This window comes from Primulina huaijiensis, chromosome 1, assembly GCF_012295235.1.
Source record: "Primulina huaijiensis isolate GDHJ02 chromosome 1, ASM1229523v2, whole genome shotgun sequence".
Classification (NCBI taxonomy): domain Eukaryota; kingdom Viridiplantae; phylum Streptophyta; class Magnoliopsida; order Lamiales; family Gesneriaceae; genus Primulina; species Primulina huaijiensis.
In genome coordinates this window covers 21,805,468-21,870,316 of record NC_133306.1, presented here as the reverse complement: position 1 = coordinate 21,870,316, position 64,849 = coordinate 21,805,468, and the positions used below count along the sequence as shown (strand labels likewise).

At 31.7% G+C, this 64,849-nt stretch overlaps 7 protein-coding genes and 1 pseudogene across 10 annotated transcripts; 3 read left to right on the top strand and 5 right to left on the bottom strand.

Moving 5' to 3' along the window:
• The first annotated feature begins 2,720 nt into the window (after nt 1-2,720).
• On the top strand, nt 2,721-4,001 carry LOC140984600 (FCS-Like Zinc finger 13-like). The gene is made up of 2 exons (XM_073452144.1): nt 2,721-3,426; nt 3,563-4,001. The coding sequence occupies exons 1-2, from the start codon at nt 2,840-2,842 to the stop codon at nt 3,720-3,722; spliced, it is 747 nt and encodes a 248-aa protein (XP_073308245.1). The 5' UTR covers nt 2,721-2,839; the 3' UTR covers nt 3,723-4,001.
• Nucleotides 4,002-6,838: 2,837 nt separating this feature from the next.
• On the bottom strand, nt 6,839-12,481 carry LOC140984617 (oligouridylate-binding protein 1-like). Of its 2 annotated transcripts, none has more exons than XM_073452172.1 (12): nt 12,193-12,481; nt 11,020-11,081; nt 10,677-10,779; nt 10,047-10,123; nt 9,917-9,978; nt 9,701-9,788; nt 9,538-9,613; nt 9,428-9,458; nt 8,674-8,793; nt 8,258-8,340; nt 7,516-7,689; nt 6,839-7,345 (listed from the first exon to the last, which is right to left on the bottom strand). In XM_073452172.1, exons 1-12 carry the CDS (start codon nt 12,271-12,273, stop codon nt 7,088-7,090), a joined length of 1,215 nt encoding a protein of 404 aa, XP_073308273.1. In that variant the 5' UTR covers nt 12,274-12,481; the 3' UTR covers nt 6,839-7,087. The 2 variants fall into 2 exon arrangements, with proteins under 2 accessions (XP_073308273.1, XP_073308268.1); XM_073452167.1 differs by having other exon boundaries at nt 8,258-8,343; nt 12,193-12,479.
• An 8,916-nt stretch (nt 12,482-21,397) lies between these two features.
• LOC140984591 (protein TIFY 10A-like) lies at nt 21,398-22,711 on the bottom strand. The gene is made up of 4 exons (XM_073452133.1): nt 22,485-22,711; nt 22,022-22,345; nt 21,842-21,899; nt 21,398-21,740 (listed from the first exon to the last, which is right to left on the bottom strand). Exons 1-4 carry the CDS (start codon nt 22,636-22,638, stop codon nt 21,644-21,646), a joined length of 633 nt encoding a protein of 210 aa, XP_073308234.1. The 5' UTR covers nt 22,639-22,711; the 3' UTR covers nt 21,398-21,643.
• A 7,268-nt stretch (nt 22,712-29,979) lies between these two features.
• LOC140984585 (uncharacterized) lies at nt 29,980-37,160 on the bottom strand. The gene is made up of 13 exons (XM_073452120.1): nt 36,687-37,160; nt 36,319-36,471; nt 36,008-36,217; nt 35,837-35,926; nt 35,527-35,643; nt 34,865-35,134; nt 34,228-34,384; nt 33,137-33,214; nt 32,686-32,786; nt 32,256-32,426; nt 31,836-31,910; nt 31,282-31,389; nt 29,980-30,575 (listed from the first exon to the last, which is right to left on the bottom strand). Exons 1-13 carry the CDS (start codon nt 37,077-37,079, stop codon nt 30,225-30,227), a joined length of 2,274 nt encoding a protein of 757 aa, XP_073308221.1. The 5' UTR covers nt 37,080-37,160; the 3' UTR covers nt 29,980-30,224.
• Nucleotides 37,161-43,720: 6,560 nt separating this feature from the next.
• Nucleotides 43,721-46,033, top strand: LOC140984576 (cation/calcium exchanger 4-like; annotated as a pseudogene).
• A 1,000-nt stretch (nt 46,034-47,033) lies between these two features.
• LOC140961419 (protein LURP-one-related 6-like) lies at nt 47,034-48,300 on the bottom strand. Its single transcript, XM_073419961.1, has 3 exons — nt 47,914-48,300; nt 47,555-47,797; nt 47,034-47,408 (listed from the first exon to the last, which is right to left on the bottom strand). The coding sequence occupies exons 1-3, from the start codon at nt 48,160-48,162 to the stop codon at nt 47,265-47,267; spliced, it is 636 nt and encodes a 211-aa protein (XP_073276062.1). The 5' UTR covers nt 48,163-48,300; the 3' UTR covers nt 47,034-47,264.
• Nucleotides 48,301-52,060: 3,760 nt separating this feature from the next.
• On the top strand, nt 52,061-54,498 carry LOC140984566 (uncharacterized). Of its 2 annotated transcripts, none has more exons than XM_073452097.1 (5): nt 52,061-52,176; nt 52,262-52,563; nt 53,732-53,776; nt 53,866-53,910; nt 54,039-54,498. In XM_073452097.1, exons 2-5 carry the CDS (start codon nt 52,445-52,447, stop codon nt 54,463-54,465), a joined length of 636 nt encoding a protein of 211 aa, XP_073308198.1. In that variant the 5' UTR covers nt 52,061-52,176; nt 52,262-52,444; the 3' UTR covers nt 54,466-54,498. The 2 variants fall into 2 exon arrangements, with proteins under 2 accessions (XP_073308198.1, XP_073308189.1); XM_073452088.1 differs by adding an exon at nt 53,537-53,589 and having other exon boundaries at nt 52,079-52,563.
• A 3,097-nt stretch (nt 54,499-57,595) lies between these two features.
• On the bottom strand, nt 57,596-60,674 carry LOC140984555 (serine/threonine-protein kinase RIPK-like). Of its 2 annotated transcripts, XM_073452078.1 has the most exons (6): nt 60,063-60,674; nt 59,778-59,913; nt 58,738-58,874; nt 58,499-58,622; nt 57,971-58,411; nt 57,596-57,913 (listed from the first exon to the last, which is right to left on the bottom strand). In XM_073452078.1, exons 1-6 carry the CDS (start codon nt 60,444-60,446, stop codon nt 57,816-57,818), a joined length of 1,320 nt encoding a protein of 439 aa, XP_073308179.1. In that variant the 5' UTR covers nt 60,447-60,674; the 3' UTR covers nt 57,596-57,815. The 2 variants fall into 2 exon arrangements, with proteins under 2 accessions (XP_073308179.1, XP_073308170.1); XM_073452069.1 differs by having other exon boundaries at nt 57,597-58,411.
• Between the last annotated feature and the right edge of the window lie 4,175 nt (nt 60,675-64,849).

Here is a 64,849-nt window from a genome sequence, read left to right as displayed (position 1 = left end):
TATATAATATTGGGATGCGCAATCTACGAAATTTGTGAAGAATTGTTCGTGTCAACATGAGGGGGAGTTTACGTGACTGCACTCTTTTTCCCTTACTATGGTTTTTATCCCAATGGGTTTTTCCTAGTAAGGTTTTTAACGAGGCAGTATAAAAACACGTAATGTATACAATCATTATGATCATCATCACAAGGGGGAGTGTTGAAATATTATTTAAAAATGTGTTAAATATTTGTGTTGAAAATGTGAATGTTGAATGTTGAAAATTAGGTGTTGAATGTTGAAAATTAGTGTGTGATGATGTAGGTAATGATGTATTTTATTTTTGGATTATTTGTAAAAAATTTTTATAAATAGATCTCTCATTTGTGAAGAAAAACACAATTGAGTTGAGAGAAAAATATTATAAAGTGTGTAGTGTGATAATTTTGAGAGTTTGAGATTTTTACTTTTTTACCGTAAATTTTTACTTTTTCACAACAGTTAGCTTATTAAAATTATTATATTTCTTTAAACGAAATCATTATTTTATATATACGCTTCCATCCTTTTCTATTGGGAAAAGAATAACAATTTTTATGGAGAAGTCGTGGATATGGGTGGTATATCATACCGAAATTATATATCATATATCGTATCGATAATTATGGTATAAACAAATTTTATCATGATACCATACCGAAATTACTGAAAATTTCGGTACATATAACTAACATACCGAAATTGTAGGGTATACTGAGATTTCGATACGGTGTCAATATATATCTTTTTATAACGAAAAAACTTACATTTTTTAAATTTATTTTTTAAAAATATTATATATTTTCTGTATTTTGGTATATATTAAAATTTTCAAATTTTATACTATTATTGTATCAAAAAATTCGATATTGCTATAGTACCTTACCAAAATTTTGGATAGGCCGAAAATTGTGTATTTTTTCCCTCCCTCGATTTGGAAAAAGAGGAATAAAGTCGGAAAGGGCACATCAGTAATTTAACACAGTACAGCACAAACCTGTGCATGAATGGGCCAACGGATCACTTTCATTTCCAAATCATATGGGCCCCATGGAAAATGGATTATTCTAAAAGTCCAAGAAATGAAAAAAAAGATAAAATAAATGCATGGGCCCACGTTCCTACAGAGTGGGCTTGATTTATAAATGAATATGACACGTACCAAATCCCCGGCCGGCGAACGGCTCACCGGAATCTTGGGCTGACAGAGTTAATGGCAAATGGGCCCAACGGTTGGAAATAGACGTTACTTAAAATATTGCCCACTGATAAGTGATTTGGATCCAAATTAAATAATGGTGGAATAAAGTGGTTCAATTATTGTTTTGAGAAATGAAATCAACTTTTATGATTGTATAATCTTGTATTATAATTTTTAAATATTTTATAGTAATATTTAAGAACAAATTTTTTTTTTGAGTTTGAAAAAACTAAAAAAATCGTCTCAAACTTAATCCTTGTTGTTATCGACAGAATAATTTTTAAAAAGTATGTCTGCGGTCTCACGAATCTCTATCTGTGAGACGGGTCAACCCTACCGATATTCATAATAAAAAGTAATACTCTTAGCATAAAAAATAATATTTTTTCATGGATGACCCAAATAAGAGATCCGTCTCACAAATACGACCCGTGAGATCGTCTCACACAAGTTTTTGCCATTTTTATATTACTTTTGTTTAAAATCGATAATTTTTAAATTACTTTTAAAATCAAAAAATCGTATCAAACTTAAACCTTGTTGTTATCGACATAATAATTTTTAAATTCTAAAAGCAATATTCTTAGCAGGGTTATTTTTATTTTGTTTGGAAAAGTGATTAATCAAATCATTATTTGAAAAAGAAAATTGGACGAGAAGTGTCAAAACTCAAAAGCTCTCGCAATAACTTTTTTCAAAATTCACAATATCCTACTTTTTATGTTGTAAAACTTAAGATAATTGGCTTTAAATTAATATTTAAATTTAACTTTGCATTTAATCATTGTCAAAAAAATAATTGTGTTTGCATTATTCGATCAAAAAAATTATGAACTTTTTGGGTCCACTTATCTTTTTTCAAATGAAAATGAATACAAACATTAAAAATATTATATTAATATACTATATTTGAATACTCGTTGTTTTGGTTATGATATTAATATATGATATTTGAGTATTCAAAAATATGTAGCAAATATTGATATTAATGTCAAATTTGTTTTTTAGATGAAATTGTGTACAAAACATCAAAAATATGGTATTAATATGTGATATTTGAATATCAATTATTTCATATTTGCTATTAGTATATGATTTTTGAGTATCTAAACATATGTAGCAATGTTGTTATGAATAAAATTGTTTAAATTTTATACTCAAAATATTATATCAAAATATTATATTTTGTATCAGATCTAAAACAGTCGGTACTAAAATATAATATATTTTCAATGTTTTTGGGAATATTTAATATGTAAAAAGACATATGAGCTCAAAAGTGCAAAAATATTATTTTATTGATCACAAAATACAAATTGATATTTTTATGATAAAAAATAATGCAAATTTAAATTTGATTTTGGAGATTTTAAGCAAATTCAACCGAAAAGTTATATGACTCGATCAAATATAAAAAATAAATTAAAAAAGTAAATACAATTTTTAAAATGAAATTAATTTAAAAAGAGGAAAAAAAGCAACCTCACTTCAAGTGTAACGACTCTCAATCAAGCATATATTGGGAATCCTCCCAAAGAAACATTTTTCAAGACTCCATTGAGATACTAAATCTCTCTATTCTCTCTGCGACAGATTGGAGAGAGGATTATTCCAGCCATGATCGGTAAAAATCCGAAGCCGGTGATCGGAATACTCGCCGGATCATTTGTTTCCGGCAATAGATCCGGCATAGTCGACGTAGTCGCCAGCTCGAGGGGTCACTTAGAGCCCAAAGCTCAGTCCCCAAGAGGGCTAAAACATTTTGATTTTGGTGGGGTTGGCTTAGGAATAGTGGCGGCACTCGAGAAATCCGGTGATCGCGTGGGTGAAACTCCGGCCAATATAGCGTTATTTAACCGAAATATGAGCCGATCCAACCCAATTCCGGTGAAGAATCCATTGAGAGTTGGGGGATATCTGGAGGACTTTGAGATGGAAAGTTCAGAGGAATACACAATTGTCACGTCCCATGGACCAGATAAACCCTACACTAAAGTGTACTATGGTGTGATTGGGCATGGTAGAAAGGGTGACGAAAGAGCCCCTTTCAGAATACAAAGCAGCGAAGCGAACAACCGGGCTAGCGTATTCTACATATCTCCACCGAGATTGGGGGATGTTTCCGGAGCTCCGGCGACCGATTTCCTGAGCTCCTGCAATTTGTGCAAGAAGCAACTCCATGGCAAAGACATATACATGTACAGGTATAATATATTATCCTACGTTCCCTTGCAAGATTTGCTTCCTTGTACCATAAACATGGAATCAAGAAAATAACTTGATTCTTGATCTATTTCATTGATATCCATCTCATGTTTCTTGCATTGAATTTTGCTGCAGGGGGGACAAAGCATTTTGCAGCTCAGAGTGTCGTTACAGCCAAATAGTAATCGACGAGCGCAAAGAGAACTGCAGATCAGAAAGCTCGAGACCCGTCGAGGTTTCCAGCTCGCCTCTTTCAAATGGACATGTTTTCACTACCGGGATCCTAGCAATTTAGTTTCTTTACGTACCAAAAAAAACAAATAAACAACTTGGGCGGTGGCAATGGAGTCCTGCATAGATATAGTCCTACACTTGTATTATTAAAGTAAATAGAGATAGATACTCGATGCAAGCGGTATTTGAACATCGATCTTTATTGTTGTTAGTAATGATAATGACTAAGTTTTGCTAATTTTATTTTAGCAGATTGTGTATTTGAGATGGTGACAAGTGATTGGAGTGGGTGGGTTGCTTAATTAAGATAAATTATGAATGTTGATAATCTATTGTTCTATATTGTGTTAAATATATTTTACAAGATATAAGTATTATTAATGATATCTGATGAAGATCGGTGATTGTTCAGCTATGGAAGTTTTAGAAATAAGCAGAAACCACATGCGGCGGCGTTGGATTATTCCTCGCGAAATTTCTTCTAACACTCATACGAGGAATAAAGGATGAAAATTTTGAAGGCGGGGATACTGCTTTTTTTTTTTCTTGATTTCCTTAGCCTGCGTTGCGTGCCTCTCCAACTAGTTATGTATTGTCTTGATGCCTATAAAATAGAACCAAGCCAAGTAAAAGTATAGAAAATGTTTGTCCCTGAATGTTGGAGTGATTTTTAGTTTTTAGTAGAAGTCCAATAGAGGAAATTACCCCAAGAGACCACCGTGTATTTGGTTTTCCTGATGACTATTTTTTTTAAAAAAAGCACACAATGGCCTTCTCATTAAGTTGTTCTCATTATATATATATATATATATATAACTCAAGTCAGGTATATGGACTTTTATCCGACGAATCACGAGGAACTGAGAAAAGATGATCTTCAGGCAAACGGGGACTTTTATCCGACGAATCACGAGGAACTGAGAAAAGATGATCTTCAGGCTGCGTTTGGTAGATAGGATTAGGTAGGATTGATTAATTTATCACATTTTATCCTGCGTTTGGTACGATTTTTATTTATCCACCTCAATCCCTCCTACAAGTGATTAGATGGTATTATGTGATTAAATAATACCTCATTCCTCCGAAGGATTATTAATCCCTCCTCTATCCCTACTCTTTTTCCAATTTTACCCTTCTTCCTTCACCGCTATTGAACCACCTCGGCTGCCGGATCGCCGGACTGCTGCCGTCGACATCGCCGAACCTTGCCGGACCGCCGCCGGACCTCACCTCCGTCGCCGGAAATTCGCTGCCGCCGCCCTCGTCGGAAATTCGCCGGACGCCACCGCACAGCCGTCGCCTTCGTCGTCGGACCGCCGCCATCGGAGTGGAAGAAGAAAAATAAAAGAGGAAGGACAATTTTGTACTTTCATCAAAAATTTCAAAATTATCCTATACTTAAAAATCTTACCAAACATACTATCATACATTATATTTCTACAACAATCATTTTTTTTTATCATTTACATACTAATCATTAGTTTATTTTATCCTGTAACCAAACGCAACCTCACTCTGGTTCGTTCTCAGGTATATTCGGGTCATCACCGATACACAGTGTTGTATTGACTACTTGTGAACTTCCAGATATTGGATGACTTATGTTGGACTTTGGACTATTGGATTTTTTATATTTTTTGAATATAAATTAGATAAGTATTTTATGGACTTGTTATGTGGATGGTCAATTGTGGAATGAAAAATATCTCATATTAAAAATAATTTTAATATATGTGAGCTTATATTAAGTTACGTTTTGTGAAGGTGTAAGAATGATTGGTCAAGAGGCTTTCTCTCACATGCTTGCACATGAAGTGCAAATCAAGAGCCATATTTGCACTAAAAAAGCTTGACTTGTGTGCAAGCGCACGAGCTTGACTTGAATGCAGCGAATATCGGATCAATCAAGGCAAAACTGCCCGCCCGACTTTTGCTATTTTCTTGAGTTTTTATTTTCGAGATTTTGGTGCTTCATATGGCTGACTGTTGGTGGTCCAGCTGAGTAACCTTCGGCCTTTTGGATGGTCATTCTGTGACTGTCCATATGGAACTCAAGTGTCTATGTATAGAGGTAGTCTCGAGTCCTTCAAACATATATCACACTCGCATATTACTTTCCTTTCTTATCTATGCCTCCTTCTGCTCTGCTCTAACTCGTGATAAAGTTCAGGTACTTCTTCAGTCTGCAGACGTAAAACTTTCGTGTTAGGTTACTACTGGTTGTCCCGTTGTATCATGAGAAACGGTCGTCCAACTTGATCCTCTAAACACATACAAGTTAGAACGAATCTGTTTTAAAGACATCGTATTTCGTATACTTTATTCATCTATCTTTAAAAACTACGATAGTGGCTTACAAGTTCAGCAATTATACTATTGCTAACAAAACTAGGCGGTTTTATATTGAAGTATGTCTATTGAGGTAGAATTTTGCATTGACATAAATATTTGAAGTGTCACACTTATTTTCTAGGTATATCAACCAACTCGTATAGACCTAACCACAGCCACATGTTGAGAGGCGTTTCCATGGGTTGGGATATAACTAGGGTTGGCAATAATATGATTTCATATCATCTGTTCACGTCCTCATTATATAAATTTCTATCAATATTATCATCTTCGGTAGATATTCAACTTTTATCATCTTCTTCATATTCATTGGAAGATCGCTCATATCTTACTCAAATATCTTATTATCACGTCTAATTATATTTTTTCAATTTTGAATTATTTAGATTAAATTATATATTTATTAAATTCTTAAAAGAATAAAAATTTAAACTTAACAAATTAAGCAATCATAGGAAAAAAAATAGAATAGTTTGCCTCAACATTTTTATTCCACAAAAACAAAATCACCTCTATAATAATTTTCTTTATTCTATCCAACTACCATTATTCAACTTAAGATATTAGAGTAGACATTATATCCAAAAAAATCATAGTTCAACAAAAACAGATTAAATATCTATATAAACATTTCTTTAATATATAAATAAATATATATGTATGAATAAATGTACCATACAGTATAATTTAATCGGGTATAATTCCGGTTCAAAAACAATGGATCGATTCAAGAACCGGCCCATACAGTTCTGATCGATGGAACCGTAGACCCAGTTACCAGGATCACTGACCGCTGTCCGGTTCGAGTTAATTTGTGGCCCTCGGTCAACTTTAGCACCCTTCATATTATCCAACAGTGACGATATACAGACACTAATGGTGTAATCAAACAATAAAATCCAATATCTCTCGAGCAATATTCATACAAGAAAGCTACAATCATTTATAAGACGCACTTAAAATGATGACAATATGCAGTATGAACAGTAGTTTCAAACGGATAGAAAACAGCATCAACTTGTTAACTTAAATTCCTGCATGCCATTCGAAGAGCAACACTTTAGATTACAATCGCTACTGATAGAAGATGGGTTGTTGGGATGTGCCAATGCTTGAATACATGGTGTCATATATTGGCTGAGTGGCAGCGGCAAGTCGCTGACCATGTGGATGCATCAGAGCTTGTGCACCACCCATCATTTTACTCAAAGCAAGTTGCCGCTCATAGGCAGCAAGATCGGCAACCGTAAATCCTGGCATATGGGTTGCAGCTGGAGGAGGTAGAGGGGTAGAAGTGGTTCCTGGAGGAGTAGGCTTACTGCCCCATGAGCACTGCAATATTATAATTGTATTTATTATCTTTAATTTGAGCCTTTCCCCAGAAAATATTAACCAAAAATGGAAAGTTTTGTGTCGATTAATAGCTATTGGAGCTTTGAAAGTTGAATGACAGGTATATGAACATAGATATACCAATGGACCTAAATAATGAATGTGTGTACCTTTATCGGTTTACCAAATAGGATTCGAGCATTTCCCATTTGGATAGCGCGAGCTGCTTCAGCATGACTACTATATCTAATGAAGCCAAAACCTTTGTCACGTTGAACACGGATATCCTCGATTGCTCCAACTCCGAGTGCATGGAAATGACAGTGTAGATCAACAGAGGTCACCTGCAATAAGTGTTGTCAGCAATATGAACAGAACATATTTTTTCCTACAACTCCTAAAACAAGAGAAATGAATAAATCACCATAGCATCAGCAGGGAAACAAAACCAATGAACGAAAATTAAATTAATTGTTATATACGTAAAACAATTACGTGTAACTTTCATGATTGATCAAAGTTCAGAAAGTAAGTAGGTACAATACATTGAATTTCTACATGGAACAGTTGACAAAAACATGGAAAAAATGAAAACTTTTCTAAACAAAACAGAGGATTGCACAATATCACAACCTCGAGGTTGTCCTAGTCTCCTAGAGATGATTATGATTCGGTGTGATTACATATGACCAAAACTGAACCAGTTGCAGTTCTTATTTTTTACAGATAAAAAAAAGTATCTAGTTACCATACGTGTGATAGCTGATGCAGTTCTTAGTTCACCCTCTAGAGTTAACATTTAACGAACCATCACTTCATTTAATAACAGAGGCCAGATTGCAATGGTGGCATTCCATGAGAAGAGAAGAACTTTTTTCAAATAATATTAGATTAGCTTAAATATATACTTACTTCAGGAGCAAGATTGCCAACATATACAGTGGTATACTGTGGATTATTTTCTGGAGTATCTTCATACCTCTTTTCTTGACCATCTTCTGCAGAATGAATAATGAGGAAAAAAGAATACAACATAAAACAAATATGGATAAACCAAAGGCAAAACTCTTATCCTCCTCCTCAAAATCAAATCAAAACTATAAAACATCTAGCAACTGAGGCTCCTGCATTGTTAAAGCTAAGTGCCTGTTCATTCATTGACAACTATCACTAAATTCGAAACGAGATTTACCAAAACGATATATTTGGTGAATAACCAACCCATCCACTCGCTAGTTCTACAACATATTTTGAATCAGAATATCATTGAAACGGTAATTAACTTTCAGAACCAGATCTATAGAAGCGATTTATTGTGGATAACTAACCTGATGTTCCATTTGTTAGTTCCACGATGGTTTTTAAATCGGAACTCTGCTGGTCATCACCCAGACCAGCACCTTTTGTGGCCCAGTTGCAGCGTATTTGTCTACTTCCAAGCCACTTCCCTGCAATTTCAAGGAGAAAAGTATTGCTTTAGAACTAAATATCAACCACAACTCATACCATATAGAATTCTAACAAAATCATCATCACAAACCAATCTGGTGTCACCAAAAAGGTGCTTTTTTCTGAGTCAACCAGAGGATATCAGATATGTTGTTTGTGATTCTTCACAAACCATTTACAAACAGCGGTAAGGGCTTAATAGATCTAACACGGTGAATCTTGTAAAAAAATCCTATCATACAGCCATGTCATCATAACTTCAGAAGTTCAATCCACTGTCACACCATCTACACCCATTTCTTAATGCTTTCTCAATAAGGGGGAAAAATCAAAATTCCACTCTGCCAGTCATACACCATCAGTAAATAAAATTCAGACTAACTTTTCATGAACGTACCAACAAGACATAATTATTGCATGAAGCAATCAACATTAGGTTAGAAACAAGGATCCCTGAGGTCCAATACAGATACAAAAATTCCTTGGAGACAAATTATCTTTTTAATCATTAGATAACATTTATTTTAATATATCTTTTAGCGTGAAATTGAAAAAACCACTGGTACTATGCATAAAATTTATGGCCCAAAAAAACCGGTAATGATACGGAACAACAAAACAAAGCATACCCACCATTCAAGTTATTTATTGAACTTTGAGCGTCCTGGAAGTCACACAAGATACGGAATGATCAATTGATGAATATTTGCACAAACAGAAGACCAAAAAAAATCCACTCAGACCTGCTGATTACGAAAAGAAACAAATCCGAAGCCCCTTGAGCGACCAGTCTTCTGATCCCACATGACCCTTGCATCTCTGCATTAATAGAACGACAGCTGTTGAGTTGCTCGTGAAAGCAAGGGTATCTCAATCTCAAGGAATTGCAAACAAAATTGAACTTACGAACAACTAGGATAGACAGAGAAACATGCAAATAAGGTAGCATCCGTAACCTCTGGGCTAAGATCACCGACAAAAATATTGAATTGATCTGTACAGTAAAGTCAAGAGCATATAATCACCAACACATAGTCCCAAACTAGTTGGTGTTTTATAAAATCACCAATAATGAAGAAAAAGAGGATCAAAGGTAGAGATTCTGGATATATATTAACGTACTTGATGTGTCCTCTCTCTGCGAACTAGCATATGCCCAGTTAACTTTAATAGGTTGACCAAACCTGCAAATTGCATTTTAATAATCAAGAACCCACTGTAAATCAAATAATTTACCAATCTTCCTACTTACAATTGCCTCCCATTCAAAGTCACAATAGCAAGGGCAGCTGATCGGCGATCAAGGTAATCCACAAAGCCATATGATGACTGCATTACAGGTTGGAAACACTCATTAGGATGAGAATATTAGCACTTCAATAAATAAAATCTCCTTCACACAAAAAAAAAAGAGAAAGAAAAATACTATTCCATAAATTAGTTCAATCACTGAATAAATGGTAATTAAAATGCAAACCTTAGAGAGGAACTAAACTTTTGTGTGTTTATTCATTCTATCATGAAGGGTAAAAAAAATTGGGAGCTGCATCACTCACTCGTTAGGATAATTACAAGGATAAGAACATTGACAGCAACCATAAAAGTAGAAGAGAGTTGTATATATTTGGTTGGAGCATATTTTTCTAAACTTGCAATTACTGGATAACACTGAGAGAACCTCTATACATCTCCATACTGAATCAAACATGAATATCTAACAAAACATTCAAGAACCACAATGGGATTACAAGTCCATCTGAAACTGAATAAGCATAGGAGTCAAGAGAGTAAGGGAAGCATTAATACATAGAAGAAAACCTTTTTTTCTCAGAGAAGGACGTGAATAGGTGAAGAGGTTAAACAATGAGACATAAGACCACACCTTGTCTTTGCGAATGAGCTTGCAACCTTCAAGAGGACCAGTATTAGCAAAAACCTCTTGAAGAAGTGGTTCTGTAACTTGTGGGTGGATGTTTCCAACATACCTATATGGCATCACAAAATGGTGTATAAATCAGCAAAAATTGGATCCTGTACATTGAGATAGTTGAGATTGCTAGTCCTGAAGTATCATATGACACGAAATAATTCAATCAGCGTCTAAGGAATAATTTAATATTTCAACATGGTGAAAACTGCTTCAGCACAAGGACAGGAATGAAAAAGGAAATCGGAAAAGAACAAACAAAAAACAAAGGGCTCAAAAAATTCAGTTAGGAACCCACACACTACGGCATGTACTTGAATCGAATCCGGTGGGCAAATTTCCACTAAAGATAGGCTCAATCTGCATAAAGTAAACAAATCATGAGGGATGTCAGACTGGAAATGTAAAAATCCTGAAAATGAAATACAATATTTAATGGGATACACTAGATCAAACTAATTTTTTATTTTCATATCACCTCTCCACGTATGGAAGAAGACGTAGAACACATTGAGGTTTACGGAATCCAAAAGCAGAAGACACATATTGATAACAGATTTAAAATCCCACTTGTTCATTTCCACATCAACAGAAACTTCATCAAACTTCCCAACTTCTACGTATTGAATGCTCCCATTTTGTCAGATTCTTTAAAGAGAAATGACCAATCCCATTAATTGTAGATGCATGTAATAAATTAAATATTCACGCTTGCATAACAAAAAGCTCTCTCAACCCCAATTTCATTTTTTAAAAACTAGAACTAAACAACAAATTTTCCAAAGTCCACCGTCTAACTAGCAACAGTTAGCAGATATCCAAATGTATCTCTTACATGCATACTATGCATAGGAAAAAACGTAGGAATGCCCAAGTCTGTAGAAACTGGTTGCCTGATTGCACTCGCAAACAAAAAGGAATTTCAAGGAAATTAATTTTCGTAGAGAAATACAGCACAACTTGCTATAACAAAGCAATTTGACATCAGATTATCCAACTTTGATCTTGATATGGTAAAAGACAGTGATACTAGCTTCACTTGAATAACCAACCATTTAAAAACAATCATCGGTATCCTAATCGTGAAAATTAGCCTTTTTAACAAGTACTAATTTTCTTATACAGCTTCTCCACTGAGGCAGGTGGACAAGCAAAACAATCCAGTTACGCCATTTTCTTAATAATTTCATTCATCAACACAAATTCGTAAAAGGATATCAAGAAACTTATAATCTTTTAACATATATCTGCATTATATCCCAGAAATGCCAAAGCTACGTAACAACAAGATACTGAAATGGCCAGAAAAACCCAACTTGATTGATCAATGCATAGCTAGGAAAAAATTTATCCGTCAAACGATAAAAGAGAGGACAATACACCATATAAATTCAAATTCCAACAATTCAATCAACAAATTTTAACAGAAAAAAAAAATAAACGAAAACGTCTAACGATTAAAAAAAAAAACCTGAGGCTGGGCAAGCAGACCCGGATGATAAAGAGATTGCTGCATTAGCGCTTGCTGTTGCTTCAACCTCTGCTGATGCATCTTCGTCTATACTCGAAAGACACACACACACAAAAAGTTGCAGAAAAAAGGTGATAAAAAAAAAAAAGAAATTAAGGTACGCAACATGAACGAGGAAAAAAACCTAAAAAATAAAGAAAAATTAAGAGAAAAATAAAAAGAAGAAGAAAGGGAAGAAAAAAAAAAGCCCCTCGAGGCAGGACTGGACAGGACAGCAAGTGAGAAGGCACGGGTAAGATGAAGATGGGGATCAATTGTATTAGGCCAAGGGCTTTGATTGCCTTTGTTTTTCTGACCGTTAGATTTAATCTACGATTGTCTGTTTATGTTTAATCAAAGTACATCAAAAGATAACAATAACGGATTTTATTTAAGTTTAATATTTTTTTTTATCTAACGTCGATCAATTAAATTTTTTTTAAATAATATTTTATAATGTATCACGTCTATTTTCTTCATAGATATTTAGGAAAATAAAATTTTTATCGACTTAAATATTTTTTAGATCTTATATTTACCCAAAAACTAATTGTTTGCAAAGCCCAGCCCATGTACAAAATAGGCCCACAAGAAAAGCGAGTCCATAAAATGACTCATTTAACTATTGGGCCGAAAATAATGTGCAGTGGCCTCCTCGTTCGTGTGGTTCGAACGATGAACTGATGAATAATATATAACTAGTTACTTTATATACGCGATACGTGTGTGTACAGTATTTTTTATTATTATTGATGGACTCAAGTGAAAGTAAACAAATTATGGAGGGACTAAATTGATATTTGAATTGTTGAAATAGAAAAAAAGAAGAATAAGTATGTGTTGAAATTTAAAAAACAAAAACAAAAAACAAAATGTAATATTAATATCATATAAAGGTAAAGTTGGAAAAAAAAAGTTGATGTCATTCTTAGGTGGTTACAATCATGTCCTTAACTTTAATAAAATAAAATAGATATTAGTCGTGATGCGTATGCATGATATAATACATTAATAGAATTTAACACGATGGCAAAACCTAAAAAAAATATGAATGGGATTGGCCGGATTGTTTCCGGCGAAACAAAACATCACGTGGTTAATTTGGGATTAATTTTCAGCACACAATTTTATTTTTATTTTTATTTTTTAAATCTTTTTTTTATTTTATAAAAAATAATAATAAAATATATACATTAATTTCACATAGGACTTAGAGTTGACTACTTAATCTTTATCCAGTCAATCAAATCCTATATTCCAAGAAACCGCGTTAATAATTCTATATTATTAATTTTTTTCTACGATGAGCATAATTTCTTCTTTTCTTATTATTATTTTGAAGAGTAAGTCATCTTCTGATATAATCTCATATATTTATATACATGAAACGAGTCGATGTGATATTTATCTGAAATAAAAATAATTATTTTGGTAATAAAATTATTAATAATAATAGTAACACAAATATTACACGAATCATGAAAATGATATTTCAAGTCGACTGGCCCTAGCATTATAAGGAAACAGGAAAGAATAATAGTCAATGAAAATAAAAACGCATCCATAAATGATGAATATTAGTGGCAGGCAAAGAGGGTAGTTTTCACCTCGATTACTAATTTGTTGGAAATAATAATTGTGACGAGACGATTAGATTGTTATATGATTTAAAATATTTAAATTATATTATCATCGTCTATATTTAAGACAAAATTAAATAGTAAAGTTGGTACACGAAAAATTGATACATTAAATAAGAAAATTGATACATACACTTTTATAATAGTTCAATCGATAAATGATTCAACTAAAAAGTCAAGTTTATACTTAAAATAAATTTCTTTTAAGTTGAATTAATTTTATTAAATTCAATAAAGTACACAATTTTTTTAAGATTTTATTTTTAAAAAATATTATATTTATTTTAAAATTGTGTTTATGATAAATAAATATCATTATTTTTGTTTTAAACTATAACTATCAAGAGTAGTGTTCTCGTGTGAAACGATCTCATGGATTTACATCTGTGAGACTGGATGGGTTGATTCGATCAATATTTATAATCTAAAAATACTTTTGACGTAAAATTGTAGTAATATTCATTGATTGAGTCGGCTAGACATTTGTTTCATGAAAGTGACACATGAGACAGTCTCATATGAGTTTTGTGAACTATTAATTAATACAAATATATCGCAATAGATAAATTATATGCTCAAATATAATATATTTAAAAAATATATCTAAATGCATAATAAAAAATATTAATTTTCTCTATATATGTTTTAATATTATAATTGTATGCTAATTAAGTTACAACTAAATAAATAAATCATATATCCAACAAAATTGTAGGATCATGTGCTTACCACTTTATCAAAGTTATAATCGATGGTAAATTTACAACCTAAATATTTTAAATCATATAACTGCTCAAGAATCATGTTTCGATTGCTCTATACAGCAGAGATGATTATTGTACTCAATAGTCTTCATCCGTATAATTGTGTTTCTTGCGATCAATGGGAATCGAACTCGTGACTTTTGCTCTAATATCGATCGTGAGATCGAGTGCTTGTCGTTTTACTAAAATTATAAAATTGATGGTAATTGTGCAACTCAAATATTTAAAATCATATAGCAGCTCCAACATTACATTTCGATTGCTATACTCAACATATATAATTATCACACTTAAAAAAAAATACTATTTTAATATATTGTTTCTTTCACTAGAGCCCTAAGTTGCTATTTTCGGATGAGCGAAAAAAGCGTAGACACCATTTTAGATTTTCAAAATCAAGTTATTATTCGATGAGAATTCGTAAAAATGTTCAACACAAAGGTTGTAGATCGTGAAAATAAAAATCTTATGGGAAAAAAGAAAAACATTCGTGTGTGACAACTGGAGTACCGATACAACAGCGTGTGGAAAATCTTACTAATTGTTCTGAATTGCATGATTCTATGGTCGAAAGGATTTATTTTTACTATTTCAATCAATTAAATATATTTATTTAATTGAATTTAATAATAATAAATGAACTTAAAAACAATTTAGTTTAAGGGTAAGTTTTATCTTTTAATTGGATATGTATAAATCGAACTAGTACAATAATTCGTATATCAATTTGTCACTTAACAATGATTTTTGCTCTAAAAATAAATGATAAATTTTCAATTCTACATAATCTGTTAATTATTTGTCATGAGGAGAACTGTAGGACCGATCATATGTAGTTTTACCAAAATATATAGCTGATGGCAATAATACGACTCAAATATATTAAAATATACAGCAGCCCAATAGACATGATTCGGTCGTTCTATCCAGCATGAACAATTATTGCATCACAACAATCTTTCTCCAAATAATTACACTTCTTGTAATAAATGAGATTCGAACTCATGACCTTATCTCTGATTCCACTTGTAAGACTGAGCGCTTGCCGTTGTAATAAAAGATATAAATGTAGGTAACGATACAAATCAAATATTTTAAATCGTACATTAATCTAATCGACATGGTTCAATCGTTCTACCCAACATAGACAATTATTGCACTCTAAAATTTTTTCTCACAATAATTACACTCATTGTAATCAATGAAAATCGAACTCACGATCTTGTCTCCGATATTAATTATAGGACTCAGCTTTTACCGCTTTATATAAAATTATATAAAATCTCTCATTTAAGAACGTGTTTAAGCCCCTGCCAAGAAATTTATTACCTGTTGTTGTACTAGCTAACATTAGTTTATTAAGTACTGTTTTCCCCAACTTTCTTCTCACCAACGGCAACTTGTCATAAAGAATCATTAATTTTTTATTCAAAAAAATTATGATTTATTATTTACTGGTCCCATTTATTGACTGGTAGTACTGCCATTAGGTAGACCGCGAAAAAATGTGATTATTTTTTATTTGCAAAAGTGAAACATACAAGTTGACTGCAAATTACCTAACATTTTCCTACCATGCACTTGTATTGGTCGGATAATATTGATTTATCCACGGGTCTACAAAACCTACTCACGAGGGAATAGTTGGTTTGAAATCCTAGATAGATATTTATTTCGTAACAAATATAAAAAATTATAGATAAACAATGTAATGAATCTTTATCTGTGAAACGGGTCAATCTAATCGATATTCACAATAAAAAATAATACTATTAGCATAAAAGTAATGTTTTTTCATGGATGATCTAAATAAGAGATATGTCTCACAAAATACGATCCGTGAGATTGTTTCACACAAATTTTTGTCAAAATTATATTATTATTTTTATTCGTCAAAAATACATAATTTAATATTTATATTAAGCATTATTTTCATTATTTTTTTTTTATTAATATACTCTTGTTCATTAAAAAAACATGCATACTTTCAATAATTTTTTCATATCTTATTGAACAGTACTTATTGAATAATGATAAAAATGAAAAACTTATTTATATATGGAATTAGTTTTTTCAGTTATTTAATAATTTGTTTGAAAACACATGTGGGAGTAAATAATAAAGTTTTTTTCCATTTATTTAATAATTTATGGAATTTATTTTTTCAGTCATATATATATATATATGATGGAGTAAGTATTTAGGATACTTAAAATTTGAATTTTTTAAAATAAATTATATTTTATTTAGGACCCTAAGTAAATTTAGTGTCACTGATACAGACAATGTAACAACGATTGACTTATTGACAATAACTAGGATTAGTTTATTGAACTTATGAATCAAATGCATTTAATTAAATTTGACTCGTTATAATAAATATATCATTATCATGCATATTTTAAATCTTGATGATGTTATTAAATATAAAAAAAATCGGATTCAAGATTTTTTCCATCACAGTTATCTGCTTGAATCACCCGGATAACCCCCCAAAGCAGGATTTAAGAAACAAAAGTCGATTAAGATCTAGAAAAATTAATATTCTAAGCGTAAAAAAATATTAATTTCAATGAGTCGAGTAGTAGTTCTATCTCATAAAGTTGACACATGAATAGTTATTATAGTTAATATCCATCACTCAATTCAAAATCATTTCAATAAAATTGATACCTCATGGATGGGCTCACTATCACTGACACATCTCTTAGTCCAAATGGAAGACAAGCCCACCAAAGTCCCAGGTATTCTCTTATAAATAGCAGGTTTGAGTGTTTAATTGATTCATTCACTATATTGTTTTCATCAGCGCTCTGCTCCCCCATATATCCTCAGTCTCTGACTTGAGCGTCGGAGGGCTACGTCATGACACCCTCCTGGCCCTCTTCTAACGGTCGTATTTGTGATTTCAGGTTCAGGGTAATTTTTAAGCCTGCGTCTGGATTAGTGACACTTGCAGGAAGCGGACAATAAATTTTTCGTGAGTATCAAAAATATTTTATGATGTTGAAATACAAGAATTTAAAATAAGTAGTATCATCATAAAATTAAAAGAAAATTGTCCGAAATTCACCGCCAAACTGATATTATAAAGGGTTTAAATTTAATTCCGAGAGTACATGTGAATCTCGTGAAGGCTTGGATTTCATTTTCCACAATCGCTTTCTAGAAAGCAATCTCCGCGTTGTGCTTTGTCAAAACCGCGTGCGAATGTATGCATGCCCCCACCCCACCCATCCATTCACGGGTCTAATCGTCCATTTTTCAATTTAATTAATTATTTTATTACTTTTTGTTAACAAATATTCGTACATTCAAAATGTAAAAAAAAAAAAACACGTTGTATATGTGCATATTAATTTTTAATATATATTTATTTAAATATGATTTTTTTCATATTTTATTTAGGAAATATAATTTTTGTGGTCAATTAACTTGTATAATTTTATGTTTTGATCCTTTGAATTTTAAAATTTAGTTTTGGTACATTAACTTTGATTTTCTGGCTATTTTGGTTCAATTGCTGACGTAACATCTAAAAAGTGAAAATTCTTTTATGTCATATCAATATTTTTTTGGTAACACGTCAATATTTTTTTGTGTTACATCAGCAATTGACTTTAAATAACTGAAAATTAAAAGTTAATATATCAAATTTGAATAAGTTTGTAGAATTTTTTGTTTTAGTTTTGAGTGGATCACTTTAGTTGACCATTATTAGAGATGGAGGAATAAGAAACATATATATGAATGAGTCTTTATGTTAATGTTTTATAAAGGAAGAATATGTATATATGTAAATATTATATTATAAAATATCAATACTGAACTTTAAATAAGTTGAAATTTTCTTTCTTTATTTGATAAAACATTAACGTAAAGACTCATTCATATATATGTTTCTTATTCTGTCTTCTCCAATAATGGTTAGCTAAAGTGACTGAAAAAAACTCCCGATGTAATATAGAATAACCTAAATATTACTCGAACATAAATAAATTATTAGGTGGTGTGTAGGGGGAGCCACCCTTGTACTAGAGCGGGTTCCAGTTCCAACTATATTTTTTTAAAAAATTAATAGTTTTAATTTTAAAAAAATTTCAGCAAATATTAAAAAATAAAAAATATAACAAATGTTGTTATTAGTTTTAATTTTTTATTTTTCAGTCTCATATTTAAAAATTTAAAATAGTAAAACTCTCATAAATCATATTTCATCACTGTCTATTGATTGGTTTATTATCGTATGTTCTGAAATTATGCGACTTTAAAGTAAAAATTCGACAACTCTAGGATTATGTCGAATATTGAGTTGTGATTATTTGAGTTGTAATAATATTGACTTATGATGTATATGAATTTTGGATTTTGAATTTTTACCCCAAAAATCTATTTTGTGGATTTTAGAAATAATAATCAATTGGTTGAAATGTTTGATGATTACTGATGTACAATTATTATAAGGCTTGTATTGCGATTTTTGTAGTTAGAATAACTGAAAATCGAATAATTATGAAATTTGAAAAATAATTATTTGTTGAAAAATTTTGAGATTGTTGAATTTTTCTAGTTAGGTAACTCAGCGAACGAAGAAAAGAAAAATCATTAAGTTATTTTTAAATTTAAAGAGCATAAATCAACAAATATCGGGCAAACTGAATTAATTTGAAAAATCGGTTCGGTTTATTTATTTTTTTTAAAATATAGATTAGTTCGGTTCAGTTTTAGTTTTTAATATAAAACATCGGTTAATCGAACAAACCGAACATTTATTTAAAAAAAATTAATATTATTAAATTTTTTAATAAAGTTTATAAGGATATAAATATTACAAATTTTTAATAAAATTTATTGGACAATAGAAATAAACTTAAAAATATTTTTTTAATACATACAATTTAAATTTATTTAATCCATTTTTTATATTACATTTTTTATTTAAAATTTATTTTTTTAAATAAAATCTAAAATTTTGGTTAATTATGTTATCGATCGAAATAATTAAATTTTTGATTTGATTTGTTCATTTTTCGTAATAAAATTTCATCGATTCGATTTATAAATAAAATCCAACTAATTTAATTTTAAAAAATTCGGTTCCATTTTATGGTATCATATAACAAAGAACATAGACAGCGTGAGTACTTGCGGATTCTGCCCCTGGTGGTGTGACAGAACTTTAATTTTTGTTGCTTTTTAATAGGCAAGCATGCCGGGTAAGATTTCACCCCCCAAAATGAACAGATTTACTAAAAACAAAAAATAGATATAATATTGTAGATTGGATAAATTTAAAAAAACAACATTGAATTTAATGTTTTATTCAATACAACGTTTTTTGCTGATAAAAAAAATAATGTTATATATACAATTAAATTATTACAACAATTCTTACCACACAAAAAATTCAAAACAAAAATTTCATTTATCGAAATTTCATGATAAATTCAATATAAAATCTCATATGATAATAAAAAATTCTCATGATATAATAGTAAAATTTCATGATATAATTATTATAAATATCGTTGTTGTGCATTGCACTAAAAAAAAACCTACACCGATATAACGTGATTGACCTTTGCATTTAGCATTCTGTTGTCCGTTAATTAATATTATAATAACTAAGTTTTATCAATTGAATTTGTATTTGATGTAACTATGCATACGCCTTTTGATAGAAATAGCAATAATCTGGGAAAATCGTATTTTTCCTCGTATAAAGTGTAAATTTTTCATTTTTTATTATAGTTGTTGGTCAATGTATGGATTTAGTTCACCAATTTGCATTCTATCAATTTTAGTTATTTTCAACTTAATGTTAACGAACACAAGAAAAATAACAAAGTTTCATCTGAAATTGTAGATATAACATATGATATTGTTTATGTCTTAAACTTAATGTTAACGAACATCGAAAAATAATGATGCAACATCAAAAAATAACGATTTTTCATCGAAAATTGCAGATATGACATTGTTGATGTGCTTTAAGAGTATTTGTGATTGCAAATGAATGAGTATGATCATTAATAGTATGATTATTTTCAACTAAATACAATTTGTATAATCATTAATAGTATGATTATTTTCAACTAAATACAATGAAGTACACAAAAGACATGAATTTATACAATCCATTAGAAGTAGAATAATGTCAATATCGATAGAAATGTAAATCGAGCAGAATTAAACAATAATTAAGAATAATATTGAAATGCCTAAAAATTTTAATATCATCATAATCAAGAATCATATTGAAATTTTAAGACACTTTGGTATAAACTATGATCTCGAACGAGCTTTTCTAGTCATCATAATAAAAAATCATTCAAACATTTTACGACCACTTAGTCCACTAATAATATTTGAAATGCTCAGAAAATTTCCAAAAAATAATTGAAATACCTCGAAAATTCTCAAAAAAATAAAACAATAGTTGAAATGCTTTGCCCACGAAACAATTCAGTAATTAATATATAGAAATTAGGAAGTGAACCAACCTAATGATGAGAACCTCGGCTCAATAATCAACTCGAACTTGGATTTATCAAGCTCGAGTCATTACTCAAGATGAGTTTGAGTTATTTCTTTTAACTTTAATTAATTACTCGATCGAATTCGAGTCGAGTTCAAGCAATCATAATTTAAATCGCTTCGAGCTCGATTAGTATTATACTTCACTCGTATATATCCCTAATAAACAATTGACAACAATATATTCAACATGTTATATAAAAATGTATACAAGTCATCACAATATAAGATCACAAACACACAAGGAAATATAATTATCACAACAAATCTGATCCAAACAATTATTGAAAGGACTATATATATTACATTATCTCTAAAATTAATAATCTTGGCTAATCTTGTAAATGTCCCAGCTCACACGAAGTGGCATGCATCGATGGGAAAATAAGATAGTGACCAGTGAAGCCAAACGACAATTAATCATTTAAATTATTATTATGAAGAGAATTAATCGCACTGAAATTCGAAATTTCACAATCCCAGCCATGCTTCCGCCGTAGGTGGCTTTGCAGTAGCCGCCGCCACCGGTTTGATTGCTGCAGCTTGATATGGTGCATTTTCTGTGATTCTGTAATGCAATCATGGAAATGGAGAAGCCCAACAATTTTTTGGTTTCAAGAAAATTAACTGTGGCAGCTAGATAAAAAGTTAAATTAGCAGCATATATACCTATCCTTTCTCTTCTCCAAGAAGCGGGCCAGTGAATTTTTCCTCGCAATTGGTAAATCTGCAAGCCAGATTAAATGGTCATCTTCCAGCAGATAATGATGAAAACATTTCATTGAATTGACGGGGTTTTTTTCTTTTTGTTTTTTTTTTTTGAAGATATGTAATTATGTAGTAGCTTACCTGAACCAAGAGGTGGATTTGGAGTGTGCTGAGTCCGCTCCGGTATCCCGAAGCTGCGAACTATATTCGGCAAGCTGGTGGCGGACTCCGCCGGGTACTTGGCGGTATGCGGCGTAGGAACCGAGGCGGAGTGGCCGTTCTTGGTGGCGCAGGAGTTGCTTGCTAACACCATAACGTCCTTGGCCTTGTCCGCCGGAAAATCGTTGAACACAATCACCTGACCGGCGTAGAAGATGGTCATCTGCGCAGTCTGCGCCTCAGGTTTCTTCAGAGTCTCTTCTTTGGCATCAGATTTCTCAATCATCGGCAACAAATTCATTGTCCCTGAAACGACCGCCTCCACAGATCCAATCAAGAAACAAACAAAAATGGAAAGCAAAGCCAAAAATAAAAAAGATCCAGTAGAATTTAAAACCAAATCCAAAAAGTCATAGATCAGGCCACTTGGAATCAGATTTCATACCTTTGGACTCGAAGTTAGGATTCAAGCACTGAGCAAGCTCCCCCAAAGTGCCCTTCTCCTTCAGGTACTGACTCAGAAGGCTACATGTCTGCGAGAAGCTGGTAGATCTTCTGCTCGAAAACCTCCCGGATTCCACAATCTCCGCCGAACCCATTTCCCCTCCGGTGGCGTCAAGAAGTTATCAAGTGGTTTCACATTTAGCATTTAATATGCGATGAAAATGGGAACGAGAAGGTGATTTATATATATATACAAATGGAGTTTGCTGGCCATTTGGGTGAGAGAGAGAGAGAAAAAAAGCACGAGGAATATATGGTGTAATAAAAAGTCCAACAACTTGACCCGCTCCATATTCTACGCAGTTTCCACAAAACCTAATTTTTCCATTAATTATTTCCATCCTACACATGTTTTAGAGGTGGATTTGACGACATATATTTTTATAATTAACCGGAGTTATTTTTTTTATTATATTTATTAGTAATTAGTAAACATAGTCGCACGATTTGTCCATTTAAATTAAATCTTTATATTTAAAATATAGTTTTATGTTTATATATAATTAATAAAGTTTTATACAAAATATAATTATATTAGAGTATTTCATTTAAAATTTTTCTTTTCTTTAATCACTAATTTATTATGTTCTTTTTTATTGAAAAAAGAACGGTAGTTATGAAGAGAATTTGGTCATATTAATAAGGGATTATTGCTTGATATATAATATAGATATACATCAATCTTTTATTATACTAAAAATATTATGATAATATGTTGACCTTGCAATTTCTTTTAATCTTTATATCAATATTTGTTGTTCTCGATTTTGTATAATTGTGTATTTCATGACTTTATAAATTTATTTATTTTTTCATAAAATGGAAGATAAAAAATATAAAATAGATAGTAAATATTCTTGTAATAGTAGTATTTGTCGGGATTAGTAACTTTAGAAATCTTGATTTTGGTGATAACAAAACTTGCTATTGTGTTTCTAACATATTTACTTAAGTATGAAGTTTTCAACTCAATATGAAAAATTAAATTCGAATTTAGTCAAACTAAAAATCTGACGACCTGCAATGTTTTGATAATATCTTACAGATTGGTGATGCGAATGACATGTCATCAAAAATATTGAACATAAAATTCAATTTGGGACAAGTTGTATAGCACGTCAATTGAGCTAAATCGAATGTTATTTAGGTAAATTGATGGTAGTAAAACCAACATGATTGCAACGAAAATAACAATCCGTTGGGCATGAGCAATTACGCTATTTTTGGTTAGTCTGATCAGCTCAGTTATCAAAATAAAACGATTCAGTATGATTTACGAAGCTAAGACAATGATCTACAGATCATCTTCACAAGTAAAAGTATGAATCTGAGTTTAAAATAATGATAAATGATGATGAAGGTATTAGTTCTGCACATATTGAAATCTGTCTTATCAGTTTGGTTTAGTCTAGCTGATGAGCCCAACTGAACTGACAGCGAACCTAAAATTAGTTAGGCTTGGGAAAAGTGGTCAGCAAGACGGAAATGATCGTTTTTATATCAGAAACAGTATAAAAACTTTCCAAACAGTCATATTCTTGTGTCTAAAGTATATATCACTCTTTGATGTTATATATACAACATATTGAAGATTAAATAAAAGTTATTTTAAGGGGATTCAAAGTATGGAAATGCTACATAAAGAAATTAGTGGATCCTCCCTAAGGGATGAAGTAGGATTTGTTAAACTACGAACATCCATAAATAAATTATGTCTATTTATTTATCGCATTTACTTATTATTGTTATGTTTTAAGGTGTATTGTTGAATGATTTTGTGTGTATTTCAAATACCAAAATATTTCATATCAAATATTTGATAAAATGCATATTCGGATTCTACGAATGATTATTTTGAGTGTCTTCCAATTCATTTAAAAATCAAACTCGATTTAATTCAGCAAAGTTCAATATTTAAAAAACTGAACTATTATATCTCAACAATTATTCTTCAATCGATCCTGTCAATAACGTTGTTATTATTGTTCTTTTTAACCTCAAAATTTCATATATGTGTTTGTAGGATCGAGCCCTTGCCGCTTTACCAAAAGCTATAGTTGGTGACAATGATGGAACTGAAATCTTTTAAACCGCACAGTAACTCAAGCATCATGGTTCGATCGCTCTACCAAGTAATGACAATTATTGTATCCAACAACCTTCCTCCCAATAACTGCACTTCTTTCAATCAATGAGAATCGAATCCATGAACTTGGCTCTGAAATCAATTGTAAGATCGAGCGCTTGCCGCTTTACCAGAAGTTATAGCTGGTTGTAATGGTGCAACACAAATCTTTTAAACCGCACAACAGTTTAAATACTACGGTTCGATCGCTCTACCAAATAGAGATAATTATTACACACGTTCTATCTAAATTTGAAGTGGAAGTCATTACATAGTAACTAATCAATGATATATCACATATGCCAAAATTTGAAGTGGAAGTCGTTACATAGTAACTAATCAATGATATATCACATATGCCAATAAAAATAAGCTTGAGTCATTACATCGTGCCAGCTTATCTTGACTTGTTAATATGAGTGGTCTCAATAATAGACGAAAGGAAAACAAGAGGATCACGTTACTATCCAAGATTAATATTATGAAAAAATGCAATTTTGATATGTATATTTATCTATTTGTGATTCTGATAATTTATTAATCAATATTCAATTTTAATATACTTTTAAAAAAAATTGACCATTTTTTACGTAGTGTTGACTTGATCTCGTGCTCAATTGCACAATATTACAATGACTCACGATAAAAATGACTAAAAATATTAAAAAAATAAAATATGCATGATTAAGACTTATGTTTTTATAACACAGATGACTAAACATGCATGAAGAAAATCGCAAATTTCTCAAAATATCTATTTACACAAAAAAACTTAGCTTTTGCCAAATACGGAAAATTCTCGCCAAAATGATTGACTAAAAAAGGAAAGAGAAATTTGTTTTGTATGATTTTATTGAAACAAAAAATCGTTGGTTGATTAATAAAATTTATTTGTCAAAATTGTGCATTTCCGATGGAAATTAAATCAACATATCTGAAAATTACTTTCAAGTTTCCATGATTTTAGTAATCGTCACAAGGGATTCCTAAATTTAAGACATTCCAAAAGTATTTAGGCTTTGAAATTTATTTTAAATTTTTATAAAAAAAAATCATCAATACACAACATAAAATGATACATTTATACTGATAAAACTTAAAAATCGGATTTTATAATTTCTCAAACTTCAATAAACAAAAATTTAAAATTAAATAACTAAGATTATTAGAGTTTCGAAATTTGAATCCAAAGATATCATTATAGCTTTTCAAAATTAAACAAACTTTAAAATTCTCTTGAATAATTTTACACGAAAAGTTTAGAATAAATGAAGTTGTAAATAATAAGACGATATCACAGATCAATTTCGTGAGTCGAATATCTTATTTGGGTCATCCATGAAAAAATATTACTTTTTATGCTAAGAGTATTACTTTTTATCATGAATATCGGTAGAGTTGACCCATCTCACAGATAAATATTCGTGACATCATCTCACTTTAAATAATTAATTTACTGAAATCATTTGAAATATGAGATTCTAATATATCATTAAAACTTTTTAGACATTTCGAAAAAATTTAAAGTTTCACTTTAAATAATTAATTTACTGAAATCATTTGAAATATGAGATTCTAATATATCATTAAAACTTTTTAGNCTCTAATATATCGTTAAAACTTTTTAGACATCCAAAAAAATTAAAATTTCAAAGTACGGCCATTATAATAACAAATGTTGCAGCCAACAACTTTATATGTAGAGACACCGAATCAAAATCTAGAAACATGCCAACTTAATAGAATCTTTTGAATAAATATAAATTTAATCAATACCAAATAAAAAAACAAGTATATAAAATTTATTTGAAAATTCGATGAAAATATTTTTCATAAGCCTTAACATTTCATACATATTTTCAAGGTTTAGAGATATTTAAAGATTTAAGGACATTAAGATTCAACTAAAAAACATGTATAAATATTTTGCTTCATAAATCGAACAAAATATATATATTTAAAACCATTACATTTAATTATTTCGGGTTGTATATTTATTTTTCAAATAAATGTGTTGGGTTAAGCATGTATAGCTGAGAGTAATATTAAGATGAGTGACCTCCTGCGAAGTTCTCGTGCGTTAAGCTGCTGACGTTGTGTCGTTTGATTTAGTTGGCTATGTGGATCATAAAAAAATGACACCAAATTTTAACGGATAATACTGTTTTTGTCGAGAAAAAGACCGATGGTAAAGAAATAGTAAGATTGATCTCTAATGAGAATGAGACAACACAAGCAAATAGATACACACCTCCTCAGAGTCCGACCCATTAGTACGCGAGTAGGTGCACTCTGCGTTGCCACAAGTATAAGAAAATAAAATGTGTCTTGACTAACACTTATAGTTTTATGCGTAGTGGTAAATGCTTGATCCTAAAAATGGTATCCGAGCAAAGTTATGTGTTCAAGTTTCACAAGAAGTATATTTTTACACTCTTTGGAGGAGAATGTTGGGTTAAATGTGCATGAGTGAGACTATTACTGGGCTAAAGGATCTCTTAAAAATTTCTCATGCGTTAAGCTGCTAACGTTACGTCGCTTGATCTGATTGGCTAGGTGTGTCATGAAAAAGTGACATCAAATTTTAACAGGTAAAATTATCACTGTTGGAGATATGATCAACATTAGAGAAATTGTGAAAATGATCTCTAAGGGATATAAGATAGTACCAGCAGATATAAACGAACATCTTCGGACTCATAAGCCTAACATCCCGGCTCATTAGCATACAACTAGGTGCACTTTACACTACAACGAGTATAATGAAATAAAATTGAGTCTTGGCTAACAACAATAACTTTTGTCTAATAGAAGTGCTTGATCCTAACAAAATATAACTATGAACATTTGTTACATGAGTAGGTCTCTTGTGAGACGGTCTCACGAATATTTATCTGTGAGACGGGTCAATCCTACCGATATTCACAATAAAAAGTAATACTTTTAGCATAAAAAATAATATTTTTTTATGGATGACCCAAATAAGATATCTATCTTACAAAATACGACCCGTGAGACCGTCTCATACAAATTTTTGCCTTGGATCCTATCAAACTTTTCACATACTACAAAACATATTAAAGTATTCATTTTTCTGTTTCAACACATGTTCTATGTCATCTATTTCTATATATAAATCTACTAAAAATATAATACAAAGTTTCCATCTAAACTTTATTACTAAAAATAGTATATTAAACATCATATTAAATATACGTATTTAATGCATAAATGAAGAAGCGCCATATTAAATATATGTACAAAATGTATTAACAGGAAAACAACATCATATTGAATTATAAAAAGGAAAAATCAGATTAAATTTACACTTTAATGTTTGTAAATCTTAAAAACTGATTCCCGAACAAATTTAACAGCAGACAACTCGGTTTTTGCATGAATCATGCCCTTAAAAAAAATCATTTTTTGAATGTTAAAGAAAACATCATATTAAATTTAACTTTTAATCTCCAGACCATAAAAACATGTTTAGAATTAAATTGCATTAATATAATAAGTTCCTCATTAAATAATTCCAAAGATAAAAAAAACTCAATAACCGCTGACCAAGATCACAACAATATAAAAAGATAAATAGAAATGAAGTATAATAATAATATTTTTTTTATTTTTTGTTGGTTTTATTGTTTTTAATTAAATTTTTAATCAAAATATATTCATATAATCAACAATATAATTTTTTTAAAAATATTTATTTATTCTTTAAAAATTTTGATAGAAAAAATAATTTATTATTTTGTAAATATATTTTTCTATTTTTTTAATAACAATCCCATCTAATATACTGAATACAATGATAAAAATTGACGATTTGACAATGTAAAATTATTATCTTCATTATCTCAAATGGTATAGTTTTTTGGCAAAAAATTATGTGAGACGATCTCACGGATCATATTTTGTGAGACAGATATCTTATTTGAGTCATCCATGAAAAAATATTACTTTTTATGCTAAGAGTATTACTTTTTATTGTGAATATCGGTAGGATTGACCCGTCTCACAGATAAACATTGGCGAGACAGTCTCACAAGAGAGTTACTCTAATTTTTTTGATATAAATTTTTAATAATATTTTTAAAATGTTAAATATATTCATTACATAATATTAATAATTTCGATTGATTAATCAATTGCTCGTGTTTTAATAATTTTAATAAATAAACCACTTAAAATAATATTTCGTGTAATTTTGCGAGTTCTGTTCGACGTCTCCTCTCCTATTTATTTTCTAAATTCTTTGTTGTACTTCTCTGCCAGAGTAGTAGTACATTTTGTTTCAATTCTTATTGGTCCATTTAAATCTCATCCGACATGATCAATTCTAAGTGGCTTTGACACGTGTGTAATGCACACTATTTTTTTATTAAATATTTTTTATGCAAAAAGCTAAAGATTTTATAAAAATTAAAACATTTAAAATATTTTTTTTCATAATAACCTTTTATATTATGTTAGATATGATCAAATAAAATCAAAAATATAGATAAAGATGAAGACTTTATTGAGATATGATTGATACTTCATAAATGACATACAAAAATAAGGTTTTTATTTTTTATTTTTTTATCAAATAAAAATGGAATATGTAAGTAATTGAGAAAATAATATTTTTGGTCCATTAAATTGTTGAATTTTCTATTTTGATACATTAATTTTTATTTTGGCTATTTTTGTCAAATTGATTACGTGACATCAAACATGTCAACATTTTTCGATGTCATAACAATATTTTGTGGTGTGACCTTTGTTTTTTCCAGCGTAACGTCAAAACTCATAAGACAAAGACAAAAATAATTCAAATTTTGTCTATCAAAATCAAAATTTGAAAATTTAATGTATTAAAACCCAAAATAAGCAAATTTAGCGGACCAAACGTTATTTTCTTTATATATATTAAAAAAAAAACATACAATGGCCTTAAAATAGTTACTTTAAACCTCTCAATATTAATAATATAGTAGAATATAGATAGTCACTTCTTCCATAATATTGAGATATTGGATTAGAAAATAAGCTAAAATATTGATTTGTAATTTAACAATATTACAAATTATTTAACTGCACATGTTGGATTGCCTGCTCACAAGTGTTGTATATAAATCGAAACCATCTGTGAACTTTGTCTGTAAATGATTTGGTTCAAATTATCAAATTCTAGTAGAGTCCAAAATCGTTTGAATCTACACCGTAAATATCACGAGGAGGAAATAAATTATACAAACATTATATAGATCAAAGATTTCATTTTGAAATTTTATAATCTTCCAAGATATACACAAATAACAAAATTTTACTATATCAAAGCTCATCTCACAACCAGTTTCATTTACATGTAAAATATGAGACTAATCGCCTTAACTGACATTCGAAGGACCTCCTAAAATACACGACAGATTGTTCCTGTCACGATTCAACATCCTTGTGATCTAAACATTTTATGCCAATTTTTCTGGGAAAAAACAAATTATGTCACATGATACAACAAGAATTTTGATATATATACATATATATCTATCTTACCAAGTACTGTTTTTACGAGTCATGTCCGACACAGCACACCTCGCAGCATGCGTAGCAACCTAAACATGCCAAGACTCCGCACAACTGAGTGAGCACGATTGCACATTGATCATTCATTTGGGAGCGGGAGCACATTTGGATACAGCACAGGCAACAGCAGTGGCTGCAAAGTTTTCCACAGCAGTTGGAAGTTGCTTTGATAAAAAATTCTGCAGCTTCGGGGAGTTTGGTGTTGCTAGATCCTGGAGGTATGTTCTCCTTCGTAGCATCTATGTTGCCAAAACCCAGTCCAATGTTGTTCAGAACAGTTATTATTTGTGGTTTGGAGTCTTCAGTCATTTTATGATCGATTTTGTCGGAGATCTGCAAAATATGCCATATGATTAAAGTTCTCAATTCATGTATACGATTTGAGGCATTCATGTTTATTCTTGGAAATACAACACAAATGGAAGACAATTCTCAAAAATCACATATTACATTTTTTGACTAAATGCAATATGTAGGAAGTTCTCAATTGACACACTTGTGTAAATTGCGAGCTATATAACAAGTTCATGAGGCCTTTTCCCTGGACCTCGCCCTGCAAACACTAGCAAATAAGACCACGTGAATGCTGAAGTTGAGATGAAGTGGGAGAACTTGAAAATACTCTCTGAGTCAAAAATTTCAGACTCTCAAACTCTTAAGAGGTTGTTTTGCCAGTATTCGCAATGGCGGACTCAAGGAGTAAAGGTAGCAAATGAGCTTAAATGGTTGGAATGCGTGAGTCGTGACATATAGAGTACAGGTCTGTCTTTCATCAATTTATTTTTCTAGCTTTTAGATCTTGTTAGAGGGTCCAATGTTTTGTGCTTTTATACCCCTCTATGTATTTGATTCCTTCAATAAGTTTGCCATGGTTCTCATAATGTTCAAACTGTGTTTGTTGTTTTATTACAATGGACTTTGCAAAATCTAAAGAAACAAAACACAAAGTAATCTGCAAATTGAAGATAAAAGTGACATTTAAATTAAAAAAAAAGAATAAAAAACTTAGTGACATTTTCAAAGGTTCAAGTAAATGCACCTGTTTCGAATTCTTTGAATTTGCGCTTGTTTTCCCTTTCACTGTCTCGAGCAAAACCATGTGAGTATACTCAGAAAAAATGGCATTTTGGACACTCATTTTTGCTACCTGTCAATACAAATTACAGCTCACCAAGGGCTACACTCTGCCAATGAACCGATATCTTCATATACTTATACATGCAAGTGAACTTTAAATTGAATGATGCAACTTTCAATTATGTCGTGCAATAAAACAACCCCACAAACATCTTACAAACAAAGATCTTCATTTGAAGTATGAAAAATTGTGCATAATTGAAAACACTCAAATTTCATTTGAAAGTTTGAACCATAATCTTTTTAAAAAACTTTTGTAAATCGAGAAAGGACTTTCATACAGCCACCATGCCATCGCTTTCCAAGAAGTGATAGAGATATTTAATACTTTGGATTTTAGTAACTTTTGCCAGATTCTCTCTTGAAATCAAACTCACTACTGGTCTTGTAGATCGAGTATCAAAACCAAAATATCAGGGACTGTGTGTCGACAGCAATAAATCAAATTGTTAATACCTTTTCCTCGAGCTCCTTACTTTCTGAATACCAGGCCTGAGCTGTAAGGAGTTCAATATGTTGCTTGGCTACTATCTGCAATGATATAACATTAATTAACATAATCAAAAGATGCTATAAAACGAGCAACTAGCTGAAGTTGGTTGAAAATCCTAACCCAAAACTGCATTGGTAAAGGAAAATTTAAACAAACCAATACACTGTTCATGCAATGAAACAGATTCCAAGAAAATGATGCTAAATATAAATTCCAGGAATCCCTAGAATAAGATGTTAAATATAAAGTCAAATAAATCCCTATACAGAAAAAAGCATCGATTTTTGGCAATTTGACTTAGAAAGAAGAAAGAAAATATTGTAAGATGAACGAAAGGCTAATTTTACATCGTCAGTCACATCAAAGCACCAAATGACTCGCACCTTGTCAATAGGTATCTCCTTTGCCTCTTGTGTCTTCAGTTCTAGAGAGAAATTGGTCGAATCAGGTAGGATACCTTTAACTTTAAGGATCTCTGGAAATGTTCCACTGTATCTGCCGGACACGATCAAGGGACTTTTGGTTGAAAGGTCTGGAATTCGGGAAGGAAACACCTAACATAAAACGTTGACTCATGTTAAAAACATGCAGAATTCACAAGCGACAGTACTAAATGGATGTAATCCCACAAAACTTAATACTTTGTTTGGGAATAGGATGTCATAGATAAAAAGGAAAAATCAAAATCAATGCAATTTCTGTGCGTTCAGAAAATTAAGACAGCTGACATGAAAAATATTTCAGTAGTGTTCCATATGGTAACCAGTAATATAATAACCACTTCTTAAACCACAAAGGAATGAAAGTATGCACCTCAAGATCATCAAGTTCATCAACATTCTCAAAAGAAATATTTGCAAACAAAATAGATGAGGTTCTGGCAAATAGTCCTTTCATTCGAACCTCAATTGAACCTGTCAAATTTTGTAAAACAAATCAGAAAATGGCCTTGTATTGCTTGGGCGCAACTCTCTTATTCTTCAGAAAGAGGTAGTTTGTGCCTCCTTAAAAAATGTCGAGATCAGGCCACAGGGAATATCCAAATTACAGAAGTGAAACACAAGTAAAAATTAAATAGGAATATATGGCCATTATCGAAATAATGAGAGAGCAGAACAAATTTAATTTTCTTTTATCGTGAAACAATTGCTTGTGAATCATGAAGATTTGTTTAATTTTACCTAATATTTGAAGGAAAAAACTGGAAATTCAGGCACAATATTTTGATGCACCGTAGCGCTACAAAAAGAAGGCTAGAACTTACCCAGGTCAATAGCAGAATCATATTGCCCACGACCAATTGTTGCAAGCATCGAAAGGAAGTAATGATTACAGAAATCACCTAAATATATTTATATTACAGTTGAGACAACCAACCAGGCAAGTATCTCAAGCATGCAATGGGAAAAAGGTTGCTCAAATTTTATAAATTATAGAAATGATATTTAGCCATCATAAATGACCTTAGGAGTCTGCAACCTAAGAGTTGAGCACTTTTAACCATCTCAAACTTTATTGTGGAAATCTTTGGTAATTAGAATTTAAGAAACTGTAATCAATCTATACCACCATGTAATTTATGTTATGTAGTGCAGAAGAAAATGCCATATATAATCCAAATCTGCAGAATAGAATGGTTTACGTCCATACTTTCACATTTCGTTTTAAAAAAAATGAAAATGTTGGTTAATTATTCTACATGTACAGAGGTTAATTGCATTATAGATATGATTATATTGTGTACATTATATGGAACCTTTTGAATATACATATGTTCTGACAACGCTACCAGTAGAATTAACATCTGACTAAACGTATTTTAGAACTTACTTGATCAATTTTTTTTTATTAAGAACTATTTATGCAGTGTTTGTTTTTATTTTCCAGAAACTGTTTCTCATCTTCAAAAATTAAAAAAAACACTATCAATTTAATTTTATTTTCTTTCCCCAAAACTAGTTTTCCTTCTCTTTCATATCTTCAAGTTCCAACATAGCCACTACTTTTAGCTAAACTTTTCATCATTCCAAAAATAATCCATTATTATGATAAATTTCAATCTAAACCATATTGTTTTAAAACTTTAAAGTAAATTTATGCAATTGTTTTTCGCATGAATTTTTTCGACAATGTTTCTCTCATGATTTCATAACAACATCTACCGTAACAATTTCATCCCCAAAACAAACCAAACACATACTTAATTCCCAAATCATTCCTACAAAATATTTCTCCAAAACTTTTTCCAAAAATTTCCAAAGTGCCTTGAAATTGTTTGTACATATCTGGGTTAATTTAAATCCTTTTCAATGAATATCAAACATAACAAAAAAAATTACTGAATGAAAACCATACCTATGCCGAATGTGGAAACTCGGGGGCAAACATTTTTTTGATTTGTTAACTGTCTTTTCAATGCATCACAAATATGTCTCTCATCTTCAACAGCCCCATCTGTTATGAGGAAAATGATAGGAATACAATTTTGACTATCTGACAACATCTCAATCGCCTGACAAGTAAATGACTTTCTGTTAGATACCATAAAAAAATTTCCACAAATTCCATACATATTATTATTTTTTTTAAAAAAGAAAAAAAACATTGATGATCGTCAAAACAGAAGCAATTTATTAAGCATGAGTACATATATTAATCATCTGTCATCTTTTCTAAAGTCACTAGACACAAGTCGTATGGATTAAAGTTGTACATAAGAAATTGAAAATCATAAAATCAATCCAAACTGAAATTACAGAAGCCAAAACCTTAAAAAGGAAAAGAGAATTTGGTTCAGTTTCTAAGCGCGCGCACACAGAAAAATTGTGTTTAGTGTCAAGGTTCTAATATGTTGAATGAACCGAAACTGAACCACATAATACCTCTTCTTCAAGTAAAACCGCAAACAGAAATGAAACCAGATAGTCGATGATTAAAAGATAGGTGGAATAAGGATGATTCACACAAAGTTACAGAAGAATGAAAAAAATACCTGATTTAAAGGAAGCAAAATGTTTGTCCCTCCACCAGCCACAAAATTTAAATTAACCCACTGAGTGGCTTTCTCAATAGCTCCTGTGGTAGCTGACTCCAAAGATGAGGAAAATAGGTACATTTCACCATTGAAAGCAATTATATTAAACAAATCTCCAGGGTTGAGATTTGAAAGTGCAGCAAAGAGTGCATTTTTTGTATCATCAAGCAGTTTTCCCTTCATGCTCCCACTTATATCTACAACAAATACCACAACTCTCCTGAAAACCTGCATGACATAAACAATATTCAGTGAATATCACTTTGAGAGAAGGGTATGTGCTCTGTTAAAATCCGCTCATCATTTCTATCTGAGCTTTATACTTTATATTTAGATTTAAAGGTTTCACCCCTATAATGATATATCTCTATTCACCACATTAAATCGAATTTGTTCAAGTGTTTCTCCTCATTTCGAATAACCGGTATCATAATGCAAACAAGATTAGCAGATTCATTGAAAATCATCCAGTATAATGTTACGATGCATCAATTTGAACGCAGAAGGGTAAGAGCACCTTCAGGGGAATTATTTTTTCTCTCTCAATCATTACACTAGCCACTAGCTATGAGAAAAATTCTATTTGCACTAAACACGAACAAACTAGATCCACAATTCACCTTTTCATTCTGCTGCACCCCGGGATATAGATAGCAGCAAAACATTTCTCTAGGATCAACATCGTGCAATGACGGAGGACTCAAAAGCACACCACCAAAAGTATGGCTTGAAGATATCTGCCAAGAGTGCAATGAAAGTTGAGCGATTTAATTACCTAAATACCAGTCAACAATGCACTCATGAAGCAATTTATTCATTTTTTATCAGAATTTGAATAATTTGAACTCAGTGGGTATCGGAATATTTCTGTTTCTCCTTTCCTTTTCTGATTCATCACCAATTATAAACTATATGCCAAAGAAATCTTACTGCATATGTGAACACAAAGTCGTTTCTTGACCACGTAAGAACTTCAGAGTCATACAAGAAACCCAACTTTCCTGCTTGCCGTAACCGCTCCTGAAATTTTCCAAAGAAACTGAAAATTAAATGATACCAAGTTATTTCGTGTGATCAACAAGAACAAGAAGAAAATGGTACCTTCAGCGGATGACTCGTAGTTTTACACAAAACTTGGGTTCCCAAAGAATTAACATTAAGCAGTATCTTTTCACGCTTAGAAATCTTCTTACCAGCGGGTGTTACATATTCGGGAAAGCTAAATGGAATGTTCAAGGTAAATTGGCCGTCATGATACAACAATTTTTGGGACCATCTAAGTTTAACCGAAAGATTGGTTCCTCCATCTATCTGATAAATAGTAAATCGCATAAAGAGTTTGTTCATTACGGCACATAAACTACAAAACAATAAAAACGCAGCTTGAGAACAAAATTAGATGAAACTCTTGCCTGTGGGATTTTAAGAGTAAAAATATGAGGTTTCAAAAAGCCTCCATCTTCAATCTTAACTACCTTTACTGTATCACTTTCATTGTCTATTGCAATCAGTTGAGTACTATATGATTTCCTTGGTACCTCAACCTCAACACCTAGAATTGAACCCTGTTAGCCAATTAATATACCTCTTGAGAACAAAACAAACATTTTTCAGTCGAGAAAAAAAAGTTCAGACCATTCTTCATGTCACTTTCATAAAAAAAGAAACAAATAAGAAAAAGAAAAAAGAGAACCCACATCCGATAATGAAAAATCAAAAGAAAAAGATCTTTTGTTTTAAAAAAAACAAAGAAGAAAAGAAACCTTCGACTGAAAGCTACCTGTTCGCCCATTGGGACAGCGATGCGGCAATCACAGCTGCGGTTGCCCATAACGCAATGGACGCGCCACGAGCCAGTCACCGTCACAAAAGCCGTGTCTAGATAAGAATCCACCTCAAGCGAAACCCCACTCATCTGCAACGGAATCAAAGCCAGGGGATCGCACCTCCCGTGCACGTGAGGCTGATAGCTCGGCATATCGGGATTATCAACAATCGCGGGATCGCTGATCACGGCATAAATCATGGGAGATACAGGGAGGTAGGAGCATCCCGACGCCCTCTCCATGGCAGTGGGTTGTTTGGGCGGCGCCACCGCCCTGTCCTTGCCAAAGTATATCCTTTTGGAGAGGCGCAGACCATCCTCAACGGCGGCCTCGAAATCCTCGGCCATAGAGCTAAAGGAGGGGCACGAAAATTCGGAGTTTTTCTTGAGTACAGTAGACTCCAATTTTGTGTCAGCATAAAAGGACACAACAAGATTTAGGAGAAAGAGACGGGCATTGGACCGTTGAAGATTCAAGTCATTAAAATATATATATATAAATTCGTAATTATCAACAAAATATGGTATTTCTTTCTATTAATAACATAAAAATAAAAGTTGACCAAATTTACAACCAAGTCGGTAAAATAATATCGATCAAATATTTATTTAAAAATTAATATTCTCATGTATATTTGAAAATATACAAACATATTTAAAAAAAAATTATTTTTAAAAAATAAAGTTCGACTAAAGTTATTCCCCAAATACCTGTCACAAGTGTGGCTATTTTCATTTCAGGGGCTTGGACTCAATGATACTACCCATAAACATACATCAAATATATAAAATCGTTGCCCATTTCCGATTAATACAAAAATTTATGTGAGATCATCTTACGAATTAATTTTTTGAGAAAGATATTAAACTCGATCTTCCATAAAAATATAATTTTTTTTATAAGTATTACTTTTATTTTAAAATGAGACGATAAATTTATAGTTGAGCAATGATTTCAAGGTTTTGGATTGTAGTTTAACAATTATTGAAATTATTTCTTTGAACTTTCAGATTTCGGTAGTTTGAAACTTCGACTCAATTCAAAGAATTAAACATGAAGGTAAAAGTGAATCTTCAATTTGGTTGAAGGCGTGGCAAGGAATAATAAATATTACTAGTTTTAAATATGGAGATTTCTGGGAATATAGTAAAATTGATTAATACTATAAACCTGAATTGTAATATTTGTATTAAAGTGTTAAACAATTGAGGAATACTAGTTTATGATCTAATTAGCATTACGAATTAGACTTGAAACTAGTTAAATATGAACATGCACGTTACACATAATACTAAATGTTTAGGGAATGTTTTGTATGAAAGTTGATTTATTGAAAAATATGAAGCTATAAATCAGAAATATTGGATTCTATCATTCAATATACATATCTTAGAAAATGAAAGGAATAAAAATATCAGTTTTCCATTAATAAAAAACTCATGTGATACGATTTCACATGTCAATTTTGTGATGTATATATTTTATTTGGGTTACCCATGAAAACGTAATATTTTTTTTATACTAAAAGTATTATTTTTTATTGTAAATATGAGCAAGGTTGACTAGTCTCATGAATAAATGTCCGCGAGACCGTCTCATGAGAGATCTACTCTTGGATATATTAGGATGAATATTTAATTGAAATAACTCTGGTTTATATATTTTGATATTTTTTGAGGTTCTGATTTAGTGATAACAATCAACCTAAATATTTCAAGTATGTACACTCTTTCATTCGAAATTATTTCGCAAAATCTCCACAATAATGAATTTGGATGCATAATATTGTTATTGGTGCTTTATTAGTTATTTATCTATTGGAATTCTTTATTCTATTGTGTTTGGTAGTGTTCTAGTTGATACGTGACAATCGTCTATTGGTTGCTGCATGTCAAAGTCTTGCATACAGGGACGCATGATCTCTTGTTTCTCTTACACTACCAAAAAAAAAAATGGTTTTAGCGATGAAAACCGTCGCTAAGCTAATTAGCGATGATTTTTGCAACGGAAAATAATACCGTCGGTAAAGTCGGCGTTGCTAAATATTACGACAGTTTTTCAAAAACCATCGCCATATTAGCGACGGATTTCAAAACCGTCGTTAATTTAGCGACAGATTTTGACTAACCGTCTCTAAATTAGCGCTGAATATTGACTAACCGTCTCTAAATTAGCGACGGAATATTACAAAACCGTCGCTAACTAGCGACGGTTTAAGAATTATTTCCGTCGCTAATTATATTATTTTTTTTAAAAAAATTATTTTATAATTATTATATTTATTTTTATAATTATTTGTACATATTTTTAGCGATGATTTTCTCTAACCGTCGCCAATTTAGCGACGGTTACATAAACCGTCGCTAATTTGGCAACGATTAAATTAAAACCGTCGCTAATTAGCGACCATTTTTTAATATGTCGCTAAAATTGACGACGGTTTATTAAAACCGTAGCAAAATTTTAAATTGCAATGGTTTTGGGACTATTTGCGACGAATTTTTTAAAAATATCGCTAACCGTTTTTTTTGTAGTGTTAATTCAATGTGTTGTATGATGAGATTATGTTGTGGATGTTGTTTTGTTCTGTTATGTCTGGGAGCCACCTCTTGGTTCCTGCATGTCAACGTGCTACATGTTAATGCATGTGTGCCACCTTTTGGATCCATGTAGTCAACATGATAGAGATTATGATTTGGATTATGTTATTTATTTTTTCTCTCAATTATCACATCATATCTGCACGTGTATTTATTATTTATTATTATGAAAGCTTTTGTAATTACCATTGAGGACGATTTAGTGGCTGAATGCATGAGTGTACTGAATAATTTGTTCTTACGTAATCCAGATAATGGGGATGAATACATAAATTATATGAGAGATTGTCAAAGAAGAAGACAATTCAAGACGTCCATTCTTAGGGCTTGGATAACTGATTTTTTTTGTAAGCTTCAATTAATTATATTGAGTATTTAGTTTTTGAAACAAAGTTTATATTCGAAAATCAACAAAATAGGATAGGTCCACTATCATGACTCGCACCCGGATCCGGTGATATTAGAGATGTCTCCAAATAAAATTTGAAGACAACAAGCCTCGATAGTACATAATTCTATAACCAGTCTTTAATTCCATAAAAATGATAACCATGCAACATATTGATATCATTATACTCATCTCTTTTTACCTATTTCATCTTGACTAAGGTAACCCTGACTCTAGCTTTGATTTGTGCCTGAAAAGTCATAACCATCTGTGTTTGTGGGTCAGTAATTAGTGATAAGAGATGTAGGAGAAAGAAATTTACACCAACATGTTGATTAAAGTCTCTTGCATCTTTTGAAAATGGAACTGTCGAAATGCATGATTCTCGAACCAATATTGCACACACAGTTCAAAATCCATAAAATATTGTAGTGTGTAAACTTCTAGGGATGTACGAAAACTGACGTTGTGCGTTGATTGAAAAGTGATATGTTGGATATTCGTTGAGGCAAAACCGTGAATCATGAACACAACGTTGAACTAATTCTTGTTTCGTTATGTTTTGTCTTGTAACCTATGGGGGTTGATAGGTGTCGTTTTCACATTTTTGTGAGTCATATTGAGTCTCATTCCTGCATATTTTTGTTATGTTAATTCGAGCTCAGTTTTCTTTAAGCCTTATTATGCATCATGTTCAAATCTCATATGTTTTGGTTTGATTTGTAGGTAAGTTAATCAAGAAAAGATGATTTTGAGGGTTAAAGTGCGAGCAAGACATTCACCGCCCTAGCACGCAATTGAAGAATTTCAAGGAAGAACAACGATCATAGCATGCTGTTTGTCCCAACGAGTTTGAGCAACAAAGAAAAATAGAAAGTGCGAGCGACTTCCGCTAGGGCGGAAGAATTTGCGAGTGTGCCCAACATGGAAATTATTGTGGGCGATTTCTTACCACTTTCCTGACGGCCACCTACATGGAAATCGATTTTTTGCACGAGATTTGGTGAGAAAAAATCAGCACTTTTGAGACAATTTTCAACCTTGGAGAGCCGCCAGATGCTGGAGAAAAATACCGGATTCAAAGAAATTAGAAGATTTCGGGATTTTCAAGCAGCATTCTTTCCATTTTTCGATTATTATAGTATTTTTAGTTTAAGAACTTTCATTTGATTATTATGTCGCATATTTTAGTGTGAATTTTAGCAGTTAAACTCGTCTTTTGTTAAGATTTAAGGAGATCCTACCCCAAATAGTTGTTTGAATTAATTAAATGATCGACTTTTGATTTATTTTTTTATTATATTATTATTTTCCATAAATTATTGAAATCTAGCTAGTTTTTATAATATTTTATATTGCGAGTGAGTTCGAGAGAATATTTTGCAATAGGAACCAATAATATAATCCGTGGATTGAGTGAGTTCGAGATAATAATTTGCAATAGTAAAGAGTAATATAATCCGTGAATTTACAATTTGCATAGACATATGAAAATAAATACACGTTGATAGTCGAAAGTTAGGAGATTCCATAAATCATGTATACACTTCACTATTTATAGATAATTAAAGACATTTAATTATTTCATCGTGTCGAATTATTTTGATATAACTTGAGAAAGTGTGTTAATTATTTATAGAATATTATCAAAAGCAATGAACAACAGTCGATATTAATTATTAAAAATAACGAGAGGTAGATGAACCGAGATTCTCAACAAATATACTTCTCATTTGAATTTAAATATTCATTTTACATTGCTTTGCTTATTTAACCTTTTGAGTCATTTAGTTATTCAAATTCTAGCAGTTAACATTTAACAAATCATTTCAAATTATAGTTTGCTAAAAAATATATAAGTGAAAATAATATTCGAGTAATATAGTCTCAGTGAAACGATACCCGTTAAGCCCGGAGTCAGGCTTAGGATCAGGCCAAGGAGGAGTCAAGCAATTACTGGATTAAAAGCTAAACAAGCTTTATGATAAAGAGTACACTAATAAGGTCTCACGAAAATCCAATCACTTCCTATATATCCGGTAAAAATCATATTCAAAACAAGCTTATCAAATCGTGACATGCTTTTAAAATGGTATTTGAATTGGATTGGATCATGAATAATGACAAACCTTGATCTATTTGCCATATGCTCATCTGGGTTGGAATAAAATAGGAGATAAAATGTGGTCTTAATTTGTCCCTGCCAAATAAGAATATATTCCAAATACAAAGCATGAGATGCTTCTATAAATCATGACTTTAATAAAGATATGGAGAGGCTAAGCATCAATTTTTGGATCATCAGCATTCATCATTGTTGTGTGGCCTTTAATAATTTTGTTATTTTATAATACGATAAATATTTTTTTATAGGTTTCTTGCGTTATGGTAGGACATATTTATTTTCGTGAGGCAGATCAACTCAATACATAGAAAAATATATTGTGGTATTTATATAAAATTCTTGATGGAAAAAAATTTGACACTAGATATTACTTATCATTAAGAAAAATATATTTTTTGAAAGTTGGATTGATTTAATTTAGATTTTGGGATATTTATATCAATACAAAAACTCTTGTGAGACAGTCTCACGTATCAATTTCGTAGGTCGAATCTCTTACTTGAGTCACTCATGAAAAAATATAAATTTTTATGCTAAAAATATTACTTTTTATTGTGAATATCGGTAGGGGTGACCCGTCTCACAGATAAAAATTCGTGAGACCGTCTCACAAGATACTCACTCTCATATCAAATTATTGATTGAAATATTCGTGATTTAATTGAATAATTATGTTATTTAAAGCCACAATATTTTAGATAGAACAATATTTTTATTAAAAAAAGTAATCAATCAAAGATAGGATCCAAGCATATTCGCGATAAATTGGTCCAAATACGAGGCAACTGAAGCAAAGCAGGTGCACCCACCCTTGACCAACAAATTTCATTATTAAACTTGTCTCTTTTACATTTGTCAATCTATTTTAATTCTATATTATTTAAAATTTTATATTTTATTGCAAACTATTCTTATCTATTGAGTACCTACGTGTACATTTATATTAGCTAATTAATTGTGACACGTATTTTGTGCTAATTAATTGTCATGTAAAATATTTAAAGATTATATTAAAATTTAAAACTAAATATTTTGATTCTAATAAAATAATTTTTTTTTAAAAAAATAAAATTTATGATTATCTACGGAAGAGTAGTAAGATGATCATTTAAATTTAGATAATGATATTAAACATGATTGATATAATTTTGTGTGATGGTGTATTTTTTTTTTATAACAAATTTCCTTTTTTTCAATATCCAATATTATATATACGAGTATGTCTCTTGTGAGACGGTCTCACGAATCTTTATCCGTGAGACGGATCAACCCTACCGATATTCAAAATAAAAAGTAATACTCTTAGCATAAAAAGTAATATTTTTTTATGGATGACTCAAATAAAATATCCGTCTCACAAAATACGACACGTAAATTTTTGCCTATATATATACACATATAATTTTTTTGGCATGACGGTTAACTTTAAATAATTTTAAAAAAATACATAAAATCTGAAAATTTTAAATTTTAGTGTAATCGTGAATTTTTCAATCTCTAAATACCACTTATATTGACAAGTAAAATCAAATTTACTAGATTAAAAAAAATATGGACAAATTACCATACTAAAACTCAAAATATTTCAATTTGGAAATTGTAATTATACAAATTTAATCCTTATTTTTTAAACAATAAAAAATATTGTTTTTGTCGTCACTAATATTTATTATGTATATACGTATATACGTACAAAAAGTGACAATCAAAATCAAAGTTGACATCCGAGGCATGCACGAACCGAAAGGTTGGGAAAGAAATCACAACAGTCCAATTAAAACGTGTCCTATTTTAATTGCACATATTATAAAATTAATTCTTAGAATATTTATTATTGTATTGTATGGTCAAGAAAGTGTAAGATTCCAAAATTTCTTCGGCTTCTCTAGTCGATCAAGGAACCACCTGTCGGATTTCATGCATCGTATGCACAACGCAACATTCTTCAGACGCGATCGGACGCTGGGAATTATTATTATTTTTTTATTATTGTCATTTCTCGAATATTTTGAGAGTGGTTGAGTTAAATTATCCTTGTTTGAAAATGGTTTTCAATTATATATACGCGTCGTCGTTGCATACCTTGTCAGAAATTTCTATTAACATTCACTCTCAGGTACACACCAGCAACAGCTATTCGTTGATTTTTGATTGTTTTTTTCTGTCTGTTCTTGTGGATTAGTCTAATTTACACGAGTTGAAAAAAATGGAATTTTCGAGTCGTATTTATTGTCATAGACGTTCGAAATTTCGTGGAATTTTCAATTGGATTTGTGTTTTGGTTTTGCTTTTTATGTTCGCTTGTCAAGAACAGATTTTTCAGTGTCTTTCCTCGAAGAAGCCTTTTAAAAATCTTGCCCAAAATTCCCGCTTGAAAAATGATTTTCCCGAAACCTCTGTGTTTCGGAGGAAAGTGTTCGAGCATAGCCTTAATTCTTCCAGTGAAGATGGTACCCAAAACAGGGAGTCGGAGAATCAAAATTTCGTACTGGGAAGTAAATACACGACTACGTGCGCAGGAATTTATCAGCACAAGGGTTATAATACCAAATGTGAATACTTGAGAAGCAACCCCAAATGTAATGCCGGGGGATTTCTCGGTTACATCAAGTTCTTTTACTGTGACTGCGAAAATTTCAAGGCTTTGGGATATGTAGTTCTTGTAATTTGGTTGCTTGTTTTGTTTTACTTACTTGGGAATACAGCGGCGGATTACTTCTGTTGTTCCCTGGAAATACTTTCCAATTTGTTGAGGTTACCCCCTACGGTTTCAGGGGTGACTCTGCTTCCTTTAGGGAACGGTGCTCCTGATGTGTTTGCTAGTATTGCTTCGTTCGTGGGTCGGGATTCTGGAGACTTGGGTCTGAACAGTGTTTTGGGTGCAGCTGTTTTTGTTACTTGTGTTGTTCTGGGGGCTGTGTCATTTAGCATATCAGGGCAAACCGTGCGTATTGATAAGAAGTGCTTCTTTCGGGACGTGGGGTTCTTTATTTTTACTCTCTTATCGCTTCTATGTATTTTACTGGTCGGTAAGGTGAGTGTTGGAGGTGCCATTGCATTCGTTTCGATATATTTAATTTACGGCCTGTGTGTTGCTGCTAAGGAGATATTGACAAAGTATGGTGAGAGGCTGAAGTTGGGGTCGGTTGCCCCGTTGCTACCTGTTACTGGAAGTGCTTCGTCTTGTGAAAATGCCAAAGACGAATCTGTTTATACTTCGCCGGTTAAGCACGAATTATATATGTCGTCGGTTTTGTTGTTGGTAGTATACTTGGAGTCCTGGCACTATCATACACAAAAACAGAACACCCACCTCGGAAGTTCTTACTTCCATGGGTTCTAGGTGGATTTTTCATGAGTGTAATCTGGTTCTACGTGATTGCCAACGAACTCGTTGCACTGCTTGTGGCATTTGGTGTTATCCTAGGAATTAAATCGTCGCTTCTCGCTCTTACTATCTTGGCATGGGGAAACTCATTGGGAGACCTCATGGCGAATGTGGCCATTGCGATGAATGGTGGAGATGGTGTGCAGGTCGCTATTTCCGGATGCTTTGCAGGACCAATGTTCAACACCCTTGTCGGTCTGGGTATTTCTCTAGTCATTGCAGCTTGGTCCAAAAAATCATCTGTGTACATCATTCCGCGAGATGTCACCTTGTATTATACTATCGGGTTTTTAGTGTTGGGGCTCGTTTGGTCCCTTGTTATGTTTTCACGAAATGATATGCGGCCTAGAAAATTATTGGGAGCCGGCCTGATGATCATCTACTTGAGCTTTTTAACTCTTAGAGCAAGCATTGCTATCAGTAACGGAATGCTCAATGGTTCCAGTTAGCTACTTCACTATCGATTATAATCGTGGCGTGGTGATTGCGTAGAGCGAGCCAGGGTGACTAGAAGTTAGTGAATTGTTTCTCATGTTGTATGACAGTGTAAATTTGTACATATACGGTTCTCAGAAGGTCGATTATTGTTGTATCACGTCATATGTTTGTATGATTTCGATATTCTGGATTGACATTTTTGAAGAATGCATTGTTTGAGTTTCAAAAAAATAGGACATGGGGTAGAAATGGACTTACTCCATATGTTTGGCATTGATTGTAGCTGAGGAGCTACAGCCAAGAGTGATGGATAATATTTCATTTTATCTTCTAAATGTGATGTAAACTACATGTATATATAATTTTGTCAATTTCCGTATTACAGTGTTTCTTGATATTCAATAGTTGAATGTCATTTGGTGGACACATAGATTGACATGATTGGTGACCAATATAATAAATCTTCGGCTAATTCGACATCGATTGACAAACCAACCAATTAATTAGAAATCGATCGAATCGTGCGTTACTTTTAAGATTGGGTTTATCGTTTTAGTTAATGTATCACCTAGTTTTAGCCGTGTCTGATCATATTTTCCCCAAAAATGAACAGATGCATAACTTGAAAATGAAATAATACTTCTAAAAACAAGCCAACTTTTAACGATGGGTGGTCCGTATTAAACGCCAGAGAATCTGGTTCCATTGTGTGTGGGGGCACGGAAATAAGTTCTTTCAGCTTTAACGTACTCATCCATCCATTCAAGTCCATACGTTGGAATTACAGTTAAAATTAACAATGAAGATTTTCTTCCACACAAGTCAACACTCAAATACAATTTGTATGATGCATTGTGATTTAAATCATTTCATTCATTTTTCCAAAGTGAAATTTGTTTTATATAGTTATCATTGACTATTTCCAACAACGTCTGCTTTTCCAAATATAAGTGTCTTATCCAAAGCTTAATTGATATGAATGATAGATTGTCCACAGATGATCTATGCCGAGTAGACGTACTTAATCATACTTCACAAAATTTTGCATCAGCAATATCTATTTGATAGGTGACTGCCAAGTAAAATATGTATGAAAAAAACATCTTCGATAATCCACTGCCCTTCAAGAACTCTTACAAACCCAAGTAGGGAAATTTGATTGCAGATTATGCAATAGTTGATATCGAGACAGTGGAAAACTCAACTTGTCTGTTGCATTTTGATTTCCAGGATGAAAAATACATATATTTGTTTAGGCTACAAGTGCTACGATTTTATTAATTATAAACTCGGTGTCTTTGTATAGAGTTCCAATAATGAAAATTATGGCAAATATGAATTGCTACTATAAATATGATGTGGCAACTTGCGTGCATGCATGTTGCTTTTCTACTTTTTCTTGCTTTTGTCAAAGGAGGGAATCGAAATCTTATATGGCAATAAGTTCATGTATCTGCATATCATCATATGCCCATAATTCATACGTGATTCTAAGATGTTGGCCTTTTAATTATGTTGATAAAGTTGAATATTCTGACATATATAATACATTTTCAATATCTTCAAAGTCAATTGATAATCCATCCAACGATTTCAGCATCTGGTGGATCCATCGTATATGTAATCAAGAACCGCAATCACTCCAAAAACAAAGGCTTGATCAATTCCAGCCTTTATTCTTACATGGTACAAATCCCTGCTTGACAACACTTGCTCCACCTCTTCCTTTACTCCAACCTACATGCAGCCATAAACAAGAAATCCTCGCCGTTTAGCGTTAGCAAAAAAAAAAAAAAAGACCCTATATACAACTATATGTGTTTCTTTTAGAAATTAGTCATTCCCTATGGATACACGCAGTGGGTCGGAGCAATATAGTCTACCTGTGCTATTACATCTCCCTTGGAACCGACAATGGTGCAAGATCTTTCTTGGAAATCACCCATAATTTCAAGGTTTCTGTAAGTGCTGAACTCCGTTGATTCAGCGGAGATCCTGATGGGAGTGTTCTTCGAAAAACACGAATTTGGTTCTTTCAAGGTGAAAACAAGCTTGCGCGATCCCAAGAAGTCGCGAGTGAAGCCTTTCCATTGTCTCGTGATGCTTAGTGCTTCGATTATTGCTCCCTGTAGCCACCAAATTTATAATAAAAAAAACTCTTCTTTTTCACCAAACTTATTATTCAATTTCAACCTTCTAACTACGTGGATTCAAACATGGACCAAATTGATACATTACTCACCTTTCGCCTTAGAAGTAGCAAATCATTTCCTTCCCCATCTTTAAGAATCATCTTTTCTTTCTTGCCAAGAATCCCACATCCATCCACTTTAAAAACAACCCGTTGGCCGCAATCCGCCACCACGAATCCCCCGCCATTCGGCACGTTGGGCCGCCTCCGAACCGCACGAACCACCTCATCAGGCGAACAATACTCCTTGCTTACTATTGGCATCATCATCATCATTCCACCACCTGGTTTATCAGCCATTGATTGGTCTATTGTACTCAAAATATATAAATTCCTGGTATTGTTTGGCTTAAAAGAACAATCCAATTTATAGACTATACAAATTATTGTAAAGGGATTTTGTAATTATTGTGTGTTACTTATGAATTCAAAAGTTTGGCAAACTTTCTTGACTATGATAAACACAAACTAAAAAAAATGTGTAATCTAGTGTGAAATTCAAATGGATTTTGGTTGAAAAAATGTACAACATGGTATAATTGAAATGCTTTTTGATGTAATTCAAAAAGAGTTCGTGAGCTTTTGAAATTTGGCTGCCTAAGAGCTTTAGGGGGAATATTTGAAGTAAATTAAGTCTTTGGTTGTTAGAAACATAGGGTTAATTGGGAGTGGGACACGGAAATTCTTGAATTAGGCTTCCACTTTAATGAATTGACCTTTAGTTAAGGTAACTTGTCCAAATTGATCTAAAAAGATTCTATAAAACATATGTCGGTTACTCGGCAAAAATCTAGATAATTAATTAATTATAACATTGTGTGTTAATGGGTCAATCACTCCGATTACGTTTGAATTGATGGATTTGATTTGAAAAGAGTGATCTAATTTGCAGAATGATTTGAGAGACGAATTATATAAATGACATATATATGATAGATGAATTACAAATGACTTATATCTTGACTGAAATCCACCTAAATTATTGTTGAAAATTGATTTGTATTTTACTTAAAATTGTCCATATAAATAAGTCAATGAATTTGAAATTAATAGATTCGATTTAATTAGTTAATTCATAATATAATCTCGTCTGATAAAAACATAGGAAAAATTATAGATGGAAAATCATTTTTTAAAAAAATCATATCCGAAAATCCTACACAATAAAGTATTGTTTGAAAAAACCCATTTCAATTACTTTGATTAAAATAAATAAATAAATAAATAAATATTCTTTTTGTTCCCTAAATCATCCTCGTCCTTTGATATAGTAACCATCGTCCACTAAAATACAGTATAAACTAATATATTGAAAAATAATAAATAAAAAGAGACGCTACGACAATAACGTGTGAGGTAACGTAACGTGACATGTCTGTCTCATTTAAACTGATCAAAATGTTTCTTTCTTTTAGTTCGAGTTTTATCAGACCAAGCGATAAAGATGAACTTTTCAAAAGTGAAACACCCCATATTTTCCACATGATTATTTCATTAATGATTATTTTAGTTTCAATTTTACAATTTTTGACGGGTATACTTAGGGATGACAATGAGTTTTGATTGGATTTCATATCTTTGGTCATCATCTCTATTTATTATATTCATCAGCATCATCTACCCATTGAATATTCTTACCCTACTCAAATATCATATTATCATCTATAATTTCATTTTCTCGAATGTGATTTATTTCAAATAAGCTATTGATATTTATTAAATTGTTGAGTAAAAAAATATAAAAATTAGAAAACAAACATTACAAAAAAAATATTATAAACAATTTATCATAACATTATTATTTAACAAAAATAACATCAACTATATACTAATAATTTTCTTGATTATATCTAAATAATAACATTCAACAAAAGTAAATTAGAATTAACACACATTCGAATTATATATAAATTTTATTTGGTATTCGGTTCGGATATGTGTATGATTCTCTAATATTCGCCTCCATTCTTACACTCGAAAATCTTCATATCTGATTACTAATTTATTTAATCAGGTAAAAAAATCTCCTCCATGACCTCCTCCATTCATGTCAGGTATCGGATTCTCTATCGGTTTTGGAAAAAATTGTCATCCCGTGAGCTCAAGGACTTGCATAAATATTGAAGAAAATCCACGCTAATTGCGTCATGGCTCTCCATTTCAAAATCTAACCCCTTACAAATAATATTAATATGCTAACATATTCTCCATTTTTTTAAAAAAAAATTTATCAATCACAATAAACCAATCCTATAAATTAAATATTACTACACCCCAAGTCTTTATATCCAGCATCAGAACGAAGAAATTAAATTTTATAAAATCCCATTAATATATTAAAGGGGGATTCTTGGATATTCATATAATATGTATGTACCTAAAAGTCTTGAAGTTCATTTGTTAACGCCTTCAAAAAATTGACCTTTCACAGTCATCTGCTTTGGGCTCCAAATATTGACACAAACCAGAGTAGGCCTTATTCGCCTGAACCAAAAATAGTTCTCTCCCCGATTTTAACGATATATTTCGTCAAATTCCACAACCAACTAAAACTCTTATCCTATTTAAATTATAATAGTTATTGCGACCACTTCAATCGGCCCACACAACAGCATTTTTAGTTTGTTACTACAACAGGCTAAGTTCGCGACGATGTGAAAGAATCGAGCTGGTTTGAAAAATTTTATGTTTGTATTCAATAATATTTAATTCAACTCAAACTTGAACTTTTTTGAACTCGAATTCAAATCTAGATTCTTTAATTCAAAACACTGTTAGATTATAAACTCAAAAGATACTTCATCCCAAAATGCTTATCTTTTGGGTTCTATAACATTTATGGATTATAAGTACTCTTATATTAGTTTTAATGTTGGATATGAGACATTATAATATTGTCGATCTTTTGAGAAGTCGACATCCGAGACGACATACTCTAGACTAATTTTACGCATTTTTCAATATTCAGTGGATGCATCGTGCACCTTAATTTGACATAGATTTTTTTTCACTTTGGACACTGATATGGTGATGACCTTTTTTAGGTCGCCATTTCGATACACAGATATTATAAACTCAAGAAATGTATCATTCTAAAAGATGTTAGTTGTTGATGGATTTTAGTATTTTATTTTTATTTTACAATTATATGTTAAATAAATATATATTTGATTCACACAAATCAATTTTGTGAGACTGATTTTTTTAAAAAATAAATATGAAAAATATTAATTTTTTTGTCGAATATATAATTTATTATTATAAATATATGGATAAGATAAAAGTCTTATGTTAGTTTTATTCTCTAAAAGATAAAAAATGTAAAAAGAGAGGGCAAATAGAAGAATAAATATGATGTCATACACAGAGCCGACCAATTGCACATAACCACAGCTCAGAAATGCCATCAAACTGCCTATCAACAAATCTTAAAATATAACATCCTCAAATCTACAGCGTAAGAGATTCCTCAGTCTCCCAAAAAATACACAGCTGGGGGCTTTGAAAATTTCACCACGCTCCTACCCTGTTATTTTGAAATCTGAGATATTTATATTTGTTTTACCCGATGCTGTAGAAACGAGAATGAATTCCACAGTTTCTGAATCATATCACGCAGCGCTGCAGCGTGTCACGTGTGCTTTCTGTCATGTCTTTCCCTGTACAAGTCTGCTCTGCCACTCCACCCAAATTACAGACACTCACTGTGTGACTTCCTCCTGCTTTCTTTTTTTCGGAATGAAAAAAGGGTTTTCAAGAAAAAAAAAATCTGATAAAAGTAGTACTCTGATCTATCGAAATGACCTTTATTTTGCTAAATTTTTTAATGAGATTTCATCAAAGTTTTATATATTTCGCTAATTAATTTTTCTTGATATCTTAAATTTGATTGGAAGATATTTCTTTTCCTACCTCAATCTATCCGCATTCACAAATAATCTGCAGCTTTTTTCACCGTCTTTTCCTACCTCAACCCATCATTGTTCGAAGGAGAAAGAAACAGAACAGTCTCTGTCAAACAGGTACTTACCATTATCACACAACTTTTTTTAATTTCTATCCCCCTCCAACAGTGACAAAAAATAATTGGTTGTTTTTAGTTTTTTACGCATCTTTTTATTTTATAACCGAGCAGCTGCGGACAGGTGTGAGTGAAGTAAATGCATTTATTTATTTCTGTACTATATATAGTATAGTATTTGTGCGTGTATGTGTATATAAACTGTATAGCTTTGTTCTGCAACTGGTTCTCCCCATAGTAGTTGTGTTGCAGAGCGTTAGGGGCTCTGGGGACCCCTGTTATTAAACCGCCGAGTCAGAATTTAGTCATTATTTCCTGTTCTTTTTCCCTTCCATTCTCCAACGTTAACCTCATTTTCTCCCATTTCTCTTTCTGTAGGCACTGTGTGCGGGTGTTTCTTGGAATCTATCTTACTGCGACACTCGCATTTGAAAGTTTCGATCTTTGGGACTTTGATTTCGTACCAGTTTTTAATGGGGTTTTTAGTGTGTGAAAATTGAGATTAAAAAAATAATAATAAGTGTTTGGATTTTCTTGGCGAAATGTCTGGTTTAAGGGGGAATGGCTCCGTGTCAACGCTGCCGCGGCCTAAATCGCCGCCCAAGTACCCTGATTTGTACGGGAAGCGCCGGGAATTGGCCAAGATTCAGATTTTGGAGAGGGAGATTGGTTTTCTTGAGGTGATTTTTGTAAAGATTTATATGTACAAATTGCTCTGTTTTTTGTTACTTTAATGGCCGATTTGAGATGCTAGTTGACTTCATTTTCATGCTTAAATTCTTCTAGATTTCAGTTGGGTTGATTTTGGACCAACTCCCAAAAACTTTAATGTGATTTGGTCATTTTTGTTTCGTGCCATCTGTAAATTCACCTTAAAACTTCAACTCTAAACTAATTTTTTAAGTGTACTTTTGATGATTACTTTTGTATTTTTTTACTCTTTTTTAGGGTACTTTTTATGTTTATTAGTGATGGTAATTTTTTACACTTTCACTGAGGATCTTATGTGCTTTTTTTTCTTTCCAATTTGTAAGAGTAGTTGGGTGGAGCAGAAATTTGAATGAGACTTCAGTTAGGTAGTATGGTGATGACAATGACTGTTAATTGTGTGAGAGAATTATGGAGGGCCCTCATAGTTTGTGGTGTGTGTCAGGACATAGCATAAGGACCCAAAAAATGAATTATTTGTTGGCAAAACTTTAATATGAATGCTTATTTTGGAAATGTATGGACCACTTCAATTTATCTGTTTTTTGGAAGATTAACGATTCATGATGGACTCAAAAAGTTCCCATCAAAAAAAGAATCTAATATATCTAGACCACAACAGCTATATGGTGTTGGGATGATAATTGATTTCTCAGTCCACACTCAACCCATACACCAAACACAATGTATGTAGTTAATCATGTCACAGGCAACATCTTTCGATCATCTCATCTCACGTACCAAATAGTATCCAAGGATGAAACTTAAATTTTTCAAGAAAGGGTTTGTAACTAAGTTGGGTAGATTGCAAACTGCTAAAATAAATATGATGATCAATTATTATGTTACTTGAATGTTAGAATCCTAATAATCCTGAAAGCTCGAGCTTTGCTTGTACGGAATATACGTTTCGGTCTATAGTGAAACTGCATTTTGTTTAATCAGGAAGAATTGAAAGCTGTTGAAGGCCTTCCACCCGCTTCAAGATCTTGTAAAGAGTATGTTGGTTTCTGGAATGCATCTACTTTTAATTTCAAGGATGATTTCGAAAGAACACGGCTAATTTTTTTAAACATGGTTTCGTCTTTCATCAAATGATACAAATCATATACCGATGTTGATGTTGAATTTCATTGACAGGCTTGCAGATTTTGTGGTAGCGAATGTAGATCCTCTAATACCTACGTGAGAACATACATTGGTTGTCTTTTCAATTGCATGATTCTTGTTTTTTTTTTTTTCCGGAATCTTGAAATCTTGGTCTTTGAAAGCAGAACCAAGAAGATCAGCAAATCACGCCGCTTCTGGAAATGGCTTTGGTATGAGTTCCTAAACTGTCATCGTAAAGTTGAAAAACGCACAACTCTACAACCTTCATCGAAAATTTCCAACTTCCCCGCTTATATATTTTCATTTATAATCAGAGTGTAAATCCCATTTTTTGCAGCGGATTTTCATGCTTCAGATTATCATGGATTTTCTGTTGCTGTCACCACTGCACGTGCGACCTCGAGATGCCACACTTCCCCGAATGCAATAAATGTCGTTGCAGAAGCAAATGTGTGAGCTGCCGAATCCCAAAATGTCGATGTTTTTCGTGCTGGAATAGCCGATGTTTTGACAACTGTACATGTAGATCACCTAGCTGCTGCTGCATTCCGGAGTTCACTTCATACTTAAGTTGGCCTTCGTGTTTCTCGTATTTGTCTTGGCCTTCGTGCTTAACCTGCTCTTGTTCTTGTGTGAACCCTTGCTCTATCCCGTGCTCTTGTCCGAGCATTAAGTTTAAGTGTAGATATCCTAAATGTCCCAAGGTAAATGTATGTTCATATTGTAACAAAAACTGCTGTTACCCTTCCTACTTTTGTTTTTAGAATTATATGATAATATCGACATATATAAATTTCGATTCGTTAAATTTCATGGATCTCCATTCTCCACATCCGTAGTCTTTCTCCGCTTTTAATTTTTTTCACATTCGATAAATTCGAAACAAATTAAAAGTCTCGCTTTTCAGACGATGTTTCAAATTCGAGACTCGACTAAAATGTCGGTTGAAAGGTCAAAGAAAATAAAAAACGTGGGTTGGCAATCACCAAAGGCAATTTCGAAAAAATTTCAGAAGACACGTCTTCACACTGACAGGAAGTTTTATAAATAGAGCTTCCCTTCATTCTGAAATTATCCCTTCTTCGAGTTTTCTCTCATTTTATAATATTCTATAATATTTGTGAGGTGTTTGTTCTTCTGTATTAAGAGAGTGTGTGTTTTCTTTGGAAACACAGTGAGTGAGTTGTACACCACAAAATATTATAGTGGAAATTTTTTTTCATCTTGTCCGTGGTTTTTACCCTAATAATTTTTAAGGGTTTTTCATGTAAATCTCGGTGTCCAATTTATTTTTTATTTTCGAGTTTATTATCTCAAATTATCGCAGATGGGACCAACATAAAAAACCAAAAGAGAATAAATTTTTTTTAGCAAACAATAGCCGTAAAGAGAAAGTCAGAGAGTGAAAAAGAGCTCATAATTTATTTATTAGGTTAATGATATAAAGCAACCTTTTACATGGCTATATAGGGATTCGATGCACGTACAGTTGCCAACGAATCTTAAATTTCCAATTGGCTATTTCGGTTCAAATTATTATTGACATAACATTAATTACATATATTAGTAGTACAATTATTTTAATAATATGCTTATAATTATGGTGTCATACCATGTGTGTGCATTTAATTTGATACCTTTTGTATATTCTACTGTATAATTTGGCAAAAACTTGTGTGAGACGGTCTCACGGGTCGTAGTTTGTGAGACGGATATCTTATTTGGGTCATCCATGAAAAAATATTACTTTTTATGTTAAGAGTATTATTTTTTATTGTGAATATCGATAGGGTTGATCCGTCTCACAGATAACAATTCGTGAGACCGTCTCATAAGAGACCTACTCGTATAATTTTATATCATATTGCATAAAATTTGTTAACATCCAATGTACATTATTAGAAACAATTATTTGAATTCTGATGCCATTAAGATTACAGAAGGGTCGAGCCCACATGTCAGGACAGAAGGGGAGAGCCCTTTGATAAACGATGGCCCTGAAAGGGGTTATCAAGATCTTCCGTGATAAATAAAAAATTTAAATAAACTCGCGATTTGGCCAAATCTACAGAGATAAGGTAAGAATCCTAGCTATCATGGTTATCGAGCCCTCTCAAATAGAATTCTATATACTTAGAGCATCTCCAAAGACCATTTTGGTGCAAAATATATGTTCCAATGGGGGTACGCTATTTGGCCAAAATAGCGTAGGCTCCGATGTCAAATTTGACGCAGAGGCTCCTTTCTTTTTTATTTTTATTTATTATATTTATTTGTATTAAAAATTATAAATAATATTTAAATAATAGTCTAATATTTATGTTATTATTTNCGAGAATATTTTTTTGATGTAATATTTGAAGTAAATGAGTTGGAGATGGATGTTGTATTTGGTGCATAAATCTCACTATTTTATTGTAAAATTTACATCAAAATAGATTTTGTGGCCTTAAAGAATCATATTTCAAGAAAATAATTAGCCGCCCATGCTCCTATATATCACAAGTATTTGCTATGATTTTGGACATACCCACTTTCTTGCTTATTTTGCACTCTTATATCGCACTGTTTAGGAGTATGTTTTGATCATATTTTCTTTAAATTTGGATCATGTTTTTTAATTGTAATAAACTTTTTTGAGGTAGAAAATATTTCAAAAAAAAAAGTGTGGTGGGACGAATAATTTATACTGTTTTTTAGTGTCGCGATTTGAAAAATTGGATTTTCCTGTGGTTCAAATTTTCCCATTTCAATAATCATAATTTTGGATTAGTTTTATAATGTTTAATTTATTATTTTCACACCTCGGCCTAAAGTACGACAGAATTGGCCATCAGCCTGGTTGAAACTTCGATAAAAATAGGATCAGTGCCACTTAAATTTAATATAATCAGATTTTTCCATTCGTTCTTGCAGCAAATTAACTTTAGTTGTGACAGTATTATTCTAAATTTTAATACATAAATTAAAAATAAAAAATTGAAGTCTTGTAATTTATACCATAATAAATGAAAATAATAAAATAAAATACCCATTTCCTTACTTAAGTCCGATCTTTGGTCATTTTTTTCATCCCCGAGAATAATGATTACACTTCACCAAACTTATTGAAATGAAGTTTTTTTCATATGCTTACCAAGTTTTTCATAGTCAAAGCGAGAATTTTTCATTCGATGATTTTATATATATATATATATATATGTTTCATTTCCTTTCTAAATTAAAGTCTCGAAACTAAATTTGGTGTAAATTATTCGAATTTTTACATTTTAATTAAAATGGAATTTGAATAATTTTTCTTGGATAAATGAAGGGTGGTGATCGGTCATTAGACGATTGTTGCTTCTTTCTCAAGGTCTAATTTCTTGTTCACCAAACATACCTCACTTCCCACTCAACATGTATTCGTTTGATAATATTTTGGATATGTGCTATTAAATTCTTTTGGGGTTGGTAAGCTGATTGTGACCCAGCCAAGTCAAACAATAATAAAAAAAAACGAGGGATTTGAATTCAATTTTATATATATATATAAATCAACGGTTTCATTTTGAAAATTATTTATTTAAAATCCAGCTAGCATATATAGGAAAATGGAAACAATAAATAATAAAGGATATCTTTATGGGATCCTAATATTAATTTAATTTTATTGTTCTGGAATATTGTCGATTCTTTTTTATATAATGAGTTGGGGTAAATTTTTTTTATGTAATCTAATTACTGTTGGATTTGAATCTAAGATCATATGAATTTTTAGCCTTATCCTTAATTATCATTAGACCAAGAGATCCTTAGCACTTTGATTTCTTAAATATATGAAAAGTTTAATCTTATTTTATTATGATTATTAAAAGCACTTTGGTTTGCGAAAAATGGTAAAATTTTATTATGATTTATCAAACAGAAGAACAAAGTTTGTATATATGAATGAAACCGAGAAATGTGTGTGTGATTCCAATTACATTTGAGAAAAAAGAAAAGAAAAAAATGCTCACATGCTCAACATTTGCCCTAATAAACTAAATACAAGGAGTAGTCAGTACTCCACGAAACGAAGAACATTCTTGATGAATATTTATATATACACTTTCTTGATCCACAGTTCCACAATTCATGATCTCTTTAAAATGTAATTTGCAGGTGAATTCGACCCTTTTCTCCGATCATGTTGTCGTGCATTTTCAGTAAACGAAAGGGGCGAATTCGACCCTTTCCTCCGATCTTGTCGTCGTGCATTTTCAGTGAATGAAACGGGAGATTTCGCACCATTTTCACACCCTTCATTTGGTCTGTTCCTGTGATGATACAACTGAGAATTCTCCTTCTTCTTAGCAATTTCTTTCGACGAATGATCACTATCGGTGGAAACCGCGAAAACGAAAGTACCAATTTGCAAGTCTTCAAGATCTTTCAACGGCTCCAAAACTTTGATCACTTCACTTATAATAGGCCTAAGTTTTGGTCGATGGCTTAAGCAATGATAAGCAATCTCTGCTGCCTTTTGAACCCCGAGTTCCGAGTACTGCCCCTCGAGTCTTGGATCGATTATGCGGCTGAATTTTTGGGGACTTTTCAACATAGGCCTTGCCCATTCTGCAAGATTTTGTTCTCTTTGAGGACGGGTTTTGTCCAACGATTTCCGACCTGTTAGAAGCTCCAAGAGAAGTACCCCGAAACTATATACATCACTAGCAGCTGTCAAATGACCTGCAAAACTTTACTTGATTAGATTCAAAATGCAACTTGTGAAAGGTTAAAAGTAAGAAATTAACCATAATTTCGAAGTTATATCACCTGTCATGATGTATTCTGGCGCTGCATAACCTTGTGTACCCATTACTCGGGTGGAAACATGCGTATCATCACCTTCCGGACCGTCTTTTGCAAGTCCGAAATCCGAGAGTTTCGCAGTAAAATCCTGAAAAAAGGATTTAAAGATTTTGTATGATGTATATGAACGTGAAAATGTTTGTGTATATATTGTTACTATTTATATATATGTATGTATGTATATATATATAACATGCACTTACGGAGTGTAGCAGAATATTTGATGCCTTAAAATCGCGGAATATGACGGGTTTTTCGGCTTCATGGAGAAAGGCAAGTCCTCTAGCAGCGCCAATAGCAATTTTCATTCTTGTTGGCCATGGAAGTGAAACTGAAAATCCTGGTTCAAATTTTTTTGGAAAATAGAAAAATGTAAAATTTTCGGTTATCGCTATAGATAGAACACATGCAGTCCAGAGAAAAACAATATAAAGTTCTTTAGAATTAAAACAATTATATGTACATCACATCAAAGAATTAAGTTGTTCATTTAGACCCAATTAGCTGTTACTATCACTAAACACCAACAAACCAATAGAATCAATTGAAAAAAATTAATTAAAAAAAACAATTTTCTAAATTCCATAAATTAATGATCTCTCAAAATAACTTATATATATCACCCTGGCATTACCAAGATTTCAGATTCAAGTAAACAATCTCTTGCCCCTAATAAAGCTCCGTCCCCGGATTATACATGATTTTTTTTAATTAAAAAAAGGTCGAAAAAATGGAACGATCGTCCCAACTCGCTCCTTCGATGCCTACCAATGTCATATGCTTGATCAATTAGTCATGCCAACATTAAACAGAATGCAAGATAAACAATGAGATTTTTAAATGTAAATTATGTTGTTTGGCCAAAAAAAGGTATGGCTCGTCTCCATTAATTTAAAGTGGCGATATGATGGTTCAAGAAGAAAGCTTTGATTTATTCAAAGTGATAAATAAAACAATGAATTGAAGTTCGTATTGTCAATAAAAAAGAGAAATTAAGTTGTGTGGATTTATTTGGGTAAATTATTGACAATTTAATCAGATCAAATGTCAACTTCCAACGCATCATCACCATTGACATTTTCAAAATACCAATCATCGTTGACTTAAAATGGCCTGCCAATTACAGCTACTTTCATGCAATTGTGTGTTAGAATTAGAATCACAAAAATAAAAATTATAATATAAAAAAAATTGAAACTGTAAATTATTGAAGTTAAAGAACGTAAAAGTGGTAAAAACTTACTTCTGAATAGTTGATTTTCTAGGCTTCCTCGTGCCATGTATTCGTAGACAAGAAGCCTATGTTCTTCTTCGCAACAATATCCAATCAACTTCACCAAATTCGGATGTCTCAATTGCCCGAGATAAATCACTTCGGTCTGACGATTCTCAGTATTCATCGAGCAACAAAATCAGTTTGTAGATTGAAACCAACTTAAAACTCTAATAATTCAAACAAATTTGATGGGGTGGGAAAAAATGTCATATAATTATACGTATACATTAGAATATTTCATGCAGTACTTACCAGCCATTCTCTATGGCCTTGAGAACCATCCAAATCCAGGAGCTTGACGGCAACGGGCTGAGCCTTCAAGCCGGGCCTTATCTTATCATCAATGAAGCCCTTGTGCACAGGCCCGAACCCGCCTTCACCAAGAAAATTACTGGGCGAGAAGTTCTGCGTGATCACCTTCAGCTCCTGAAGAGTGAACGCATGAAGATTGGATCCCACCAGCGACGCCGACAGATCCTCAGATAGCACCGTGGAACTGCTTAAATCCGATAGCGAAATCCTTTGGAACGAAGATTGCTGTTTCAGCACTGATTTCTTCGGATCCGGCTTCGAGCCCTCGGACTTGAAACAGATGGGGAAATAGTCTTGCCATTTCACCTTCTTCTTAACCGCCATTAATACACAGTTATTGTGAGATTGAGAAAGGATCGATCTTGAGCTGGAAACGAAAAAATAATGATGGGTTTTTTTATATTTTTTATTTCTTGATCGTGAAAATGTGTATCGTTTTCGGAAAATTAATCGACATGGAGAGAAGAAATCAAGAACTGAGATACATCACATTACACGAATAAAATGAGATTAATTATTAACCTCTCTCTCTTTAGGACACGGATATAAATATTTGCATCTCCTTCTTATAATACTTTATACTAAACTATGAATATTCTAGAATTTATCTGATATATACACACGTTTGTACATAAATATGATCGAAAATTTGTATTTTTGATCTTGTATAAATGTTTGTTTGCAATCTTATTCCGACATTTTTCTAATTTAAATTTAGTCTTTTTACTGATACAACGGATCATTTCTCTATAATATGATTAAAAAAAATCGAAAATATATAATCAAAGCTACAATTTTCTAAAATTTTATCTGTATAGTACAAATTTTCAAGAAATGAAATTATAATATTATCGCTAGTCGTGATTTGTTAAATCTAATTGTGTATTGAATTTAGGCAAAAACTTGTGTGAGACGATCTCACGTGTCATATTTTATGAGACATATATCTTATTTGGGTCATCCATGAAAAAATATTACTTTTTATGTTAAGAATATTACTTTTTACTGTTAATATCGGTAGGGTTGACCCGTCTCACAAATAAATATTCGTGAGACTGTTTTATAAAAGACATACTTCTCAATTTATCCATTCAACACGCCATGTAACATAAAAGCTATTACTTGTGGGTGTATGCTCGTCCACCTAGCACAATTAATTATATTATTAGAGTAAATTGTATATTGTGAATACGTATGAAAAGTAAAATAGAGAAAGAAAAAATAATAATGGGAACATCTCTCTTGACTTTCTTGCATGTGTGGGGGCAGGTTTTTTTTTAAAAAAATTGGTAGGTTTTTCCCAAAACCATGTTTAACCATGTATAAATAAGCAACTATAATATTCTTTTAATTTTATATCATATAATAATATAATTTTTCATGTTATATTTAACTCATGAATCATAAGAAATTATTATTATTATTATTATTATTATTATTATTATTATTATATAATAAAAGATTGGATCGAAATCAAACTGTGATGTTCTAGGCTGAACGAAGTTTCGTTCCTCGGTAATCTACCCGTCACAATAAAATAACGTCACGATTTGCGAGGTTATGAAACTGATCATTAAATTAAAAAGTTCTATAATTGTGTTACAAAATATTATAAATATTTATTTTCAGTTAAAACAAAAGAAAATGGAACTGGAATTTGAGTTTAAATTATACAAACCAAGTAATTTAAATTATGTAAATCAAATTATCCTTGTATATCGATTGCTTGTTGAACCCCTGCGAATTGCGTGAAAGTAAGATACTCAAAATTCGAGAGTCAAAGAATTTTAGAAAACGATGTAACTTTAAAAATCAATTTGATGAATAAAGGTTTCATCATGACCTGAATTTCGATTTTGATTTCATATTTCGTATAAACTGAAATCGAACCATAAAACTTTAGTTTTGATAAAATAAACAAAATTAGAAGATAAAAATTGATTTTGATAACAAATTTTTTTTAATTAAAAAAATCATATCCACGTCCAAATTAAATATGCATTTCCCAGCTACGTGTTTCCTCACGCGGGAAGATTTTTGATTGTTCCAGACAATTAGAGAGCTTATATAGAAGTAGAGAATTGTCACAAGACACGTGAAGCTTCACAAATTTTCACACGTGTGTCTGAAAAAGTAGCAATTAGTGACAAATTTTAGCCTTCATTTCTTCCATAAATAGGAAGAATCTCATGGTTGAACAATGCTATGATTTACATTCTGAAATCTATAAAATATTATAGACGATAAGATTATTTACTATACACACACATACATTATACATATATTAGCATAGTAAAATTGTTGGTGTGTTTGTTGTCGCACCAAGTAAATCTTCTGTGAGTTTGTAAGCATGTGGATTGCATTGTCTAAAGCTTAACAGTCCAACCCATTGATACTCAGGTAGATGTAGCTCCTCATGTCCACGTGTTATTTAACACGAGTACTGTCACAATGTGAGAAATAAAGTCGAGTCCTTACTAACAATAACATAATATTCTTACTTGAATTACAAATATATGTGCAATTGTTTTGTTATTTTATTATAAGCTTAGCTTAGTTTCCCCCTTCATTTTAGTGAAGAAGCAAAGGTACATCATTACATTTTTAGTTTTTTTTTCCACCGAAGTGTTAACGTGAAGATGTTTGTCATTACATTAGCAATTGTAGTTGACATGTCATCGTTTTCCGTCTTCACGTCAATATTTTGATTTAAAAAAACTAAAATCGAATAAAATGCATATTATTGGACTAATATATAAATTGACCAATGACATAACCAAAAATGAAAAATATACGAGTTGCGTGACAAAAATTGTTTGGTGTCGTTCCGGGTTCTTTCATATTAGAACAACTTGTAAGGCATAAAAAAAATATTCAGTGGTATCAAAATAGCATAAAAATAAATTAAAGAAAAAATGACGAAGTGGAATTATGTGGATAAATTAATGAGAAAGATATTTACCAGAATTTATCACGAGCGTTGAAATTTGAAAGGAAGTCGTGATCACTTAATGTGCAAATAATATCTTCTTTTAAAATTATTAAATAGTTTGTATGGACTATAATATAATTTTTGAATTTAATAATGTATTTTTATTTAAAATATGACCGTTGACACGCCAAATATTTGGACAAAAGAGAGGGTTTTTTTTAAAAATAATTTAATTTTAAAAAAAAATTTCTAAAATAATGTAAAAAAAAACATTTTCAAAACTACTACAATCCGCGCTTACGGAGCGCGGACGCTTGTCCACGGAAGCGACAGAACATTTTAGCGACGGAATATAAAACCGTCGTTATATTGAATCAGCGACAGTTTATAAACTGTCGCTAATTTTAGCAACAGTTTATAAACCGTCGCTGATTCAATATATTACAGCGACGGTTCAAAAACCGTCGTTAATTCGAAATACCTATCTCTTCACACGCTACACATAATTGTATCAACAGCGTGCACATGTACGCCGCAGATAATCTTGAACTTTCAACGGCTTGCAACTTTGCAGCGTGCAATATACGCTGCGAAAAGCCATTTTTGTTGTAGTGAAGACAGAGAAAAAAACAAACAAGAAATTCATCAAGCTGGGATATCTCAATTGAATGTTGTTCATTTTCCTCAACATCATTCTGTGGTCGAATGTCATGTACAAGATACTGCGGACCAACATTAAGCAAATTTGTAAAACTGTGTATGTTCGATCAAGACGGAGTCTTAAAATCCTGCTGACCAAACAAACCAAAGTCAGTCATCCCTGAATTACTGAAAAAACTAGGTTGAACAGTAGAGATTCCTGAAAAAACTTATTTTTTGATGAACTTATTGTCTGTTTTTTTTCTCTATCTTCACTACAATAAAAATGGGTTTTCGTAGCGCGCAAATTCTCTTTCCGCAGCGTATATTACACGCTGCAAAGTTGCAAGCCGTTGAAAGTTCAAGATTATCCGCGACGTACATGTGCACGCTGTTGATACAATTATGGGTGGAAGGTATTTCGGCAATTAGCGACAGTTTTTCAATTTTAGCGACGGTTTATAAACCGTCGTTGATTCAATTTGAGCGACGGCTTTTATATATATTCCGTCGCTAAAATATTCCGTCGCTTTCGTGAACTAGCGTTCGTGCTTACGAAACGCGGACGCTGCTCCACGTGAGAAAAGCGCAGATTGTAGTAGTTTTGAAAATGTTTTTTTTTTTACATTATTGTTGAAATTTTTTTTAAAATTAAATTATTTTTAAGAAAAAAACCCTAAAAGAGAGCAAGGTAAAATTTTGAACCCAGCATTGGCTCCTTTTGAGAGAGTGCCGTACACGCACCCTCTCAAATGGTGCGTACTTGTACGAGCGCGTGGGACGTAGCCCCACACATATCCAACTTTAATTTTATTTTGTTTTGTTCGATTTTTCCCCTTTTTTTTTGTTTTTTGTTTTATTGTTGTTTCCTACAATTTCCATCTCCAACAACAAAATCTATTTTAATAAAACTTTTATGCTAAAATATTGCGATTTCTGCATCAAATATAACAATCATCTCCAACTCATTTACTTCAAATTTTACATCAAAAAAAATATTCTCGAAATATTTTTTTTATTTTACATATATTAATTATTATATATTATTTAATAAATTTTTAATTATGATTAAGATTTTATTATTAATAAATTTAAATAATAATATTGAAGGTTATAATTTAATTAAACATTTGTATTTATAATTATATTTATTATA

What these genes read in the sequence shown, in the direction of transcription:
- LOC140984617 (XM_073452167.1), bottom strand. Translation starts at nt 12,273, where the DNA reads ATGCATCAGCAGAGGTTGAAGCAACAGCAAGCGCTAATGCAGCAATCT. An exon ending in AGCTCATTCGCAAAGACAAG is followed by an intron (nt 10,124 to 10,676) that starts GTGTGGTCTTAT and finishes CCTGTAATGCAG; the next exon opens with TCATCATATGGCTTTGTGGA. An exon ending in TTTCTTTTCGTAATCAGCAG is followed by an intron (nt 9,459 to 9,537) that starts GTCTGAGTGGAT and finishes TGTGACTTCCAG; the next exon opens with GACGCTCAAAGTTCAATAAA.
- LOC140984566 (XM_073452088.1), top strand. Translation starts at nt 52,426, where the DNA reads ATGTCTGGTTTAAGGGGGAATGGCTCCGTGTCAACGCTGCCGCGGCCT. An exon ending in GGGAGATTGGTTTTCTTGAG is followed by an intron (nt 52,564 to 53,536) that starts GTGATTTTTGTA and finishes TTGTTTAATCAG; the next exon opens with GAAGAATTGAAAGCTGTTGA. An exon ending in GTAGATCCTCTAATACCTAC is followed by an intron (nt 53,777 to 53,865) that starts GTGAGAACATAC and finishes CTTTGAAAGCAG; the next exon opens with AACCAAGAAGATCAGCAAAT.
- LOC140984555 (XM_073452069.1), bottom strand. Translation starts at nt 60,446, where the DNA reads ATGGCGGTTAAGAAGAAGGTGAAATGGCAAGACTATTTCCCCATCTGT. An exon ending in CAAATATTCTGCTACACTCC is followed by an intron (nt 58,623 to 58,737) that starts GTAAGTGCATGT and finishes TCCTTTTTTCAG; the next exon opens with GATTTTACTGCGAAACTCTC. An exon ending in GCCAGAATACATCATGACAG is followed by an intron (nt 58,412 to 58,498) that starts GTGATATAACTT and finishes AAAGTTTTGCAG; the next exon opens with GTCATTTGACAGCTGCTAGT.
- LOC140984600 (XM_073452144.1), top strand. Translation starts at nt 2,840, where the DNA reads ATGATCGGTAAAAATCCGAAGCCGGTGATCGGAATACTCGCCGGATCA. An exon ending in AAAGACATATACATGTACAG is followed by an intron (nt 3,427 to 3,562) that starts GTATAATATATT and finishes ATTTTGCTGCAG; the next exon opens with GGGGGACAAAGCATTTTGCA.
- LOC140961419 (XM_073419961.1), bottom strand. Translation starts at nt 48,162, where the DNA reads ATGGCTGATAAACCAGGTGGTGGAATGATGATGATGATGCCAATAGTA. An exon ending in TGCTACTTCTAAGGCGAAAG is followed by an intron (nt 47,798 to 47,913) that starts GTGAGTAATGTA and finishes TGGTGGCTACAG; the next exon opens with GGAGCAATAATCGAAGCACT. An exon ending in AGGGAGATGTAATAGCACAG is followed by an intron (nt 47,409 to 47,554) that starts GTAGACTATATT and finishes GGCTGCATGTAG; the next exon opens with GTTGGAGTAAAGGAAGAGGT.
- LOC140984585 (XM_073452120.1), bottom strand. Translation starts at nt 37,079, where the DNA reads ATGGCCGAGGATTTCGAGGCCGCCGTTGAGGATGGTCTGCGCCTCTCC. An exon ending in TGATTCTGCTATTGACCTGG is followed by an intron (nt 32,787 to 33,136) that starts GTAAGTTCTAGC and finishes AAAATTTGACAG; the next exon opens with GTTCAATTGAGGTTCGAATG. An exon ending in AGGAGATACCTATTGACAAG is followed by an intron (nt 31,911 to 32,255) that starts GTGCGAGTCATT and finishes ATATCATTGCAG; the next exon opens with ATAGTAGCCAAGCAACATAT.
- LOC140984591 (XM_073452133.1), bottom strand. Translation starts at nt 22,638, where the DNA reads ATGGGTTCGGCGGAGATTGTGGAATCCGGGAGGTTTTCGAGCAGAAGA. An exon ending in TCCTAACTTCGAGTCCAAAG is followed by an intron (nt 22,346 to 22,484) that starts GTATGAAATCTG and finishes CGGTCGTTTCAG; the next exon opens with GGACAATGAATTTGTTGCCG. An exon ending in AAATCCACCTCTTGGTTCAG is followed by an intron (nt 21,900 to 22,021) that starts GTAAGCTACTAC and finishes TCTGGCTTGCAG; the next exon opens with ATTTACCAATTGCGAGGAAA.